The following is a 72,089-nucleotide window of genomic DNA, read 5'->3' as shown; positions in this document are numbered from 1 at the left end:
TCATATTTTTCAGTGACACTAATAAAAAATTTCACTATAATTTTACAATTAGAAATATTTTCTCCATAGACTCTCAATTGATTCACTTATTCTTTCAATCTAGAATAGTAAACATTTGTAGTCTCAGGCTCATTTATCCTAATATTTTCAAAATCTCTTCTAAAATTTTGTAATTTAAAAGAGCATACCTTCTCATTACCATGAAATTCTTCTTGTAAGATATCCCAAACGTTTTTGGCACTTGGAGTTTCTTTAATTCTGGGAATATATCATCTAATAGCGCTTGTTGTGGATAAACAGAGCCCCTGAATCCTTCATCCGATTATCCTCCAATGCCCTTTGTTTAGCTTTTGAAGAATTAAATGTCTCTTCCGGAAGATTGAACCCAAATTTGACCATATCCTATAGATTTTGGGATTGAAAAAACTTGCTCATCTTGATGTACCAATAATCATATTTATTGCTAGTGAATATTGACACCGGGACTAGGACAAATAATTGACTCATATCAGCCATAAAGATGATACCCTCAAGTGACCGAACCTAGAAAAATAGTAAGTGTATATGTAAATTAATATACACCAGGATAGTTCCTAGGAAAGACTGGTGGGGACAAAACTTATTTAAAAACCAACCTCCTTATATAGAACTTTTAGACATGCATATAACATAAAAACCACTCACTGTCTTACACCAGGCTCTGATACCCACTGCTAGGAAAATAAATAGAATAAAATTTTTAACTAAAGAGTTTATAGAAATAAAATTTTTTATTAACTCCAATGGAGCATGAGAACTTGATTACTCTTCAAACACTCACAAATTTATGGGAGAAAACTTTTTGTAGAAGGAATTTTTGATTGATAAATGAATTACAAGTGAAGGCAACTAGCCTATTTATACAAATGCAGAGGCGGTTTGTTACAATTAATAAAACATTTTCTCAATTTACTTAGGTGGCTAATTGAAATAAGAGTTTGGTCCATGTTTAGTCTTCTTTAGCCGAAAATTAATGATGATAGTTTTATTGACAGTCTTACTATTTTGATATATTATTTTAGATTGAAATAACTAGTAAAATAAATATACCCTAACAATACACTGTACGATATATATAACCTTGTAAACAGGGCCAAAACCACCTTCGCCAAGCTTGTTTTGAAATGAAAATCTGTCTGTAGCTGCTTCAATCTCAACCCAAATATATATTATCAAATTAGGATCGTTTTTCGTAATATCTCCACAGGGTACATCATTTGATCGTTCGGCTGAGTCTACCATTCCTGTCAACCACGAAAATAAAATGAGTTCATCATTTGATCGTTCGGCTGAGTCTACCATTCCTGTCAGCCATGAAAATAAAATGAGAACAAAGCCTTTGATGATAGACATATTTGTTAACGCATGTTAAATAGAAATTTGGCAATATTCACCCGGAGCCCAATTTTGAATAATCAATTAGATATTTAAATAATATGTCATCATGTTATCAAATCATACGATAACATAGAACATCTAAGTTCTCAATATTTAAAATTGGGTGTATATAATATTGCTATAAAATTAATGGATAAAGCCGGAACAGGTTACCTTATCTTTTGAGCTTTCTCATCCAGCAATAGATAATGGCAAAGCCTAGTAAGAGAACAGCAGTTGCAGTTGTCGTCCAAACTATTACTGTCATACGCCTATTACGTCTTTCAATTTGATCACTTTCCTGAGTTGGAAAATTAATTCTATCCTCTTCCGCTGAAAATTTTACAGATCAAATAGTTTTAAAAAAAAAAAATCAATAGGATTATGAAGCACACGATGGTACTGTAACCTTCAGGTGGGAATAATGAATCCTCAACTTTTTCCTTACGGAAATGAGTTCCTTTCGAACATGACGGTAGTGAAAGTGGCTGTGAAGTCCTTTTTCAACAGTAAAACACAACTTACAACTTACGCTCACAATATAATTACGAAAGAACAATGTTATGCGTATATAATTTTTTAATATATAATTAGATATATAAATATTATATAATTATGTAATTACATATTATTTTTTATTTAATTTAAAATAATTCAATTATATTATGATACATTGACAAGAATACTAACTAATCAAGAGAATTCACATACACAAGAACAATTTGGAAATTCTCTTTTTATTTTTCCCTTGAAAAAAAATACAATCACCAATTATTTATATGATTTTACAGCAATTATATGCCAATTGTCACCAGTTGTCACAACTACATCAACACCGTTGATCAAACTCTAGATCTAGTTGTCTGCAGAACTCTTTGTTGAAACTCCAGAGCCATGCTCATTCACATGAAACAAGCAACTAAAGTCTTGCGGAAACACACACACTGCGTGAACTTTTCTTCAAGAGGCTAAGAAAATCTCGACACTAAACTGTTCATTTTTTCTTCATTATTGAAACAGTGCGTTTGGGCTATACACCATTTCACTTATACTGTTGTTGTTTCACTAACCCCTTTTCTCACTCCATCACATGCCTGCCTTTATCACTCAACTCAATTTTACTCAAACATCCTCCCTTAATTCTAACATTGTGATGTTCAAATTGAACCAGAGGAAAATTGAGTAAAACAACTCTAGCTACTACAAATGCTCTTCCTCCTGCAGGTTTTTGTTAAATTCCTTCTACTCCTTTTGAGTCTACACACCCTCTTTACTTCATTCTCCACTGCTCCCTTGAGCCTTAAACATCTGTTACACTATCCTCTTAGAACCTGTGCAGTTATTTCACCGTTCTCTCTGGAAACCATCTCTACTTGATAATCTTCATTCTCAATATTTTTTACTACTTGCAGCCTATCTCGAAGCATTATAAATCGATCAATAGATAATGCCTTCGTGAGCACATCAACCACTTGATGTTGAGAAGGCACATATTGAATTGAAACTAACTTGGCTGCAACTTGTTCACGTATATAATGGACATTTATTTCTATATGCTTTGTCCTCCCATGAAACACTGAGTTTGCTGCTAAGGAAGTAATACTCATATTGTCGCACCAAATTACAACTTTGCCAAAATAGTCTACCTTTAGTTTTGCAAACAATGACTTCAACCAGGCTAATTCTGCAGCAATTTGACTTAGAGCTCTGTATTCTAATTCAGTGGAGGATAAGGCAATAACCTTTTGCTTTTTAGAGCTCCACTGGATTAGAATTCCCCAAGAAAAACACAAAAGCCACTTGTGGACCTTTTGTCCTCTATATTCCTAGCCCAATCTACATCTAAGAAGGCTTCTAGCTTCAACAAATTAACAGGTCTAAAGATTATACCATGCTACAGAGTACCTTGAACATATCTTAAAACTCGTTTTACTGCCTGCCATTGTAACTGAGTAGGCTCTTTAAGGAAGTGGCTCAACTTCTTCACTGAAAAAGAGATGTCAGGTCGTGTAAGAGTGAGATATTGAAGTGCTCAGATAATACTCCTGTACACTATTAGTCTTTCAAACAAAGGACTGTCTCCAATAAAAAGCTTACTGCCTACTGCTATAGGAGTTGACACAACATTATAGTTTTGCATATTGGCCTTGATTAACAACTCTGATGCTTACTTTGTTTGACATAACAACAATCTAGCTTCACTTCTTTTAGCTTCTAACCCTAAAAAATAATTCAACTCCTCCAAATCCTTCAAGGAAAACTGATTACTAAGGTCACCAACTAGCTTTGTAATAAATTCAGAATCTAGACCAGTAAGTAACATGTCATCTACATAAATAAGTATTTACACCACTGTAGTTTCTTGCTTAGAGATGAACAAACTTGAATCAGCCATAAAATTTTCAAATACCGTATTGATCAAGGCTTGTTTCAATTTGTCATACCAAGCCCCTGGAGCTTGTTTTAGCCCATACAGTGCCTTTTGTAGTTTGCATACAAAACCAGGATGATTTTGATCCTCAAAGCCTTGAGGTTAAGTCATGAACACCTCTTCTTGTAGATCTCCATTGAGAAATGCATTATTAACATCTACTTGGTGAATTTTCCACCCAAATGAAACTATTAATGAAATTACCACTCTTCTAGTAGTTGATTTCACCACTGGACTAGAAGTTTCCAAAAAACCAACACTAAGGGTTTATTAAAATCCCTTGGCCACCAACCTGGCTTTCAATTTATGTAGTGTTCCATCAACATTCATCTTGTTTTTAAAAATCCACTTATGATTAACCATATGAGTAGCTTGTGATGTAGGAACTAGGATCCAAGTCTGATTCTTTTTCAATATATCAAATTCTGCTTGCATTGCTTGAAACCACTTAGGATCATCAAGTGCATCTACTACAGACTTAGGTTCTGCAATTTGAGTTTCTGACACATAGGATTTTGGTTGTGAAATGGTACCTGTTTTAAGCCTGGTCACCATAGGATGCCTAGAGCACTATAGAGCTCAAATTAGAACTAGACCACATGTATTCTTATCAGCTTTACCATTGTGAGACTCATTAATATTAACACTCACACTAAAAAGATCAACTTCAAGATTTGCAGATGGAAATGCATCATTACTAGATGTGTTTGATGTCTCAAAAGATGAAGAAGTCTCATTCGAACATGAAACTTTAGGATTATTTTCACATGAGGTTAGGTCCAAACAATTTTTCATGGAATTCTCAATATTGTGAGACAAAAGAACTGGTTCTAAGAGAACTTTTGAATCTGAATTTGAAATAGGGTTGGTTTCAATATGTTGTTGAGCTGTGTTTAGAAGCTCAAGACCTTATCTAGTGCTTTCAAAGTACATTTCAGAAACTATATCAGATTGATTAGACTTATTTTGAGTTATGAACAAACTCAACAATTGACTGACTTTAAGAAGCAGAAACACATTTTCTTTGACATATTTAGTTCCAAAACCTGGATCACGTTTAAAAGGATACTCTGCTTCATCAAATTTGACACTTGCAGCCACATAAACTATCCCACTAGTACTTAGACATTTATAACCCTAATGATTGAGACTGTAGCCCAAAAACACACATTTTTGAGTATGAAATTCTAGCTTGCGTTTATTATAAGGTCTAAGATAAGGATAACAAGCACATCCAAAGGCTTTTAACTACTTATAGTTGCGTATTTCATTGAATAATATTTGAAAGGGAGATTTAAATTCCAAGACAAACAAAGGTTGTCTATTAATGAGGAAAACAACTGCTTGGAATGCATACCACCAGAAGGGTAATGGCATATGGGCTTGAGCTAACAAAACTAAACCTAACTCAACCAAATGTCTGTGTTTCCTCTTGGCTCTCCTATTTTGTTGATGGGTGTATGGACATGGATGCCTAAACTCTATCCTATGAGATTTCATATACTTGTCCAAAAGCCTAAACTCTCCCCTCATTCCTCCCTCCCACCCAATCACTTTGAACTACTTTTATCCTCCTATCAAACTGTTTTTCTACAGTTTTATGAAATTGTAAGAACACTTGATACACTTGAGCTTTAGACTCTAAAGGATATACCAATGTAAATCTAAAATAATCATCTAAGAAATAAACATAGTATTTAAAACCTTCTTGAGAAACAATCGGAGCTGGTCCCCACATATCAGAATGAATCAACTCTAGAAGAGCTTTAGCTCTTGAATTTGATATAGGAAAATTAAATTGACTACTTGACCATACTGACATTCCACACAAAAAAAATCTTTATTGGAAACACTATAAATTGTGAACATAGTACTCAACATTTTGCTCAAAGTTTTCTTACATGGGTGGCCCAACCTCTTATGCCATATAGCAAGATCAATTTTATTTGATTGTAAAACAACTTTATTTTCATCCATGAAATAAAGAGTTTTATTTCTAGGATATGAAAACCAAGACTGACCAGGACTTAGACCAAAAGATGGAACAACTAGCTGATATAATCCTTCTTTAATAGCTCATTGCAAAAACACTAGTTTGGTTTTCCTGCCCTTGATAACACAAAACTTATCAGTAAATTCAACTGAAATTGAATTATCCACCACAAGTTTAGAAATGCTTATGAGGTTTTTGGTTATCTTTTGTACACAAAGAACATTTAGCAAAGTTAATGGATTTTTGTGATAAAAGAGTGGAAAGGATAATGTAACCTGTGTGAGTTAGGTAAGCATTCCCCACTGCCAACCTGGAGTTACTGCTTCCCAATGTAAGTAGTGTTCACATCCACTTTTCTAAAATCAGAAACAATATGGTCTGTCGCTTCAGAATCGAGAAACTAGTTAGGATCAACCACTACTTCAGGTGTTGCAATGAATGACTTTGCAAAAATACTTGCATGATTGGCTAACATCCTGTTTTTATCAAATTTGTTTTCTGAACTACCTTGTATACTTCCAAAACTAGTAAAACTAGATTGACACATCAAACTACTATTAGCCAACTGTTGATGCTCTTGAGACATGCCTTGCCTCTGAATGGGAGCTTGTGACATAAAAAGTGCAGTGGTGGACTTTTGAATCTCATTCAGGTCATTTTGCTGAATGTTACTAGTCACCCCTGAAGACACTTTCAAATTTCCAATATAGGTTACATCGAACCTATGATAGCAATTCAGAGCAATGTGCCCTGGCTTCCCACACATCTGACACACAACTTTAAGTTTTTGAAGGTTTTACCTCTTGGCTCTTTCACTATTAACCACATTTGATAACATTATACGTATTCATATTCCTAAACTTCTTAGGATTCCTATCACTTTGATTCTTCCATGAATCTTGACTTTCAGATCAAACTTGATTTGCATAATTTGTTGTACTACCATATACATCTAAACTGAGACAGTTATTTTGATTCAGGCGCTGCTCGAATTTCTGCAACAGAAACTTAAGTTCTGCTAGCGTGATACTACCATTCAATCCATCTAGTCTAGAGTATACATGCACTATTATAGGATCATACTCAACACCTAAACCATCAACAATATATGTAATAAGTTCTCCTTCAGATATAGCCTGACCACTTGCATTTAATGCATTTGCTATTTCTTTCATCTTTTAGATATAACTACTAATACTCAACATTCCTTTTTTTAGTGTCTGTAAAGTATTCTTCAAATGAACTACTCTAACTTTAGACTTAGTCACAAAATAAGCCTTTAAAGCTCGCCAAACCTCACACGCTATGGCCTACTTAGCAACATTATCAAACATTGATTCAGATATCGAAGCTAATAACCAACTCATTAACAGTTTATCATACCTTTTCCATATCAAGTATTGACGATTAAACTGTTTCATAGTACTAGTTTCAGAATAATTTTGTGTAAAAATGAAATGAGAAAGACATTGAATCAAACCTGTTAAATGATCTTCTAAATCATGTGCGTCGACAGTGACCAATGCCTGAGCTTTCCATATCGATAGTTCTCTTCAGTTAACCTCAGATTTACAATTTGAAGGTTTGTAGTAGAGAAGTTTCCAAACTGTGGCATCACATTCATCTGAGCCATCTTGCTACTGTTACATTGCTATGAGGAACTAGGACTAAAAGAATCAAACGCAAAATTTGCCATTGACGTTAGTCAGTAGCTTTGATACCATTACAAGAATACTAACTAATCAAGAGAATTCACATACATAAGAACAATATGGAAATTCTCTTTTTATTTTTCCCTTGAAAAAAAAATACAATCATGAATTATTTATATGATTTTACAACAATTATACACCAGTTGTTGCTAGCTGTCACAACTACATCAGCACCGTTGATCAGACTCCAGATCTAATTGTTTTCAAAACTCTTTGTTGAAACTTTAGAACCATGCTCTTTCACGTGAAACTAGCAACTAAAGTTTTGCGGAAACACACACATTGCGTGAACTTTTCTTCAAGAGACTAAGAAAGTCTCGACACTAAACTGTTCATTTTTCTTCATTATTGAAATGGTGCATTTGGGCTATACACACCATTTCACTTATACTGTTGTTGCACCACTAACCCTTCTTCTCACTCTATCATATGTCTGCCTTTATCAGTCAACTCAATTTTACTTTGACATTGGAGACGCAAATAAAAAAGAAAGAAAAATAGTCTCACATCTAATAAACTTGAATAAAATGAGTGGTATATAAGTGTGTGGATTAGACCTTAACACAACCAATTGGTTTTATGCAATATAAGTTTCAATCTTCACACTTGTAAACCTAATATATATTTCTAATATGGTATTAGAGCACAAGCCAAATGACAGGTTTAACAGCTTAAGTGTTCTTGGATATAAGTGACAACACACCCAACCAAAAATTGGCTGAGCTAAATGGAGGGTCTAACAGCTTAGATGGTTGCACTTGAGCGAGAGTGTTGGAGACTCAAATAAAAAAAAAGAAATAGAGTCTCACATTTAATAAACTTGAGTAAAATGAGTGGTATATAAGTGTGTGGATTAGACTTTAACACAAGCCAATTGGTTTTGTGAATATAAGTTTCAATATTCACACTTATAAACCAAATATATATTTTTGATATACGTTATATTCAATTATGTATTCAAAATTATGTATACATGGTTTTATTGAATTCTAGCGGAGAAGACTAATGTAGGAATCAGTGAGAAACACAAGTAGAAGACTAATGTAGGAATCAAGCTACGAGAAACACAAGTAAACAAGTCTGCATCGCAACTTTCTGCCGAAAGAATCCAATCAAGCCATCAAATGCAAAAGCTGGAGCATGGAAGTTTGTGTCTCAATTCAACGTCGTAAGACAATTCCAAATGAGTGATTTTCCAAGTGGAGAAGTCCAACGTAGAAATGGGGTTGGAGAAGAATAACGTGGAAATGGGGTTGTCTTATGAGACACGTAAAACTATATTAGAGGTAAAAAAAATTAGCGTTCCATAAGATCAATGTATACATTTATAATGGATATAAATATTTGTACAAACATTGATGCGTTGTCATGTGATGAAGTGTTTTATTTCTACTTTAAAAAACATAATTCTGAAATGAGTTCTTTTCAAATGGAGAAGACTAAGTATGAGTCTTTGTTACGCTTTTGAAATATTGATTTATTTAGTATAATGATTATAAGTTTGGTCACTATACTTTGAGTTTACTTACCCAACAAATGTATTGCTCGATTGTTAATATAATCCCAATATCATGTCATACTAGATATAATTTGGAGGTCATAAGATGATTCTTTATCTCCAACACCAACTGAAATTTCAATGAAAACTCTGCAATTAAAACCCAACAAGAATTTCTTTTCTTATTCCTTTTACACAGCCACCAAAAAAAAACACTGAATACTGCACATAACTTATCTTTATGCTTTGTGAATGTTTGTTTATTATCCAGAGTTACAAATGAAACTACAAAAATCAAAGGGCAATAAGAAAGCTTCATCCTCTTTGCGCAGTCATTTGACTTTCACTCAAAACTGAGGTCTTCTTCATCATCAAGTTCCACTACTGAGGAATCATATAGAAAGAACACAATTGCAAACAACTATGCTGCCAAAAGGTATTTGGCCCTCTTTCTGAAAGTTTTCTCCTCCTCTGTCTTTTCCCTCTTAGGTTTTGTCTTCGGCTTTGATTCTAATAAACAAAACATTTAGTTTGAATATCATAACTGTATCTGATAAGAACTTATCAACCAAATTTAACCAGAAATCTGAGATAGGAGCTTCAGAAAGAGGGGCAAAACAGAATTAAGCATGAAATTTTAGCTTCTTCGCAAAATAATCCATAAGTAGGACTACAATTCTGATGGGTAGACAAAATAAGAACACTCATATGGTCTAGAGAGTGATTAATGCAAGATGCTAACCTTCACCTTAACATTAAAAATAAAAAAGGGATCTAATCATTCACGGCGTGTACTGTGAGAGAAATTGGCGGAACATCTTACCCCTTCTCTCACAATGAGGTGACATTAGAACCTCCTTCACTATTCCTTTTAGGCCTACAATTACAATTCTGAGTAAGATCTATCCCACGATAACCCAGAAGGAATATTCAATTTTAATACCCATCCTTCTCCTTTTGGGGAAAGAGAAACCCTTGCGTCACCAAAAGCCCCTAGAACACATAATAACACTGTGATAGTAGAATTTATCTCAGATTATTGTTTTGTGAAGGACAAAGATTCCATGATTGTGCTTCTTCAGAGAAAACTTAGAGATGGACTATACCAGTTGAGAATCCCCTCCACTTATTCAAATTTGGGTAGATTTCAGTCAGTCACAAAAAATTCCAATGTCTTCTGTCCTGCTGCAAAGTCTGGTGAGGTGTGTGATGACTGTAGCAAGGACTTAACTAGTGAAGTGTCTCCTAAAGAGAATAAAGAGGTCCAAAAGTCGAGTCATTTTCAACACTGTCAAGGTACCTACATGGTCTGGTGCGGTGTGTGATGATAGTAGCAAGGATTTAACTGATAAAGTGTCTCTTAAAGAGAATAAAGAGGTCCAAAAGTCTAGAGTCATTTTCAATACTGTCAGGGTACCTGTATGGCACAAAAGACTTAGTCATGCAAATTCAAAAGTGCTCTATGTTGTGTTTCATCAGTTAGGTTTAAGTAAATGTAGTAGTGCAGAAAAATTTTCATGTATTGAATGTGATTTTGCAAAGTTACATCAGAAACATTTTCCTATCTCTACTTATAAAACCAGTACCCTTTTAGAAATTTTGGATACTGATGTGTGGGCCCTACTCCATTTTTCACTGATGAAGGTAGATATTACCTCTTGTTTGTGGATGATGGTTAGTTGAACTATGTATGCATTTATTTATAATTAAATCTTATGAAATTATGTATAATTTTATAATTAGGTGATTTTGAATTAAAAATAATATAACACTTAATCATATGATAATATATCATCTGCATATTCAATTAAATACTTAAAACTAAGTACACATAATATAACAATATTAGTAATCTCAAAATGTTTATTGTAAGGCTCATCTAGCTAACACATCCGACATTGATACATTGTTAATTGATGAAGTGCTCCCTGAAAAACCTTCCAACTGCACAATAGATTTATTTGGCTGATCTTGTTTCCAAAAAGCAGGCTTCTTCGGAATCATCATATCTATGTTTTCATTTTTTAGCATGGTGGAAATGTTCAACATGGATGGTCTATCAACTGGATTTTCTTGGACACATAGCAATCCAATTTGCAAGCATCTCAGTAATTTACAAGATGAATATGTATCGTTCAATGATTCATCCATAAACTCCATGCCTTTGCCGACATTCCACAACTCATTTGCCTGAAATTGTCAAATAATTTGGATTTATCAAACTTGTACTTTTAACTGTAATATGAATTATTTTGGAAACTTACATATTCAAGAAGATTCTGACTTTCATTCGAACCATATAAAAAGGATATCCTTTTGCCACTAATGATTTGTAAAAGAAGAACCCCAAAACTATAAACATCAGATTTAGTTGAGTATCTGCCATTATGGATATATTCAGGAGAAACATAACCGCTGCATTGAATTATAACAAATAATAAGCAACTTCTAAAATATTTTTGTACCAAGTAAAATAAATATTGACAATAATACATACTTACAGCGTTCCAACAATACGGCTTGTGTCTGCTTCAAGATCATCTTTTGAAAATATTCTAGCCATTCCAAAATCTGATATTTTGGGTTTCATTTCTCCATCTAATAAGACATTGCTAACTTTTATATCTCGATGGATAATAGTTAATCTTGAATATTCTTGAAGATATATGAGTCCTTGAGTCACTCCATCAATAACTTGAACACGTTTTTCCCAATCCAAAATATGTCGTCTAATGGGATCTGCATCAAACTCATTGGTGAACAATGCAAATTATTATAAATTAGGCTAACATTAACAAGAAAAGAATTGCACATAAATTTTATACCGAAAAGGTAGGAGTCTAAGCTTTTGTTCGGCATGTATTCATAGACGAGCATCTGTTGTCTTCCGTCAATGCAATAACCTAGAAGCTTGACTAGATTTACATGTTGGAGCTTTGCAGTCAGCATAACTTCATTTTTGAATTCCTCGTAACCTTGTTTGGATGTTTTTGAAAGTTTCTTTACTGCTATTACCTGCCCATTTGGTAGTATGCCCTGGAAAAAAAAAAATTAAAACACTATAGTAGTTAATTGGTAGTTTTTTTTTTTTTTTTCCAAGTAAACTAATTTTTATTAATTTTCTATCCTCCTGAAATGATGGCAGATTCTAACATAAACAAACAAATTAACTTGTTATAATGTAATTGAATGATTTTAAATTAGAGATAAAATAACTTATTAAATTTCTTAATTATATAATAACATATTAGTTTATTTATATCTATTAGTATCTACTGCTAGTGAGTAAGATTATGTGCATGAACAATAAGTTTAATTTATATATTAATGAAAATATATCATCATGTGATTAGCTTTTATTTTAGTTTAAATTTAAAATTACATAATGATATATCATCATTAATATACCAACTAATATTTATTACTAGTATGTATAGTTTTATTGACAGTATTACTATTTGATTTTAAATTTAAAATCATATAGTAACATATCATCATTAATACATTAATTAGTATTTACTATTTTGATATATTATTTTAGATTGAAATAACTAATAAAATAAATAAACCCAACAACAGACCATTCGATTAATATAACCTTGTAAACAGGGCCAAAACCACCTTCGCCAAGCTTGTTTCGAAATGAAAATCTGTCTGTTGCTGCTTCAATCTCAACCCAAGTATATATTACCAGATTAAGATCGTTTTTTGTAAAATCTCCACAAGGTACTTCATCATTTGATTGTTTGGCTGAGTCTACCATTCCTGTCAACCAGGAAAATAAAATGAGAACAAATCCTTCGATGATAAACGTATTTATTAAGGCATGTTAAACAGAAATTTGGCAATATTCACCGGGATCCAATTTTGAGTAACCAATTAAATATATAAATAATATGATGACATATTATCTAATCATACGATAACACATAATATATAAGTTTCCAGTATTCAAAATTTGGTGCATATAATATTACTCATAAAATCAATCCATAAAACTGGAACAGGTTACCTTTTCTTTTGAGCTTTCTCATCCAGCAATAGACAATGGCGAAGCCTAGTAAGAGAACAGCAGTTGCAGTTGTCGCCCAAACTATTACTGTCTTACGCCTATTACTTCTTCTAGTTTGATCACTTTCGTGAGTTGGAAAATTAATTCTATCCTCTTCTGCTGAAAATTTTACATCCAAAAAAAAAAAAAAAAAATTAATAGGATAATGAAGCGTGAATATTTGGATTAACACTAATATATTTACCTGCAGCTCGAGAAAGCTCCCAATTATAGTCCATGTAGACTTGCCACACAAAGTAACCAAGTAGCTTCTTTTCTTTGGCATAAGAAATTTTGATTCTAACGACTTCGGCATCATCAAAGCCAATCCAAGATGTCCCTACTGTGAAGTATTTCACCACATATGTTGCATTGAACGTAATATTAGGTCCATATGGTTCGATATAATCTCTCTTGATTTGATTATAACTCACGCCTCCTTCGTCCTTGTTAGCTGGTCCCCTTGCCGGTGCGCCAATACCATTGACCTGAGGATTGACAAGTTCCCATGCATAGCCATACAGAGGCAAACAGAAGACAAGCTTATTAGATGATAGTCCTCCATTGATCCATGCCATTATAGCATAATCAGTATTATTAATACAACTTGGATCATACAGAGCTGAAGGAGCAGCTGTAAAGTTTGTAGTTGTTGGCTTTTTATAATCACAAGTAACAACATGAACCCAGTTCAAGTACTTCTGTGTGGAGTCTATTGGAAAAATTGCCGAATCAGAATAATTTGGTAAATGTTTAACTGAGGCAGTCAAGATAAGTTGCGACTGCCTTGAGTTTCTTGCCTCTTGAACAGCAGCAGTTCGCCATTCTCTGAATAGAATTCCCATATTCAACATTTCATTGCTTGTGTTTGCATGAGTATACCAAAGATCTAGGCCTTGAAAGCCATAAAGCCTGGCCATTTTTATTGATGAATCAATGAAAGATTTTCTCTGAGAATCATTGCTTAACAATGAGGAAAATGTTGACCAAGCGATATTTGTGCCTCCAATGGACAAAAGTGTGCTGACTGATGGGTTCTTTTGCTTCGCAGTGTCTGTGAAATTGGAGATTAGTAGTTCATCATAAGGTGATGGAAAAGATAGCTGGTATGTTGTGGTATTCAAATCAGCAAAGCCATAAATAAGATGGGTGAAGAGAGAAGAATTTATGTTGGAAATGGGTAGCTCATAACTGTATGTTGATTTCCAATAATAACCAGCTCTGACCCAAGTTTGCGCCATTGAAGGGCGCAACTCGTGAGAAAGAAAAATATAGAAGACGATGAGGACAATCTTGGATACCATTGAAGAAAATTAATTACTTGAGAACGATGATTATTCGTGAGTTTCTATAAATAAGCACACAATGGTGCTGTAACCTTCAGTTGAGAATAATGAATCCTCAACTTTTTCCTTCGGAAATGAGTTCCTTTCGAACATGACGGTAGTGAAAGTGATTGTGAAGTCCCTTTTTAACAGTAAAATACAACTTACAAATTACGCTGACAATATAATTCTGAAAGACCAATGCTGTGTGTGCATATTTTTTTAATACACAATTAAATATATAGATATTATATAAGTATTTAATTATATATTATTTTATATTTAATTATTTTATAATACATTATACCTAATTATGTACTTAAAAAAATTGTGTACAACTGATTTTATTAAATTCTAAAAAGATTTTGTTTCTACCGGAGAAGACAAACGTAGGAATCAACGAGAAACACAAGTAGAAGACTAACATAGGATTCAAGCTGCGAGAAACACAAGTAAACCAGTCTGCATCTCAACTTTCTGCCAAAAGAATCCTATCAAGCCATCAAATGCAATAGCTGGTTCATGGAAATTTGTGTCTCAGTTGAACGTCGTAAGACAATTCTAAATGAGTTATTTTCCAAGTGGAGAAGTCCAACGTAGGAATGGGGTTGGAGAAGAATAACGTGGAAATGGGGTTGTCTTATGAAAACTATATTAGAGGTCAAAAAAATTAGCTTTCCAAAAGATTAATACTAATGTTGTATGCATTGATAATGGATACAAATACTTGCACAGACGTTGATGCGTTGTCCTGTGATGAAGTGTTTTATTTCTAATTCAAAAAACATAATTCTGAAAGGGAAAAGGACTATTTCCCACCCAACTTTTAGCTTACTTTCAAACTTACACCCACGGAATATGAAAAACTCAAACTCTTACCCATAATCAAACTGTTGCCCAAATTTTCAGTTAGGGATAGGGGTAAAATAGTCATTTTACCTATAAACTTTAAAATTTTAAAATTTCACCATTTCCTCCCTCTAGGTTTTAAAAACTAACACCTCAACCCATCCTCAAAGTTTGAAAAGTTTAATTTCACCTCTAGGATTTGCTTCCTTCTTCGGCCACCATCGATAACCGATGCATTCCACCGATCTCCTATCTCTGATTATAAAGGACGATGAAGGGCGACCGTTCGTCACCCAGATTTGGACGACAAAGTGTTGTCCAAATTTGGAAGAACAGATGAAGGACGACGAAGTATCGTCCTTCGTCGTTATGTCTAGATGATGCGATGAGCGACGAAGGAAGACGAAGCGTTGTCCTTCTTTGTCTAGGTGGAGTGACAAAGAGAGACCTCTTCATCGCATGGTGGTACGATGAAGAGATCTCCACCTCTTCGTCGCACCGTGCGATGAGAAGATGAAGATCTCTTCATCACACCACCGTCGTCACACCAAGAGAAGGAGGAGGCCGAAGATGACATCGAAAGATGAAGTTGAAGAATGGGGTGAAATTGCTATTTTTGAAAGATATAAAGGGCGGCTGAGTTTTAAAAGATGTGGAAACCCTAGGTTTGGAGGTGAAAATGTTACTTTTTAAAGTTTAAAAACTTTAAGTAAAAGTGAAATGTTAGTTTCTAAAACCTGGGGGGTGGAAAGTAATAAACTTTATAACTTTTTAATATAAATAGTAAAATGACTATTTTACCGCTTCTTTTAACAGAAAAAATTAACAAAAGTTTGGCTATGGGTGGGAATTGAGGTTTTTCATCTCCTGTGGGTGTAGGTTTGAGAATGGCCTAAAAGTTCGGTGGGAAATAATCCTTTTCCCATTCTAAAATGAAATCTTTTCAAGTGGAGATGACTAGCATAGAACTCAAGCTGACTAAAAATGGTAAGCAAATTCACACTGATAATACTTATTAGCAGAAGTCTTAACTTATTACTTATGGATTGCAATAAAAAATCAATCCCGCAACACAATTTTAATGAGCTAACTCTCAAAGAAAAGTTATTTTGCTATTACCTATGTTATATCTTTTGATTTTGGCACACAACATGCCTAACCGCATTATGGATAAATCATCGTGCATAAAATACACAATGACATGAGTTTTTATGCAACAACATAAGATTAACAGTAATCAACCTGAATAGATTAAAATCACAAACAAATGCATATAAAAGGAACCAGTGGTGTCAAACATCAGTTACTTGACTAGCAATGCTATGACATTTTTTTGACACATTATCTTGTTATAAGGGGTACGTCGTCAAACATCCTACTTTAGGTACCCTTATTTATGGTGTTGAACTATGGTATGAATGTAATTAGCACTAACGTTGAATTTGAGTCAAACCAATTTGGATTCAAATTCATAATTGGCGAGTTCATTCTTTTAATGATATTGTTTGCCACGATGGTAACTTTATTCATCCTTCTTGTAATATGATTTCCCTTTTTAAAAGTATTATTCACATCATTGGTAACACAATTCATTTCAACGATAGCCTTCCAACGAAAGTATGCATAGAGCTTGATATTATAAATTCAAACCAAGCTTAAACCGATTCTCATTTACTCAATTCAATTCAAATCCATTCTTAATTGGCACAAACTTTTATGGCTACATTTATTTAAAAAAATAAAAGTAAAATAAGAATCTTAATTAATAAAGGTTGGACCAGTGATAGTATGATCCATATCAATGATACTCTCTCTCTTAGAATTAAATGGTAGGGCAAAGGACTATTCCCACCCAAGTTTTAACTCAATCTCAAAAAGACACATGTAATAGTTTAAAAACCCAAATACCTATCCATAAACTAACTTTCGTTAAAATTTTCTGTTAGAGAAAAGGGTAAAATCATTTTACCTCTATAGTTTGAAAAACTAACATTTTACCCCTAAAATTAAGTTTTTAAAGTTACCATTTCCCTCCTAGGGTTTGAAAATCTTTTCCAATCAACAAATCCAATGAGTTGTCAATGGTTGCAATGACAAGAGGACGACATCTAGACAACGAAGTATCATCCATCATCTAGACACAGAAGGATGATACTTCGTCATCCAGCTGAAGCATCGTCTTTAGATCGACGATGTTTTTGGATGTAAAAGCGTTGTCAATTTAAAAGATGTTCTCTGCTTCTCTGATGTCTAGATCAATGATGTTTCTTGATGAAACATCATCCAAATAGACAATACTTTATCATATAGGAGCATCATCGATCTAGAAATGATACTTTGTCTAAACGACAAAGCTTCGTCCTTCGATGTCTGGACAATGAACTATGCTTCATAATCCTTTTGTCATTTTGGTTTCCAATGACTTGTCAGATTTGTTGGCTAGAAAAGGCTCTCAAACCCTACGGGGAGAATAGTAACTTTTTAAAACTTAATTTTCGAGGAAAAATATTAGTTTTTCAAACTATAAGGGCAAAATGATATAGTTTTTTAGGGTTTAGTGATAAATTGATAATTTTACCCTTATCTCTGACAAAGCATTTCAACAAAAGTTAGCTCATAGGTAGGTATTTATGTTTTTGAACTATCATGGGTGTCCTTTGGAGTTGAGCTTGTAACTCTCCTCTCTAGATATATACCCCTGATGGGAATATATTAAAAAAGGTATGCACTATTAAACTATTTGAAAATTTTAATGTATAAAAGGTGATTTAATAGAAACACTTTATTAATCAATGCTCATATAATATCATATGTTTGAAAGTACTAACAACCATAATAATAATGAAAATGATAATAAAGTCATAAAACTATAGGTCTGTTAAAAACTAAATAACAACAGACTCATCTCCTTGTGTAACTATTAGTCAGACCGTTGAATCTCCTGTTTGCCTCGCTACTAACCTTTACCTGCAAACATACAAAAAGAAACGCTTAAGTAAAACTTAATAAATGGTGATCTTTTAGCACCCAAAACTAATATAAATAACTGATGGTAAAACTTGCATTCTATTTGTAAACCAAATGTGGTCACACTATAGCACCTTGGTGCCTTGACATGGATCGTCCATAGAAGGTATGAAGACCTAAGCTAAAATTGGCATATCTGATGCCCTGATGAAAGTTATTATTGTCCCGTATGCACATGCCAAATAACCTATTGGGCTATCTAACGAGGACACCCAAATCACACATGAAAAATCTTTGATGATAACTCATTCCCTTACCACATAAGCTAATTGAAAATGTTGACTAACCATTCAGAGATGATTCCTACCTTGGGTACATATATGGTGCATCCAACTGATCACATAAGGAGTATCTAAAGCCACATCTTACTATACACACCTAAATTGAACTAGATGGCTATGTACCTTGGCATCGAGTACATGATGTATCTCATGGGTATTCAGCTCTAATGCTTTCAGGAATTATTGTCATTTACACATATAGCTAGTGACTATCTAATTGTGTGACACTAGCCTTAAGGTTGTTAACTTTTGACTTTGATTTAACTCGATCTGAATTTGTGTCATTGTCCATACAGTCGGGTACTTCACCTATGTCTTTCTTGAATTCCTTATCCTGAAATAACTTATTATTATTCTTACTTAACTCTCCCTTTCTATGCACATAGTGTAAGGGTATAATCATATTTTGTCTTTGTTTAGAGGTACACAGTTATGTGCTTCCTAACTTATATACACGGGCGTGTGTCACTAAGCACATGGTCATGTGTAGAGCATATGCACATGAGGAGTTGACTTGGATTCACTCCTAAACATGGTGATTCACATGTGCAAGCCACCTGCCTTCTGATGCACGTTGTCTGCTTTTGAAAAGTCATACACAAGTATGTGCCCTATACCACACAGTCGTACATGTCTTCGCTCAGAACAAGTATGGGATCTTTTGACTTTCAAAATTTTTGGAATGGTACATAGGTGTGTATGGGACTATAATGACCATATGTCGCAACCTGGAAATAGCGTCCTAAGGTTTCCACGCCTGTCTAATTATAATTTCAATGATATTCACACAATAATGCATAAATAACAGTCTCTAAGCATCTTAAACATGTTGTTTGCACAATTCTTTTTAACCATAATGCATATATACATAATTTCATGCATCAAATCTAAGAACAATGAACATTCAAGCAAGCTTTCATCCAAATAGCACATTAATCATGTCATACATTACTACAAACATTTCACATGCATATATATTGTGTTTTAAGCTAATAACCATCCCAAAGAATCATATAAATATTCAGAATATAATCAAATGCAAGGGCAGTGTTCATTCAATCTAAACAACCCTAGTTAAGATTCTATAATGAAAGGATTTAATGATCTCATCCAAACATCCAATATTCTAACCACACAAATCATAAAACAACATATTCAGGTCATAGATCATATAAGAAATCCTCCTAAACATTCCTACAACAATGAATCATGCTTAATAAACTGAAATCAAGTCGAAAGAACCACTTGTTTTCCTATGCTTGGTGATGCACTCTCCTAGAAACTGGTGACTTCCAATGATCGATGACGACTCTTCAAACTACCATAGACTCCTCTCTCACTTTTGAGTGGCTAGAAAACAAAAGAATATGAGAATTAAGGTTGATCAAATTTTTATTTTATCATCAAGACAAGATACACAGGTGTGTATAAGACCATACATGGTTATGTGTCTAGTTGTATAACTAAGGCAACTTCTTGTTTCATCGCAATCATAATCTGATCCACTAATTTACTTTCTGCTAACCATACAAGAACATGTATGCCTCCATACATAGGCGTGTATCTTTGAAAATCATTAATCATAGAATTTAAAACTAGGAAAAAGATTGAAATGCCCTTAGACTTACCTGTGGATGCTACAAAGCTAAAACTTGGGTGGGAAATAGTCCTTCGCCCTTCAATGGTAGCATTAATTTGTGGACATGACATGGCTAAACCAATTCCTCTTTGAGTTGTGGCAATTTTGGGGCCAATAAACAAACTTAAATATTTGTATAATGACTTAGAGTAGTTAAAACATAGACAAATCTCTTAAAAATATAAGGATTTCACGAGATTTGGTTCAACCTTCTTTATTATCTTAATTAAAAGGGACCATCCTGTAACCTCCACCTACTTTCCAAGGCTAAATTGTTTACATTAGTAAAGAAATAGATTTGTTTAGCTTATATTATAAATTTATGTACGTATAAGGTATGGTGGGAGATCAACTTCATTTACTTCATTTAATGTTATCAAATGAATTTGATCAACTGATTTGCATTTTTGATAGTTACAATTATATAATTAATGAAATAATTTTAGAATACCACAAGAAACATTTTATTTTTATTTTTTTTAATTTCATTTGGAATTTCATATATAAAGTGATTTATTTCTTTTGTTCAAGTTTTATAAATTATGCATCATTATAATCTCATATAATTAATGTTTCAAATCAAGAATGCACTTATCCTTCTTCTAGCATTGTAATACAAACCTCCTTAGACAAAGTAATTTTGTTTGTCATGGGGTTGCACTCTTTGAGTCAATGCCAAACTCTTTAAGGAAGATAACAAACCAATTGATAAACAAAGCACCAAAAAGAAAGAGCAATGCTATGTGCATTTATTTTTAGGTATGCAAATGAATACATACATAATATGTCATTATATGTTTAATTGTTACTTTATCATTAATTTAAAATCACCCAATCACTTGTTAATATATATCAAACATGTATTTATTTATGTACCTAAAATAGGTACATATAGTTTTATTGAGAAAATAATAATGACATAATCGGTTTCCCTTAAACTGGCATACTCCCCTAATTTTGCTCAATCCATTTTATAAACCTTGAGCCAAGTTAATTTCCTTATAAATTTTGGAAGATGATTAAGCTGGAATATGTTCCCCTCTTCCAACTAACACTCGAAGTGGATTTCATCGTTTGAAAATGGGTTGGTTTTTCAGTTTAGGGTTTCAGGGGAGAAATTGTGACTTTTTAAAACTTAGGTTTTAGAAGAAACTATTATTTTTTAAAACTAAAAGATGAAAATGAGATAAAATTTTTATTTGTTAAATTTTTTTATAAATGATAACTTTATCTTTAACTTTAATTGAGAATTTTTAACAGAAAAACGAGCATTTTAGTTTTTAAAAATTAATAAATAGAAATTTGAGTTTACACCAATCCTTCAATAAGAACAAGTTTTTTTTTTTTGTTTTACCTTTATATCAAATGTTAATATCAAGAGAGAAGGATATGTTGGAATTTGATGTTTTGAAATATAGACGTCTCGTTAAATCTTAGATGGGAAACAGTCATTTGGCCTGACATGCATATTATCATGGCACGGTGTGGCATGAGTAGTGACACATGGTAGAAATTTTGTTAAAGACAATAACAGACCAACGACTTATGTATTTGCTTCCCTACTTTGCTACCACACCCTATCAGCGTGCTCCTGTCGGTGTCATAATTCATATAGTATATTTTTTTGTTCACATAATATATTTTATTTTATTAATTTTATTGAAATTCTCATTTAAAAAGGAGCTTTTGATTTAATATTTTTTTATATAATATAAAATATTCTTAATATATGTGTCAACGATGAATAATATTTTATGTATAAATGTTCTCTTCATATTAGATATAAATAAACTAATATATTATTATATGATTAAATAAATTTAAAATAGATAAAAAAATAAATAATTAAATTATTTAATCATAGAATAATATGTAAACTTGTTTAAATATATATAATATGTTTGAGTTTTACAAACCTAAAATTTTAGAGTCAACTTAAATTTATTAAAACTCTGACCAAACTAAACGAACTTAAATCAAGTTTGTTAAACTCAAATTACAAGGTTAGAGTTCATATGAAATTAATTTTCGTTTTGTCATACTTATGTCACAAATACTTCAAGCATTTATTTTTGAATCCAATTAATTTTTAAATTAAAAAAGTATCTAATCTTGATTATTAATCTAAATACCTCAACAATTACACCAAAAAATACATAGCCTAACAATCAAGTACTACAACCTTTCACCTTAATACAAATATGTTAGAAGAGAATAACGTGCGGATTCGAATATATTCTACGAGAATGTGAAGTCAAACTGGATTACTTGTACAATATTGTCACAGAAAGATAAGTATATCTTTAATATCTATAGTTAGAGACCGCAGTGGACTGTGCTAGGCTAACCCTTTTTTATTAATAAAAAAAATTAATAAAATAATTATTTAAATTTATTAATATAAATTCTTTTTTGGAATTAATACAACTGAAGTTCGTAAATTACAAATTGATCTTTTAAATAATATTTTATTTATATTTTTAAATGATAAAAAATCATTTTTTACTGCTAATTATTATATTTAATTAAAAGAAACACTTTATTTTATTAGTTCTACTGCAATAGACTTTGTTTCTTTAATTACGTTTTCTTGACTTATCTGACACTTGAGTCAAGACAATTATTTTTTATACATTTAACCACCAGAAAGAACCAAATAACTCGAGAAGGTGATCGTCTGACAACGTCTCTCATACTTTTTCTATACCTTTTACTGTCATCATTCTGTTAATGTCTATTAACAACTTAATTTCTATTTTACTTTTACAATTTTGTTAATTATTATTATTTTTAAATATTTTGATACATATATTCTTAAAAAAGTGTTCAAACAATTGAGACGACTTCACTTTTGTAAAATTAATTGAACAAGAATTAGTGTAATATAAGCACCATAACAGAGCCAGTGTAATGTCTATGTTACAGTGTTTATATTGCACCGATTCTTGATTAATTGAGTCTACAAAAATAAAGTCGTCTCAATCACTTGCACATCTTTTTCATTTAGAGCAAATTACTTTTTTTATTATGAAAATATTTAAAAATAATAATAATTAACAAAATTAGAAAAATAATGAAGAAATTATATTACTAATAGATATTAAGAGAATTGTGGCAATAACATGTATAACAAAAATTATGAGTGATATTATCTAAAGGTCATGCATATGAGTTACTTAGTTTTTCTTGCTAGTAAAGTGTATGAAATATAGTTTTCGTAATTCAAGTGTAGGCTCAACCACGAAAACTTAATTAAAGAAAATAAGTCTATCGTGGTAGTATTGATAAAATAAAGAGTTTCTTTTATTTATATATGAGAATTAGTAATAAAAAATAATTTTACATTATTTAAAAATATAAATAAAATGCGATTTGAAGGATTGACTTGTAATTTATGATATCTAGTTGTATTAATTTAGAAAAAAAAATTTGTATTAGTAAAAGAAGAGAATATAAAGAGAGAATGAAAGATTGAGATATTGTATTGGATGTGTGGTTTAAAGCCTCATGGAGGGTGCGCTTATATCCAAAAAGAAAAAAAAAAAAATTGAAACTTCAACTGCTACGCCCAGAGGTTACAACTTGCATAGAAAAATTAACATTTTTTAGTTTTTTTTTAATTGAATAAACAGTAACACATCGGGTCAAGTTGGGCTGATCTATGACATGACTCGTAATAGTAACAGACCATGCCCTTTCGAGCCATGTTTTTTGGTAGACTTCATATCAGCTCAATCCATTTGACATCTCTGTCTATAATCAATAATTAAAAAAAAAATCTAACTCTAAATTATGTTGGAGGTTAAAACCTTAAAAAAAAAAAAAAATTGCAAAAAGACTTTAAAACTGATTTTTGTTACAAATACATAATGGGGTAGGATTATCCCTCACTAACTGTATCTTCATTATAAAATAGAAAATATATAAGATCAGCAAGTTCAACTTAAAAAACAAAATTCAAGAAAAGGAGAGGAATAATTTATTATGTAGTGAATTTGATTAAATTTTTAATATTTTTAGTTACTATTACTGTTGTTTGATTCATTTTTTTTTCTAAAAAATTGAATAGAATTATCTTTCTATAATTTTCTGATTTTTAATCTTGTTTTCTATCAGTTTTTTTATTGATCGAAATATAACACATCTAAAAATCCTATAATCAATTTTAATTGTTGTCAAAGAATTCTACGGCAAACTGCACAACAAAAATGCATGAATTTTTTTGTGATTAATACATGTTTAATTTTCAGTTAGATATGAAATCATACCTCCGATTTAACTCTCCCTTTAAAAAATAAGTTTATTCAAATAAATCGTTTATAAAATATATGGTGAATTTTTTCTACCAGGTGAGAGACTTTAGCCAAATAGTTAACGTCAACACATTAAAAGCCTTGGAAATTAGCTTTGGAAAATGGCCTTTCATATTTCTTTCAATTCTCTTCATTGAAAGAGATAATTCGTCTGTAGCGTTTTGTCTTTCTTCCAATTCTCTTCATTTGAAAGAGATACTCCGTCTGTACCGTTTCATCTTTCCTCCAATTCTCTTCATTTGAAAGAGATACTCCGTCTGTAGCGTTTCATCTTTCTTCATCATTCTTTCAATTCTCTTTTCAGTTATATAAAATTTATAATACTTTGTCAACACTATCAGTTAAAGTATGTTTCAAGATTGGTTATTTTTTAATTATATTTTTATTTTATTTATATATTATAAATATAAATATTACAATTATGATATTATTCTGTTTGTAAAATATAAACTATAGATATTTTAATTTTTATAATTATTTTAGTTAATTTTTTATTTATAATTATATTTAATTTTTACAATTATGATATAAAATCATACCTCCAATTTAACTCTCTCTTTCAAAAATAAGTTTATCCAATTAAATCATTTGTCGAACATATTAATTTTTGTTATATATGATGAATTTTTCTACCACGTGAAAGACTTTAGCCGAATAGTTAATGTCAACACATCAAATGCCTTGGAAATTAGCTTTGGAAAATGGTCTTTCATTTTCATCTTTCTTTCAATTCTCTTCATTTGAAAGGGATATTCCGTCTGTAGCGTTTCATCTATCTTCATCTTATAATACCTGATCAACACTATCAACTTACGTTTATTTTAATAATAGTTATTTTTTAATTATGTTTTTATTTTGTTTATAAATTATAAATATGAACACGGTTGTGACATTATTCTATTTACAAAATATAAACTATAAATATTTTCATTTTTCCTATTATTCTGGTTAATTTTTCATTTATAATTATATTTAATTTGTAATCTAAAGTTTGTAAAATCATGAATCTAAATCCAAAGTTCTGAACATCATTTATAACATGAAGTTTACAAAATCATGAATTTGAACCTAAAGTCCTAAATATCATTTTTAACCCAAAGTTTACAAAATAATGAATCTTAACAAAAAGTTTCGAATATTTATTTACATTATAATAATTGTATCTGATTTGTAACATAAAATTTGTAAAATTGTGAGAAAATATATATATATATATATATATATATATATATATATATATATATATATATATATATATATATATATATATATATATGGGGTCAAGGTCCCAAATTTCATTAAAATATTTATTTTTTTTATATTAACTATATCATATTTGTAATCTGAAGTTTGCATATATTATGAAAAATATAAACTTGAAGTCTGAAATATAATCAGAATTAAAGTTTTTATATACTATAATATTTTAAATCTTAATTACAGAATCAGAAGTTTTATAAATATGAGATAATATATGAATATGAAATTTTAAAAATTAATCTCAATATTTTCTCTACAAAACAAATTGTTTTACAAATATGAGATAATATTTGAACCTAAAGTTTCAAAGATTAATTTCAATATATTCTTTACAAAATCAAAAGTTTTGGGAATATAAACAATATTTAAACCTGAAGTTTCTAAAATTGGATAGATATAATTAAATAGGTTTTTTTACACGATTATCCACCTAAAATTTATGAGTCTTGATAAAGTGATTAAATAAAACATCGTGGAAGGACAGATCTAAGGCTACTACTTTACCGACATCACATCCTCAAAAAATTGTAAACCGAATATTTGGATATAATAATAGATCTATTAAATTTGTAGAGAAATTTGAAAGATAAATTTGAACATCAGATTTAATAATACTCTCAATGACTTTATAATTTAGTACAACTCTGCGATGTTTAGAATTTTTTCCCTAATTGAGATAATGTGAAAGAGAAAATATTCTCCACCATTTTATTTTTTTTTTATAATATGCTCTAGTAGTAGCAATTTTAGAAAAAGAATTTTTGAATTAATATTTTCTCTTTAATGAAAACCCATCAAACTCGTCCTACAATTATTGCATGGTTCCTTAAAGTGAATGCAACTACCATAAGTAGTTATTATGAGTGTGACTAAGGTCATGGATGAAATAATTTTCGATATAAATATGATTATAATATAAAATTTCAGTCATACCACCAGAAGTGAATTAAAACTGAAACGAAATAAAGAATAATGCAGAGTAAATAACAAAACAATAAACGTGGTCATAAATGTCATTGGTTGTGTACCTATAGTACACATAAACATTGGGTGAATCTATATTTAATATCTATAAAAATTAAATTTATTGATGATTTAGATCATGTCTATGCAATGAATCTTGATATTTTAAGACCTCTTTCAAGAATAAAATATGAGTCACTTAACTAGTGACGCGAATACCTGAGATTTTTATAATTAAAATCCATCATATATAATTATTTTAGAGTCATGAATATTATTTTATGTTTTATTATCGTGTTCTCCTTCTTTTCACTCTTTTGTATATGTTATGAGTAAGATAATATTTATATGAAATGATATAAACTCCAAAATTGAAGCGTTGACTTCAAAAGTTGATAATGGAAACGTATTTAGTGGAAAGTGCAACAACACACACAATTCTCAAGGAAAATTTTTTTTTCTTAACTTTAGCATTGATTGAAACTAAAGTAAACACTATATCAGAATCAATAAATCTAATTGAAGGCTCCAAAAAAGCAACAACTTTGTTGAAAAATGAGACATAATTAAACATCAATGATGCATTTTATTCAAATAGATCCAGAAGAAATCTATTTGGTTTTAAAGATATAAGAAATAATAATTATCATATTGAAACCATGAATGAAAATGGTGTATAATTTATTTGTATAACTAGTAATATCTTCAAAAAAAAGTTTATACTAGAAAAATTATCTGATTTATCATTTGGATTGTATCATACAATCATAAAGGGAATTGAAACTTATACAGTATCAAACTAGAAGTTCTCTGATCTAAAAATCTTTATATTTTAGCATGACCGTTTGAGTTATTGAAGATCTATAACAATATATTGGATGATTGAAAATTCAAATCGACATACATTACAAAATCACAAGATTTTATTGTCCAGTGAAAAATTTTGCATTGTTTGTTCTTAAGGTAAATTAATAATGAGACTATTTTCCTTCAAAATTGGAGTTGAATCTCCATCATTCCTACAAATAATTCAAGAGGATATATATAGACTCATTCATCCACCAAGTGAAATTTATGTTGGATATAATTTACCATCTATTATCAGATATCTAGAACCATTAATCGATGACCTTTTTACTGCACAGTTTACAGATGGTCACTTTGATAAGACAACATTTTCATATTTGTAGGAAAAGAAAACTCCTCATAAAGTTAGGTATGAACTTGCCTAGTACGTATTTACCATGTCTTATCTAGATCCTCGCATATCCCAAAGTAAAGCTGAAGTATAGAGAATAGTGTGTTTACAAATTATTGTCAATCAAATACTTGATACATTTGTAAATATGGTAAAAGTGACACAATCACATGTACCAATTGCCAACATACCAACAAGAATTAATGTGACTACTAAATAGTCCACTTGAGTCGCAATTGACCAATCTACTACAAGTTAGAAGCATGGTAGACTTGTTGGATTGAAGGATATTGTTCCTTGAAAAAAAAAAGAAATAATCAAACATATATCAATCATGATGATCCTAAAATAAATGAACAATCCACATTCTCTAATATTTCTCCAAAAGAGGTTATGGTCCCTGAAAAAACTCAAGCCCCGAAAATGGTACAAAATCCTGAAGAATGTTAAAATGCAAATACTAAGATATCTTTATAATTATGCTTACAAGTGAGAGATAAGGAATCGTGAAATGGTTAACATTGATGATATATTCTCATTTGTAGTAGGTATTGAAATTATAAATGATGATGATTTTGAACCACGTACTATGACTGAGTGTAGACAAAGACATAATTGGTCTAAATGAGAAGAAGCATTTCGAGAAAAATTAACTTCTCCAGAAAAAAACATCAAGTGTTTGGGTCTTAGTTCTAACACCTAAGAACATACAATACGTTTGATATAAATGGTTATATGTGAGAAAAAGAAATAAGAAAAATGGGATTACTAGATATAAAACTAGGCTTATAGCCTAAGGCTTTTCCCGAAGGTCAGGTAAAGAATTTGATAAAACATATGCACCTGTGATGGATATAATCACATTCAGATATTTAATCAATTTAACAATCTCTGAAAGACTAGATATGCATCTAATAGGCATGGTTACTACTTATTTATATAAAAACTTGGATACTAAAATTTATATAAAACTCTTTGAAGAATTTAAATTGCCTGAAGTAAAAATAATTAATTCAGAAGGCATGTACTCAATTAAATTAAAAATATCATTATATAGATTAAAATAATCCGAAAGAATGTAGTACAATTGCCTCAGTGAATATTTGAAAAAAAGGGCTATATGAATGACCTTATATACTCATGTGCCTTTATCAAAAGGTTAGAATCATGATTAGTCATTATAACAGTTTATGTTGATGATATGATTTAATTGAGACTCTTGAAGAGCTCTCAAAAACTGTAAAATATCTTTAAAAAATTTGAAATGAAGGATTTGAGAAAAACAAATTATTATATCGACTTGCAAATCGAGTACAACTCAAATGGAATACTTATCCATCAATCAGCTATATTGAAAAATTATTTAAATGTTTTAATATGGATAAGGCCTATTCTTTGAACACTCCAATGGGTGTTCGGTCCTTCGATCTGGAAAAAGACTCATTTCATCCTAATGAAGAAGATGAAAAGATACTTTGCCCTACAGTATTGTATCTTAATGCCACTGAAGCCCTATTATATTCAGCTCAATGCACTAGACCTAATCATTCGCAATTAATTTATTAGCCTGATTTAGCTTTATATCAACCCATCGCCACTAGAATGGAATCAAATATATACTTCATTACCTATGTGGGACTAGAGATTTGAGATTATTCTATTCTATTAAATCCCTTAAAAATCCTAGTTTGGTTGAATATGGAGATATTGGTTATCTTTCTGATCATTATAAAGCCCACTTGTAGATGGAATATGTTTTTACTTATAATGACACAACAATATCATAACACTTCACCAAACTAATTCGAACCTTGATGATATGACGCAAAACCCAACGTTTTTGCCCTATAAATTTTTTCTTGGGTGGAAATAGGTCTGTTGGCCGATTATAATCACAAGTGGTTGTTGGTCAAATTAATCAAATGATATTCAAGTTCAACATGAGGGAAATTTCAACAAATTTGACTTGGAAATATTTCTGTAACTCATAAATAATGAGACTTTTTCGGGGTTTCATGTCATTAATTCAACAAGATTTTCTATTATCAAGGCATGTTTACGTGTAAACATGTATTATTCGTTGCGGGGTAATGTTGAAAAATAAGGGTGTTCACAATGGTTTACCAATCTTTTGAACCATGAAAAAAATTATGAATCAAAACTCAATTGAATTAAAGATTAATTGATTTTGAAACAAATCGAAAATATTAATTAACTGAACCGAATTTTCGATTAACTAGTTTTGAACAAAATTTCAAAGAATTATTATATTTTGTTATTTTTTCTAAGTTTTTGAAAATATGTTTAACATTTTATTAATATATTATTAATTTTTTATTCAATTTTTTTTAAACTGGTTCAGTTCGATTAACTGGTTTTGAAAATTAAACAAACTAATAATCAAACTAAAAAACTAATATTTTATAGTTTAGTTTTCAATTTAATTAGTATCTAAATCGATTTTTCAAATAACTTATTTTATAGTTTAGTTTTTAATTTAAAAATCAGATTAAATTAGTTCAGTTTAATTCGAGATATTTTTTAAAACTCCTATTGAAAAATATCATTTGTCCATTGAAATAGATAATATAAATATAGGTCGGGTGTTCATGTGTATAATTATATAATTATATAATTATATATTTTAGATAAATTATAATTTTTAAAATTTTAAAGGTAATAATGCAAACTTTTAGGAGGTTATATAAGTTCTAAAAAAGGTCGGGATGTTTTTGTATTTTTAAATTTTGATTCGCTCTTTGATTATATCAAAAAATTTACAATTATACGATAAAAAAAAGAAAAAAATATATAGTCTAATAATATCCATGCATGAATATGTGCCCTGTAATCAATAATCTTGTTTAGGACAAGAATTTGAAACTTTATGGATAGAATGGATATATTATAGCTTGCTAAAGAGTGACACTTAGTAATGTATGAGAGAATATCCACTACTTTGACCTTATTCCCAAAATTAACGGATTATGAGGAATTTGACCTATCGCAAATTTCATAGAGACTTTATCATGGATAAAGTGACTTTGAGATCAATACGGGTGGATGAAATGGTCATAGACAAAATAGATGATGCATTCATTGTATCATATATTTGTTAAATGTGAAAATTCTGAGATTAGTAAAATTTAATGAAATTCCCATCTAGAATTAATATTAGCACAATTAGATTAAAGTTTAAAATGTTAAGCATTTATGTCATGGAAGATGATTGGGAACATAGTAAATTTTCGATTCTGTGTTTTATGTGGATATTTTAAATTTTAATGCATAATTATGACAATTGATGTGCATTTGGTTGCATTGATAGCATTGTGTCTAATATATATCTATGTAATCTAATTAACCATAACATCCTAGGAAATGATGGCTGATTTGAATAAGAATGATACTGAATAGGGATAATTCTAATGTATGACATTTAAAATGCATAATATCCTAGATAAGCAAAAAGCTTTGGAGGTCGTAGATCAAGTTAAGATAGAGTCGCAACTGACTAAAGGATAAAAATCTAAATCAGTGTCTTACACAAACGTGATGTGGATGCACATCATGCATGTAAGAAGCAAGACTCACCTTATGTGATGTCTTAATCAATTTCATGAATAACGATTTGGTTTATGAGTATCAGTAATATTCAACTTTGCGATTAACTAAGAGAGTGGCACAAGTACTAGAAGAAAAGACGAAAATAAGATGAATAGTTACAATAGAAGTAATAAGGGTCATATCACCTCTGAATGAATGGAGTTGAAAAATGATAGTCTTATTCAACATAAAGTAATGAAACTTTATTTTCTAGTATTATGATATTAACTGAGTATTATCCTACGTGGATTATGAACTTAGAAGCCATTGATCAAGTAACTCATAATAAATAATCTTTAGTAGATTTCTATCGAATTCTGAAGAAAGTGAATTGGATATATGTAGGCAATAACACAAGGGTTATAGTAAAGGGAATAGACATAAGCAAATGAGTTTTGCAAGGTGGTTGAATTTCATACCTACATGAAATCCAATATATGCCAAATATTTGATGAATTTTGGTCAAAGTACTTGTTCTTCTTAAAATAAGATATAATTTGAATTTCTCTAGGTGTTTTATTGAAATGCGATAGAATTGACTTTTATAGATTTAGTTTGTTGGTACAATGGTTATATGCTGTTTGTCACCTTACATTATGATAATGTTAAGTTTTTTATTATTTGCTTCTCTTATATGTTTGAATATAAATGCAAATATATGACATGTTAAATTAGGGCATGTTAGCCAAGATGAGTTAAATAAATTGGCTTATGAAAGTTTATTAGGAACTTTCACATGAATAAAACTACCCACATGTATGCATTGTTTAGCTGGAAAAACTTCTAGCAAACCATTTGACAAAGCTGTAAGAATTTGACTTCTTTTGCAATTTATATACTTAGGTATATGTTTTCCTATGAATGTAAAGTTTGAGAAAGTATCTCATATTTCATTACTTGTGTTGATGACAATGCTTGATTCGGTCTTGTCTACTTGATCCCTTATGAGTCAAAAGCAGTAGACTGCTTTAGACAACGTATATATAATTAAAGTTGAGAATTACTTAGGTAAAATGAATAAAAGTTTTAAAACTAACCGAGGTCTTGAGCATTTATCCGAAAAGTTTAAGGAACTAAGTAATGAAAAGAAATAGTATGGTAAATAGTAATTCCAAAAATTTCATAACAAACCAATGTAGCAGAGAAGAGTAATTGAACTCTATTGAAAATGGTTAGGTTAATGAAGGTGCAAGCAAAACTTCAAGTCACTTTGTGATGATATGACGTTAATTGGTTCTTATGTATTTAACCAAGTGTCTACTAAATCACTTGCGTCTACTCCCTATAAGCTATGATCAAATAGAAAACCTGAGTTAATTAATTGTAATCTTAGTAGTTAGCAATGTTTATCCATAGCTTTTCATATGAGTTTAAAAAACTGGGACCGAAAAGAAATGAATGTATATTTATCAGATATGTTAAACACTTTAAAGGGTATGTGTTCATTAAAGAAGATTCTATTGGAAGATTGACAGAAATATTTTATGAGATATTACATTCATAGGGGATATTTTTCTTAATAGGAATGATATTGATAAAAAGTTTCATCTAAATAAGATGAGAGAATAATGAAGATAGGTATATCTTAGCGACCATTAGTTAAGTCCTAAGAAATAAGACCTATACTTGTTCTAGATAATGAGAGCAAATGCAATTGGACTCCAACTTATTTTGGATAGTAGGAGTAATGATTCTCAATTACTTGTTTCGTTCATCTCAACCTAATGAAAACATTGAGATTAAACTTTAATCTATTTTAGATAGTAGGAGTGTTAATCCTTACTTGCATTGGAGTGAATGTCTGAAAGTATTCAAGTGACATTTTAAATTGAAAACAAGGTTTTCATAAACACTTCCTAAGATGATGAAGAACCTAAAATCGTAAAAGAAGTTATCGTATCCCTTGATAAGAAAATTTTGAGATGCATTGGAAGAAGAGATTACATACATCGAAAACAAACCAATTTTAGGTTTTGATTAACTTACTGTCAGATCGAAAATTCATTGGGAATGAATAGGTTTCCTAAATCAGTTGAAAGACGGATGATTTAATAAATAAATAAAATTTTGTTTTATAGCAAAAAAACTGTCCTTTGGAAGGTATAGATTGTAAAAAATGATGTTTTTCGTCATTTATAAGATTTACTTTAATATGTGTTTGATTCTAACTGAAGTGATACATTTGAATTTAGAATTACATCAGATAAATGTCAAGACAATTTTCCTTAGTAGAGAACTTGACAAAGAAATCTACGTGAAGCAAAATATTGACCTCGTTGTTATAGGTCTAAATTGCAGAATGTGCAAGCTTCAAGAACATTGAATGATCTAAAACTGTCATCTAGATATTAGTACTTGAAATTGCATAAGTGTTAATACCTTATAACTTGAAAATAATTAATCAAGACCATCATGTCTATGTTACAAAGTCTGATGACAAATTTGCAATTTTATCAATGTGTATGATAATGTGTAGATAGCTAGAAATGATTTAAAGTAAGTGATAATCATCAAATGATCGTTATCTATACTTTTGACCTGTAGGATATGAAAAAACAAATTACATATTGTGAATTAAAATCCAAAGGAATTGTTCAAAGAAACTTTTGACTTTATTACAAGAGCATAATATTTCTAAGACAATCTAATATGGTAAGTTGTGAACCTATTGATATTCCTATGTCAAATGACAAATTATTAAGCCAAGAGAGATATGTCCCAAAACTTAAGATAGAAGCAGAGAAATGTCAATAGTTACCTATTTAGATGTCATTGGATGTATTATGTATGCTATGATGCATGCATGCCCAGACATTTATTTTTGTTATTGGGTTGGTTAATAGATACAAGTAAATGTTGAAAAGAGCAATGAAAGGTTGTTTATAAAATAATATTTAAAGGCTCTATGGATTATTGATTATGTGATTGAGGATCGAATTTACGTTTGATTGGCTATTGAGATGTTAGTTGTGGAAGTAATTTAGACCAATGCAAATTAAATTCAGGCTATGTTTTCTTACTCCAAAAAGGCCCATATCTTAAAGCGATAAGAAACAGAGATGTTTAGCCTTATCCATAACGAAAATCGAGTATAGCCTATTCAGTAAATGTGTAAGAAATTGTTTGGCTAAAGAAGATTCTTCGTAAATCTGAGTAAATAAGATGATATTGTCAGAGCAATAATTGTCTATTGAAATAAAAGATCCTGAATTTTTATAGGATAACCAAACATATCGACACTAGATATAATATTGTAAGAGACTTTATTTCTAAGAAAGAATGAGCGTATAATATAATTTTATTCATTGTATAGTCACTGGTCCTTTAACTGAGATTGTTCCAAGAAAAGTATATTTTGCACATGTTAAATCTCTTAGATTGCATAGACTATGATTAATAAGTGTTAAGCTTATATATTGTACGAGTGACACAATGTCGAAAATCATGAATTTAAGTTCATTTTGTATTTGAACTTGCGTCCTAAACTTTTTAGGTTTTCAATGCATACATATCGTTTTTGGCTCAACAAGATTGTAATGTCACACAAGTTAGAGATTGACTCACTCACATGAGCAATCGCCTTTGACATTGAGAAAACGAGCAAAGATGAGACATTATTCTTGAGAAATGTGATGCTAAGAGAGCATGGCAATAAGAGACAAATTTCTCGAGAAAAAATTTATTGAAGATAAAATGTCACCTTAATAATTGATCAAGATAAGGTCATAGATAGATACATTTAAAAATGACCGATTTGGATTCCCTACGTCCAAATAACTTGTGAATGTCAGATATGAGTTCTTAATATGGATAAATATCTGCAAGTGTGAAGATGATTAAGAACTCAGGTTAGTGCTAGGTATAGTGACTGAACTAAGATCTGTACAGTGTTATGAATAACATTTGAAAAAATACATACTGTAGCATATGATTCATACCATGTGTGCATAAGTAAGACGACTAGTTAAAATAGTGAGAGAATGAATCCCTGCTCCCTCACTGTGTGAGACTTTATGAGGATTACCTTATATTGGTACCCTTTGACTCTTTGTCGTTATTCGATGTTTAATCTTAGTGTTACTATCTTAGCTTGGAACCTATGACCATGCATGATTTAGTCTATAGAACATGACTAGAAAAACAATTAAGTTTAAATTGAGAATTTCGAGTGGAAGAGGAAGACTTATATATTACATGTGTTTATTGACCGATCAATCATGTCACTCATATGGGAGAATAAATTTGATCATGGATACATAGGAAAATAATGCAATGATAATAAAGGATTAAAGGGAGCTAGTGTTATCAAGTAAGTCTAGGGTATTCTGAGTTTAACGTTTTATTCGGATTGAAACGACTATGTTATTCTTAACAAATGCATAATATTTAGCTCTCAAGTACAGATTGCTTGTGAAGTCGCACAACATATTTGCAAGTATAAAATGTACTATTATATGAGATTTTTGTGGCTAAGTATTTGGATTAGGTCTTCTATCATGTGTGAGTGGAAGATATTAAGTCCGGGTCTACCCATTGATGGGTCAATCCAACCCGGTTGAATTTAACTGTCAAGGGCAGTTATAAGAGAAGTTGGAGGGCAATTGGACACATATAAATTGTTCAAACACTGCCTCCTCTCACAAGAAATTACGCTATTTTTTTTTATAACAAAAACATTCTCCCTTCTGCTCCTGCAAAACAAAATAGTGCAGATCCTCTCTCCCAAAATAGACATGCAATTCGTGAGGCAAATCAAGTCATGGAAAAAGACTAACATCAACACCTTACATCATATTTGAGTGGACTTCGTAGGAACATGAATCCGGATATGCAATTTAATATTTCCAATAAGGCCAAACGACTATTTCCCACCCAAGGTTTAGCGTTTTCTCAAAAGTCCCCCCTTTAACTATGGAAACACCAAACACCCACCCATGGCCGGTTAGATTTAACCAAACCCTAACGGCTGAAAATTTTATCTCCTTTTGCCCCCCTAAACTTTAAAAACTGAAATTTTCCCCCCGCCTAAGTTTTAAAAAATGACAGTTTCACCCTAGGGTTTGGTTTTGAAATCTCCGGCGACCTCTCCGGCTCCGTTGCCGACGGCCGCTCCCTCCGGAAGCAACCTCTCCTTTCGGCGATCTCTTTCCTCCCATTTGGAGGTCCGATCGGCGCCCAGAGACGCCGTGGGAGACGAAGACTTCGTCGGGAAGACGAAGTTCTTCGTCTTCCCAGACGAAGCCGATGCCGTCGTCCTCGTCTGGGAAGACGGTCGTCTTCCCAGAGGTCTTCTTCTGGGAAGACGATCGTCTTCCCAGACGAAGACGACGGCGTCGGCTTCGTCTGGGAAGACGAAGAACTTCGTCTTCCCGACGAAGTCTTCGTCTCCTACGGCGTCTCCGGGCGCCGATCGAATCTCCAAATGGGAGGAAAGAGATCGTCGGAAGGAGAGGTTGCTTCCGGAGGGAGCGGCCGTCGGCAACGGAGCCGGAGAGGTCGTCGGAGATTTCAAAACCAAACCCTAGGGTGAAACTGCCATTTTTTAAAACTTAGGCGGGGGGAAAATTTCAGTTTTTAAAGTTTAGGGGGGCAAAATAGATTCTAAAGTCAGATTGATTATAAAAACTCAACTCACCTATTATAAATAAGTTTGTTTTCTTTTTAATCACAATTTAATTTCCTAACATGTTTTCTATTAAAAGAAAACATAATAAACAAAGTTATTTAGTAAAAAAAATATTTTTATAAAAATTAACGGGTTGGCCTATGTGAGGGCCCACGGGTTGGCTCATTTAAGGCTTAGCATAGCTCAATCCTATATTTATAGGGTCGTGTTGTGAACTTTATATTTTTTTTGGGGTTAGCTTGGCTTGAAAGCCCGTAATTTTGTAGGCCTTAGGCCCGGTGGGCTACACTGGAGTTGGCTTGGCCTATTAACACCTCCAATAATAACAGTAATCTAAATCAATATATATCAAAGTCTGAAAAAATTGAGAAAAATCAATCATTCACAACCGATGAAGGATTCTTTGAAAAGTTAAGAATTAATAATCTTTTTAAGAAATCGAATGAATCCAATTTTATACATGTGCGAGGAAGGTAATTTGAAAAGAAAGAAGACGAGTTCTTTCCTTTTATCACTTGGGAGCTGTATGAGATGAAAGTCTTATATACAGTTTTAATTGGTTTTTCCAACGAAATTTTTGTGATATACTATTTGAAAGTGTTTATAAAATTATAGAATCTATTTTAATTTAAATTTTTTTATTATCATAAAATTAATATCAATGTACTAAAGTACCATATCAAATTAAAAAAGTGTGAAAAAATCCCGTCACAAGGATGGTGATGTAAAAAAAAAAACAGTATATTCATACCATTTTTCGTTCACAAAACTGAGTGTGTTTATATGATTCAATAAGCAAATCACCAAATGACATCTGTCTCTTACTAACTACATTTATACTTAAAAAATATTAGCAGTGAAGGTGGATACGAACCGAACTAAATTCGAACACCCTTTGGTTTGAGTTTGTTTCGAATAAAAATTAGCTCAACTTGAGTTTGGCTTGAGTTCGTCAAGCCAATATTAAAGGTGATTTGAGTTCAGTTCGAATAAAAATAATTTGATTCTAGTTTGACTTGAATTTATAATTTAAATTCATGACTCGAATATATGACTCATATTTATAGTTTGAATTTATGACTCATTAACAAAACAACATTGTTCAACAATTATTTAACCTAATTTGAATCCAACCACGAGCCAAATTTAAACAAAATCGAACTGTTTATCTAGCTTGTAAGCTAAACTGAGTCGGACTCTCTTTAACTTGAGTTCAATTAAATTTTAAAATGAGTCAAACCTTTTAACTCAAACTTGATATATATTTGAACAAAACAAATTCTAATCAAATCTAATCAAGTCAAATTAACTTTCAACCTTTAACTAACTCGATCGGGATCCAACACTAACCGATAGTATCATCAAAAAGGAGATATTTTCAGTTTTCCTAGAGTGTTGTCCAGGGCGGACCTGAGCCTTGTGAGGGTGGGCCCGTGCCACCCTCACATTAGAAAGTGTAGAAGAAATTTTATTTTGGCCCACTCTCAATTTGAGAGAAATTACCTAGGCCCACCCTTATTTCTAAACAAGTTTGGACAAAAAATAAAAATTAAAAAACACGTTCTTAGGCCCACTCTCAAATGAGCCTAAAATTAGAATTAAGAGGTATACTTGTCTTAATGCAAAATAAAACTCTAAACCTAGTGCAGGTTGAATTAAGTTATCACCCAAACACCACATTTGTATAAAAAAACTCAAAGTTCATATCAATTGAAATAAGAAAAACTAATTTCAGAAATCAAATTTCTCACCCATGCCTAACGATTTTATTTCCAAAGACATAGTTTTAGTTTTTTGAAAAATTACATTAAAGTAAATAATTAATATTCAAATATTTAAATATACTGTTCTAACTTTATTTTTTCATCAATACATAGTGAGATTGGTAGATCTTTATCCTATACGATAAAGTTTTGATTTAATAATTAGATTTGGAGTTATAAAACTTGAAGATTGACAGCTTATTTAGTAAATTTAATAAATACAAACATTTTTTATGGATTGTGACTAATATAAATATTTTTTATTATATTATATTTAAGTTCATAGTTAGAAACCATAGTTTTTTTTTTTTTTTGGTCTCTTTTTACATTTCTTTTATATTATTTCCTTTACTCAAAGCTTGGTGCTTTTATTTTTTAAGTTTTCAGTACTTGATTGATAAACAATGGTGGAACCATAGAAGTAGGGTTAGATCCAAATTAAGTAAGCTTAGTCTTGGAAGTTAGCTCAGCTCGGTTTAACTTGATTTGAATTCATTTAATTTGAATTTGAACAAAAAGATTTGATTCGTATTTTAAACCCAGTTAAACTTAAGTTCAATTCGAATTTATAGTTTGAATCGATAATTTAAATTCATGGTTCAATTTCACTCGACTTTATAGCTCAAATCGGATCGTTTAGTCCATTCTTTAGATAAAATAATATCGTTTTGATAATGAATCATAAATTCAAACTATCGATTATAATCAAACTCAAACTGAATTGAGTTGAATCATTTTTTATTTAAGCCCAACTCACATTGGTTCAATGAAATTGAGTGGAACTCAAACTGAACTTTTTTTTGTTCAAAGGTGTTCCTTCATCCCATCCCCACACACACCCCACTCCCCCCAAGCAAACAAAAATCCAAGGACCGCGACTGGTGCCATGCGAGCTAGTGACAGCCAAGGTATTTCCTAAATATGCACAATTCTGGTTTTGTAGACAGTTTGCTTTTTCTTCTACATGTTACCAAGTATGCAGAATTTTGTAGTCAAGATAATCTTCACTATGCCATTGTTTGGGTATTACAGGTTCCCCCTCAAGGCTGCTCTGGGAGTGAAACAGGTTTGCACAACTAACCAATTAGTTTAGATATTCAGCGGCCTCTTACTTTTGGTTTTTATAAGCACATTAGGACATGATATATTTATCTTATTTGGACAAATATTTGTAGCACCTGTTTCAACAATGGGGGAGTAGGACAGTTTGCAGCTTTCCGAAGGAAATATCTGAGTTCTCTTTTGCATATCAAATTCTCCGTTGAGATAGTTACTACTTTTTCTGTAACATCATTTCTAGCTCATTAGAAATTACAAGAAATCTTAGGATCAAATTCTGCTCACATTAAGGTAGAAAGTGATTTGGTTTCAAATTATGAACTGTAAAACACAAATATTAAAAGAAAAAAGTGTCATGAATCTTTTAATTACCATATTTGAGAATCTGGTTTGCAATCTGATCAATTCAGGTCTCATTTTAACTCTTTGAAACATTTGTTAAAAATTGATAGCTTCTATCTTTTACACTAGTTAACTTGATTCAAATTGAATGCCCTGGCAAAACAGAATCATATATCGCTTCTAGTTAAGCTGCTAAACAACTGAACTCATTTATCTAAATTATGACCAGGCTGTAGTTTATGGAAAACAGAAGGTTCAATTTTCTATGTTTACTAAAGAATTGGTTGTATATTTGTGCCTATTTACTAGAGTAATTGATTTTTTCTCCAGGGACGCATCCTGATCTTCTCGATAATGCACATCTTTAAAACTTTCAGACTTGATGCAAAGATGTTCAGGTAGAAATCTCAAAACTTCTGTTTCTTTTATGAATTTGCAGTTTCTAAAAACTAAATTAAAAATATGTGAATCTTAGGAAACTTCAGCAGCTGTAAATGGCAAATGAACAATATAAACTGGCAATGTCGTAATCAGCACATTCCGAGGCGATTGCGTTGTGTTGTAAGTTGAAAAGAGTTAGAGAGGTTACATATTTTTATCAGTGAGAGAGAAATTAAAAAAGGCATTGATATACCACATAAAATAGACTTAAAAAAAAATGTAGTGACTCTTGTTTCGACTTAGCTGGTTTTCTACTTAGAAGTGGTACAACCTGCTATTCAGTGAGTAAGCAGACATACTGCTTTTTGAAACTTATTTTACATCATTAGTAATTAGAATTTAATGATCATTGCCATCTTTCTTTAAATATACAGCTAACATTGGAGTGATACATATTTTGACATTAAGTACTGAAGAAAGGAACAAATATTTTGGTTTCCATTTAACAAAGAAAGTATAATTATAATTAGATTTGTTTATAAATATATTTATAGATAAGCAATATTTTTGTTAGTATTTATTTATTAGTTGATTTGTAGTAACAATAATTTGATATTAATTACTGTCTTTTTATTTTGTTGTAAAAATATTTTATATGAATTATTAGATTTTGAGGATTAATATAAAAATTAATTTTCATTTAAAATCAAAATGTTCGTTCCAAATTCAGAACATAGATAGGAATGCAATTTTTTGTCCCTAATCCACCATAAAATCAAGGATGAAAACTTTTGTTTCCAATTCACAATACAATCAAGGACAAAAAATTTTATCTCCAATTTATCATACAATCAAAGATAAAAATTTTTGCTTATAATTCATTACACAATCAAAGATGAAAGTTTTGTTCCCAATACATTGTATAATCAATGACAAAAGATTTTGTTTCTAATTCATTATACAATCAAGGACGAAAAAATTTGTTTTGTATTCACCACATAATCAAAAACAAAAAATTTTGTCCTATATTCACTACACAATTAAAGACGAAAAATTATATCTCTAATTCACCACATGAACAAAGATGAAAAATTTTGTCATCAATTCTCTACACAAAAAAGGAAAAAAAAATTTGTTTCCATATGTGTTCTTTTTAGGACAAAAATAAAGTTATTTGGGATGAAATTCAATTTTTTTATAGACAAAAAATTTCATCCCAAAATGTGTATCCTTTCATGGTGAAATGTTATTGTCCACAATGACTTGTTCTTAAGGACAATTTCTTTTTTCGTGGGTATTCCCTTTTGGTAATGCATCTTTTGTGATCATTTAATTTGTCATCCCACTTGACTTTTTAGGATGAATTTTTTATTTTCTTTTATAAAAATTTTTGCGACCTTTTATGTAATTTGTTATAGTGACCATTCATATGTCTCACTTCAATACATGTACATAGAAGATACGTGTGTGTGAACTTAAGTCTATCTTGTGGGAGCCAATTCCATACTTGAGATTTCACATTTTAACCAATTATTTTAAGATAAAAATAACTTCATCTTCAATTAATATAATAGGAAACATGTAAAATATTTTACAATAATTATACTCAAAGGTATTTAAATAAAATAATATCTTAGATTCTTTTACTATCTCTAACAAAATAAAATAATTATTAATACATATTAATTTTTATCAAATATAGTAATAATTTATACTCACTAATTTTCTAAGTAATTTATTTTTATGGTAATATTTCATTGTTGATAATAAAACATTATCATAATCATACACACCCTCAAGGTTTCATCTACAGTAAAGTACTATTGATGCATGCAAGCTAAACATATATAAATGTGAGTCGAAACAAGCCCCAAAGGCCTGATTTGAAAAGTTGAAAAATTCTTTACTGAAAAAAGAGCTTTGTTATTTATGTATTGAGTAATCTTATGTAGGGATGGCAATGGGGAGGGGCGGGGAGGGGATATCAATCCCCGTCCCTGTCCCCGTAGGGGATATCAATCCCCGTCCCCGCCCCGTCCCCGTTGCGGGGATAAAAAATAATCCCCGTCCCCTCCCCGCGAAGGAAAATCCCCTCCCCGTCCCCGCGGGGAAAAATCTCCTCCCCATACCCATAAATATAAATTTTAATTCTTTTATATATTTCAATAAATAAAATAAATCATATTTTTCCAAAATATCACTTGCTACAAGAGCTATAAAATATTCTTTGTTATTTTAGTTTAAATATAAAGTTTTCATAAAATCTAACAATATGCAATAATCAATCTCTTCATTAGTAACTCTTCATGTATGTGATTTAGGGTAATTTTATAATAACATTAAATTTAACACTTTTCATTCACTTCAATTGATTTTATTAAGTTTATAATTTATTATTTTTTGTGTGTAAAACCTAGTGGATTGACTAACTAAATTTTAAAGTTGAAATAAAATTAATTTGGTGCATTTACATTTTATGATAATGAAATTCTAGGTTTTTTTTAATATATTAGATTAATAGTTTAGAAATTAGTAAAAGCTAATAATTGATAATTCAAAAATTATTAAAATTAAAGTTATAGTTTTAATAAATCATAATGTAAAAATTTCTAAAACTTAATAGTTTAGAAATTATTATATTAATATATTAGATTTAGGGGGTGGGGAGGGGATGGGGAGGGGAGGGGAGGGGCGGGGCGGGGAGGGGAGGGGCGGGGCGGGGACACATGTATCCCCGTCCCCGACCCGTCCCCGATTACGGGGATTTTTTTTGTCCCCATCCCCTCCCCTTTCCCCGTTTTTATCGGGGAATCCCCTCCCCTTTCCCCGTTTTTATCGGGGAATCCCCTCCCCGTTAGGGTCGGGGCCCCTAAAGTCGGGCCCAAATTGCCATCCCTAATCTTATGTGTACTTACTTTTGAGTATATATATGATATGTCATTATGTGATTAAATATTTTTTTATTTTTAATTCAAAATTACACAATCACTTAATAACACATATCAAGTGTGTATTCAAAATGGGTATACATAGTTTTATTATAATATATTAGATTCAAATATGTTCATTTTGAGATCTTCAAAACACTAGGTGTATGTCATAATCTATGTAGATGATACTCTTTTAACTTAAGATTGAATACTAAATTTTCTCTTTAAGAATTTTGGTGAGCTTAGTTATTTTTTAGGTTTCAAAGCCTATAAAACATCAAAAGGGTTACATTGGAGTCAAACAAAATATACTCAGGATCTTCTTATCAAAACCAAAATGCAAGAAGCAAGAACATATTCTGCACCAATGGTGACATAACTAGGTTACATACAAAGGATAGTCAACTTATTCATGATCCTATGTTTCTTAGATATGTCAAGGGAACGTTGACTTTTGACCTGGTTTTCGCACGAAAGACTTTGCTGAATTTAGAAGCTTATAGAAATGTTACTTCGGTTTGAAACATAGGAGACTTGAGATCTACCAGCAGGCATTGTGAGTATCTTGGAGGTAATTTTATTCAGTGATGTTTAAGGAAGCAAACAGTAATGGCACTCTCTTCCACAGAAGCTGAATTAATACAAAGCCCTCATTTAGGTAGGAACTGAAATAGCTTGGTTAATTAATATTTCTAAAGAATTGCTAGTAAGTTACGTGGATAACGTAGTAGTGCGATGTAACAACCAGAGCGTTGGATCTTTGGCTTGCAACCCTATGTTTCATAATTGTATAAAACAAATTGAGATTGCTATTCGTTAAGTGAGGGAGTCGGTAGTTGAAAACTTGCTGGCAGTCCAATTTGTTTCTACATAGTATCAGTTTGTTGATATTTTGAGGGAGGACTTGTTGGAGTTGGTAACTCAGCAAGGTGGATGTTACTGTTTCAGTATATTTTCAATAGATCCAAAGAACCTTGAAGAAAGGACATCCTGGTGATTTGTTTCAGCTTGAGAAAATTTGATGTTGAAGTTGGTAGCTCAGCTAGGGGGATGTTACTATTGTAGTCTATTTTCCAGTAGAAATAACCTTGACGAAGGGACAACATGGTGAAAAATCTACAAAATAGATGCCGATGATATTTCTGTTTACGTAAGTTCCTCTTTTCGAACTAAAGCACAACATCCTTTAGTTTGAGAGAGGATGTGAAAAATGGAGGAGTTTCCATTAACAGTTCAGTGTGAGGTTAACGCAAATAAAGTGTTCTGTTATAATTAGACATGACAGGGGTCAGGACAGCCTGAGGCTCCTGTTTTAGCCCAACTTGTGAGAGCACAACTTGCAGCAGTAGTGTGCCGTGTCAGGCTCGCAAGCTATCTGGATCATGCTATAAGCATGGACATCCACTTGCAGGTCAGCGTAACACGACTCACTATTATAACAGACAATTAAAAAATATAAAACATTAAAAGAATTAAAAATTTTTAAATGGTTCTCAATCTTATTTCTAGTCCAAAAAATCATACAATCTCAATGCTTTTTTTTTTTAAAATTAAAATAGTTGGTCTGACCAAAATTAAAATTTTTTTCTTCAAATTTTTTCCTACATAACCCCCTTTCTCATCCCAAAAATCTTACAATCTCAATTCTCATTCTCAATCTCTTATTCTGGATCTCGCATTCTCTCAACAATTTCATTCATTAATATCATATTCTCAAACTCTCTCAATTCTCAAGCAGTATCTATCAGTGTATAATCATTTAATTTCTGTTTATGTTACAATTTTGTCAATCACTATTGTTCAATTTATTCAACCACTATAACAAATATTCAATTTATGGATAAAAATTTTTGTTCCAAAGAGTCAAAATTTCGTATTAAAAAGTTATTTGGGATGAAAGATCAAATTGTCAAAAAAAAAAAAAACACATTAGCAATTGGTAATACCCATGAAAAATGAGATCGTCATTAATAACTACTCATTATAGATGAAATAAAGTTTCGTCATAAAAATATACATATTTTGGGACAAAATATTTTGTTTATAAATAAAATAGATTTCGTCCCAAGTAACTTTATTTCATCCCAAAACGATCACATTTAAGGATAAAATTTTTCATTTTTGATTATATAATGAATGAGGGATAATTTTTTTTGTCCTTGAATATATAATGAATTGGGGACAAAATTTGTCATTCTTGATTATACATTGAATTAGCGACAATTTTTTCATCCTTGAATGTATAATGAATCAAAGACAACATTTTTGGTCCTTGAATGTGTAATAAATCAGGGCAAAATTTTTTGTCCTTAATTGCGTAACGAATTGAGGACAATTTTTTTTGTCATTAATTGTATAATAAATTAGGGACTAATTTCTTTATCCTTGGTTAAATAGTAAATTGGTGACAATTTTTTATGTTCTTAATTGTGTTGTGAATCAAAGATAAAAAATTTACTCTTTGATTGTATTGGGAATCGAGAACAAAAATTTTTGTTTTGATTTATTTTCACCATTTTTGTATTGAATTCTGGGTTTTGCTTTGTGGGTTTGTAGTGAATTGTTTCTCATGAGTTGATAGTGAATTGTTGATTTGAATTGAACAAATAAATGTGACAAATATGTGAAATGAGAAGATGGTAAATAGTTTCTTTGAATCAAACAAATACAGTGAAGGTAAAATATTAGTTCAAGCAAGTGCACTGCCTCTTAATACCAATTGGTATTTTAATGCACTGCCTATTACTGAACCAAATATTTTGGGTCAATAATCAGGTAAATACGCCCAACGCTGAAATCGTTGAAACGATAAAAATGTGTGCACATGCGTGAAATCAAGTGAATAAAGGATGAAAGGCTTATACCAATGTATTCATGCTGAATTGAAACACTTCCCCTACAAGAGCCATCTTCTTGGTTACAGGATGCTTCTCTGTTATGCCTCCAACAATGACAACAGATTTGTTGACAAGCACCCAAGCAAACTCAATATGGGAATCTGGCTTTGGCATTGGAGGCAAGACTTTCCACTTCATCTCATCATCCAGCATGTAAAACATCACTATAAACAACCTGAAACAACAAATTTTTTAGCCACAATGAAGTCAAAATTTATTGGAAAATGACAGGAGGAATACTAGGTACAACAGGCAGAAAACAAATTCAAAATAAATTCAATACATTCATTGATTATTGTATGTATAGATAATTCAGTAACTCAAACATAGAAAAGCCTCTATCCATATTACTTTGGTAGCTCAACCGTTAATCTGAGACTAGAAGCCTACCTCTTGATGACGAACTCAGCTAAAAACATGAAACCAATGAGTTTATTCTACCATCTCCTCATCTGGCCTACCAGAATGCTAAACTAAACAACCAAAAATCTGAAGGCACCTCGTTTCCCATATGTGTGATATTCTTACTTTGTAGGACACTCATACCAGAGATCAACTATTTAAAATTGTCCCTAAAAATAAATTCTATGTTTATAGGGACTAAATTAAGATTTTGTCCTTAAAAGTAACATTCTATGACAAAATTAAAATTGTCCCTAAAAATAAATTTATGTTTTTGGGGACAAAATTTTAATTTCGTCCCCTAACATTATCATTATGAGACAAAAATAAAATCCTACCTAAAAATGATATTTTAAGACAAAATTAAAATTATCCCTAAAAATAAATACTACATTTTTGGGGACGAAATTAAGATTTCGTTCCTAAAAGTAACATTCTAAGACAAAATTAAAATTGTCTCTAAAAATAAATTCTATGTCTTTTGGGACAAAATTTTAATTTTATCCCCTAAAATTATCATTTTGAGATAAAAATAAAATCATTTTGAGAGCTTGATTACTCTTCGAACACTACAAATTTATAAGAGAAAATTTTTTACAGATGGAATTTTTTATTGATGGATGAATTACAAGTGAAGGCAACTAGCCTATTTATACTAATGTAGGGGTCGTTTGTTACAGTTAAGTAAACATTTTCTCAATTTACTTTGGCTGCTAATTGGATGAAGATTAGTCTTCTTTAGCTGAAAAGTAAGTGCTTTTAATTCTCCTACTTGCCTTGCTACATGTATTTGCATCATATTTTAACACTCCTCCTTAATGCAAATTTTGGTAACTCCAATCAAATTTTTGAAAAATTCAAATTTATCTCATGGTTGCACTTTGGTGAAGATGTCCACCAATTGTTCTTCAATCCTGCTATATTGAAGTGTTATCTCTTTTTTGGCTTAAAGCTTCTTTAAGAAAGTGATACTTGATCACTATGTGTTTCGTGCAATTATGAAAGATAAGATTCTTGGCCATTGTGATTACTGATTTACTATTGCATAGAATCTCTATTGCTTGTTGTTGAGCTTATGCCATCTTTTCGAGTATCCTTCAAAGCCACATCGCTTGATTTGTTGTATTTGCAGCTACTACAAATTCTGATTTTATGGATGATTATGTAACACTTTCTCATTTCTTAGACCCTATAAGAATATTCCTGAGCCTAATGTAAATGAATAGCCAAAAGCACCCTTCATGTCATCTATAGATCCTACCCAATTACTATCGGTGTAACTAGTTAACTTCAAGTTACTCACAAGATTAAACCAAATGTCATAGTCTTTTGTACTCTATAAGCATAGTAAAATGCTCTTTGAAGCTCTATAGTGAAATTGATTGGGATTTTGCATGAACCTTGACAATAGGTTGTTAGTGTACATGATATTTAACCGAAAGGTAGTCAAGTAGAGTAGACACCCAATAAACCATCTTCTCTTTTGCATTTTTCATTAGTAACCAATAAAGTTGTTACTGGCTTGCACTCAGACATCTTGAATCCTGCAAGTAAATTCTAAGTATACTTCTTTTGTGAGATGAATATCTCGAACTCTTCTTGGATTATTTCAATACCAAGAAAATAATGCATCAAGTTCAAATATGTCATCTCGAACTCTAACATCATATTTTCTTTAAACTTTTTCATCATCTTCACATTGTTGCCTGTGTAGCTAAGATCATCTACATAAAGAGAGATGATGAGAATGTCGTTGCCATGAGACTTGATGTACAGAGTCTGTTTGCTTTTACTCTTCCTAAATCCTCATGAATCCTAGATTGGTGAAAATTCATCAATCTTGTTATACCAGGCTCTCAGAGCTTGCTTTAAGCCTTATAATGCTTTCTTTAGTTTAATTACTCTATCTTCCTCTCTTGAAATCACAAACCTTTAAGGTTGCTCCACATATATTTCTTTCTCAAGGTATCCATTGAGAAAAGTTGATTTCACATCAAGTTAATAAATCTCCCACTTCTTTTAAATAACAAGTGCAATAAGAGTCCGAATGGTGTCTAATCGTGCAATTGAAGCAAATGCCTCATTATAATCGATTTTAAATTATTGTGTATAGCCTTTTGTAACTAGTCTAGCTTTGTGCTTTTGAGTTTTGCTGTCAAAATTGAACTTTGTCTTGTAAACCTACTTTATTCTAGTGATCTCCTTATCTTTAGGATGATCCACCAACTCCCAAAGATTATTTTTCTTGATCATCTTTACTTCTTCTTACATGACCTTCAGCCATACTCCGCGCTGTGAGACTATCTCAAAATCTTCTAGTTCCATAGTTGTGAAGTTGCAAGACTCATATATGTCAACAAGAGATCTGACTTTCCGTGATAGTGTCTTAAGAGAAGATTCTTCATGTTGACCTATGGCAGTATTGGTTGAAGTCTTTGGTTCAGATTATGATTCTTCGTCTAATGTCTGTTCTTGAGTTAAAACCATTGGTTGAGTCAAAACAATGATATTTCTTTTCTCAACCTTTCCTTGATCCTAGTTCCATACAACTTCTTCATCAAACTCCATATCTTGGTAGATAATCAACTTCTTGGATTTTAGGTTGTAAAATTTGAACCCTTCGATTGAGTTCTGTAGCTTAAGAAATTCCTTTTTCTGTTTTCTCGTCCAACTTACTCCTCTTTTCTTTTGGTACATGAACATAACATATACAACTAAAAACTTTAAGATGTTTCACTGATGGTTATGTCCACACCATGCTTCAATTGTTGTCTTGTTTTGAACAACTTTTGTAGGATATCTGTTCAACCCAAAATGAGTTAACTATTGTGTAAATTGTTTCAACCCAAAATGAGTTAAGAAGACCTTTTTCTTTTAGCATATCTCTAACCATCTTCATCACTATTCTATTCTTTCTCTTAGATACACTATTCTATTCTAGAACATATCCAATGATCAGTTGATATTTAACTTTTTCATCCTCATAGAACTTGTCAAATTTTCTAAAGGTCTATTCTTTGTCATGATCACTCCTTAGTGTCTTCATATAGTGACTGCTTTGTTTCTCAACATGGTTTTTGAATTTGTTGAATACTTCAAAAGCTTGTGATCTTTCACAAATAAGGTAAACCCATGTCATTTTGAAGTAATCATCAATGAACATAATCAAATCCCTGTTTCCATTATGTGTGGATGTTCTCATTGGACTGCATATGCCTACATGTTCTAAGTCTAATAAGTTGTTAGCTTTCTATACTTTTCTAGATGGAAACAGTTGATTTTGTTGTTTTCCAAGTAAACATACTTCACATACACCATCATTTTCTTGAATATCAAGCAAATTCATTATCATGTCTTTCTAATGAAAAATCTTCAATCCATGGAAATGGAAATGACCAAACCTCTAATGCCACAACCACGAGTCATCATTTTGTGCCTTCATAGTTGTTTCATGTGCATACCTACATTGGATTGGAAACTTTTGTTACTCTATCTTTACAATTGCAATCACCAAACTTTCATTATTTTGGTCATAGATAGTGCAAGTGTCTCCTTCAAAGTGGAGGGGTAAGCCATTTTTAATCATTTGGCCCATAGTGAGTAGATTATGCTTTAAACTAGAATAACATTTTGGATGAATCTTGTGCCTTTCTTTATTTCTACAACAATCGTGCCTTTCCCTTTTTCATCCACTAATGCTTCATTGCTCAGTCTGACTTATGATTTGACTGATGTACCAATATCATAGAAAATACTTCTATCTCTAATCATGTGATTACTACAACCGCTATCAATGAGCCATTTATCTTTCTTTGCTTTAGATACTGATGGATCAACATAAAAAAGTACTCAATCTTCTTCCTTATCTTCATAGTAATTTGTTTGATGTTTTACTCTAAAGTGACAATCTTTTTCTTCATGCCCAAATTTCTAACAATTCAGACATTTTGGCTTCTCATAAAACTAACATTCTTTCTCCAAATGACTCGTTCTTTTACAAATTCCACAAGATAGATATTTTTTATTATCTGTATTTTTGGAACTCTCCCCTCTTGAAGAATTTTTACTTGTTTTCTTCCAATTAGGTTTCAACTTTTGAGAATGTATAATAAACATTGATTGAAAAGCACTCTCTAACGAACCCTTATTTTTACATCTTGTTCTTTTTTCATAAGCCTCTAAAGAACCCATCAATTCTATCATTCATAATTTAGATATATCTTTTGACTCTTCTATTACAGTCACTATAAAATCATATTTTTCAATGACACTAACAAAAAATTTTGCTACAATTTTACAATTAGAAATATTTTCTTCATAGACTCTCAATTGATTCACTAATTCTTTCAATCTAGAATAGTAAACATTTGCACTCTTAGACTCATTCATCCTAATACTTTCAAAATCTCTTCTAAGAGTTTGTAATTTAGAAGAGCGTACTTTCTCACTACCATGAAATTCTTCTTGTAAGATATCCCAAGCTTCTTTGGCACTTAAACTTTCACTAATTGTAGGGAATATATCATCTAATAGTGCTTGTTGTAAAATGAATAAAGCCCTTGAATCCTTCATCTGATTATCCTCCAACATCTTTTGTTCGGCTTTCAAATAATTGGATGTCTCTTCTGGAAGACTGAATCCAAATTTGATTATATCCCATAAATTTTTGAATTGAAAAAACATCATCATCTTGATGTACCAATAGTCATATTTGTCACTAGAGAATATTGGCACTGGGACAGAGACAAATGAGTTACTCATATCAGCCATAAAGATAGATACCTAAGAGTGACTGAGCTAAGAAAAGTATTAAGTGTATGTGTAAATTAATATACACCAAGAAAGTTCTCAGCAAAGATTGGTGGGGACAAAGCCTCTTTAAAAACTAACCTCCTTAGACAGAACTCCTAGACATGCATATAATCACACAAAAACCATTCATTGTCTTAAATTAAACTCTGATACCATTGTTAAGAAAATAAACAGAATAAAATTTTCAACTAATCTATGCAAATAAAAATTTTTATTAACTCAAACGGAGTACAAGAGCTTCATTACTCTTCAAACACTCATAAATTTATAAGACAAAACTTTTGAAAGAAGGAATTTTTGATTGATGGATGAATTACAAGTGAAGGCAACTAGCCTATTTATACAAATGCAGGGGCGGTTTGTTACAATTAATAAAACATTTTCTCAATTTACTTTGGTTGCTAATTGAATGAAGCATTTGGTCCATGCTTAGTCTTCTTTAGCCGAAAATTAAGTGCTTTAAATTCTTTCACCTTCCTTGCTACATGTATTTGCATCATATTTTAACAAAAATTAGCAAATAATAACACTATGATAGTAGAATTTATCTCAGATTGTTGTTTTGTAAAGGACAAAGATTCCAAGATTTTTCTTCTTTAGATTAAATTTAGAGATGGCCTATACCAGTTGAGAATCCCCTCCACTTATTCAAATTTGGGTAGATTTGAGTCAGTCTACTGTGAAGTCTGGTGAGGTGTGTGATGACAGTAGCAAAGATTTAACTAGTGAAGCGTCTCTTAAATAGAATAAAAAGGTCCATAAGTCTACAGTCATTTTCAACTCTGTCAGGGTACCTATATGGCACAAAAGACTTAGTCATGCAAATTCAAAAGTGTTTTATGTTGTGTTTCATCATTTAGGTTTAAGTAAAAGTAATAGTGCAGAAAAATTTTCCGGTCTTAACTGTCGTTTTGGAAGGTTACATCAGAAACGTTTTCCTATCTCTACTTATAAAACCACTACTCCTTTAGAAATTTTGGATACTGATGTGTGGGCCCTACTTCAATTTTCACTGATGAAGGTTATAGATATTACCTCTTGTTTGTGGATAATGGTTAGTTGAACTATGTATGAATTTCTATATAATTAAATCTTATGAGATTAAGTATTTAAATAATATATCATTTTATGAATTGATGATTTTGAATTAAAAATAATATAAGACTTAATTATATGATGAGTTATCATTTAATTATCTAATTAAATATATAAAACTAAGTACATATGACATTGCTTTAACTCAAAACAAAATCATAAATTTTAGGAATGCTATAAAAACTAACATGTAATTAATATAGCAATATTAGTAATCTCAAAATTGTAAGGCTCATCTAGCTGACACATCTGAAATTGATACATCATTAATTGATGAAGTGCTCCCTGAAAAACCTTCCAACTGCACAACAGATTTATTTGGTTGATCTTGTTTGCAAAAAGCAGGCTTCTTCGGAATCATCATATCTATGTTTACATTTTTTAGCATGGTGGAAACGTCCAACATGGATGGTCTATCAATTGGATTTTCTTGGACACATAATAGACCTATTTGCAAGCATCTCATTAATTTACAATATGAATATGCATCGTTCAATGATTCATCCATAAACTCCATGCCTTTGCCGACATTCCACAACTCATATGCCTGAAATTGTCAAATAATTTGGACTTGTCAACCTTGCATTTTTAACCCTAATATGAATTATTTCGGAAACTTACATATGCAGAAAGATTCAGACTTTCATTTGGACCATATAAAAAGGATATTCTCTTGCCACTAATGATTTGAAAAAGAAGAACCCCAAAACTATAAACATCAGATTTAGTTGAGTATTTGCCATTATAGATATATTCAGGAGGAACATAATCGCTGCATTGAATCATAATAAATAATAAGTAATTTTTGAAATATTTTTGTACCAAGTAAAATATATATTGACAATAATATGTACTTACAGCGTTCCAACAATACGGCTTGTCTCTGCTTCAAGATCATCCTTTGAAAATATTCTAGCCATTCCAAAATCTGATATTTTGGGTTTCATTTCTCCATCTAACAAGATATTGCTAACTTTTATATCTCGATGAATAATAGTTAATCTTGAATATTTTTGAAGATATATGAGTCCTTGAATCACTCCTTCAATAACTTGAGCATGTTTTTCCCAATCCAAAATATGTTGTCTAATGGGATCTACATCAAACTCATTGGTGAACAAAGTAAATTATTATAAATAAGCCTAACAATAACAAAAAAAGAATTGCACATAAATTTTATACCAAAAAGGTAAGAGTCTAAGCTTTTGTTTGGCATGTATTCGTAGACCAGCATCTGTTGTCTTCCGTCAATGCAATAACCCAGAAGCTTGACTAGATTTACATGTTGGAGCTTTGCAGTCAGCATAACGTCATTTTTGAATTCCTTGTAGCCTTGTTTGGATGTTTTTGAAAGTTTCTTTACTGCTATTTCCTGCCCATTCGGTAGTATGCCCTGGAAAAAAAAAAATAAAACACCATAGTAGTTAATTGGTATTTTTTTTTTCCAAGTAAACTAATTTTTATTAATTTTCTATCCTCCTGAAATGATGGCAGATACTATCATATGTAAACAAATTAATAAATTATCATCTGATTGAATGATTTAAATTAGAGATTAAATAACTAATTAAATCACTTAATCATATAATAACATATCAGTTTATTTATATTTATTAGTATATACTGCTAGTGAGTAAGATTATATGCATTAACAATAAGTTTAATTTGTATATTAACAATAATATATCACTATATGATTAACTTTTATTTTAGTTTAAATTCAAAATCACATAGTAATATATCATTGTTAATATATTAATTAATATTTATTATTAATATATATAGTTTTATTGATATTATTGCTATTTTGATATATTATTTTAGATTGAAATAACTAATAAAATAAATAAACCCTAACAATATACCATACGATAAATATAACCTTGTAAACAGGGCCAAAACCACCTTCGCCAAGCTTGTTTTGAAATGAAAATCGGTCTGTAGCTGCTTCAATCTCAACCCAAGTATATATTATCAGATTAAGATCGTTTTTTGTAAAATCTCCACAAGGTACTTCATCATTTGATTGTTTGGCTGAGTGAACCATTTCTGTCAACCACGAAAATAAAATGAGAACAAAGCCTTCGATGATAAACGTATTTATTAAGGCATGTTAAATAGAAATTTTGCAATATTCACCGGGATCCCAATTTTAAGTTATCAATTAGATATATAGATAATATATCATCATATTATCCAATTATATGATAACATACAATATCTATGATCCCAAAACTCAAAATTGGCTGTATATAATAGCGTTGGTAAAATTAATAGATAAAACTGGAACAGGTTACCTTTTCTTCTGAGCTTTCTCATCCAGCAATAGACAATGGCAAAGCCTAGTAAGAGAACAGCAGTTGCAGTTGCCGTCCAAACTATTACTGTCTTACGCCTATTACTTCTTCCAATTTGATCACTTTCCTGAGTTGGAAAATTAATTCTATCCTCTTCCGCTGAAAATTTTACAGATCAAATAGTAAAAAAAAAAAAAATCAATAGGATAATGAAGCTTGAATATTTGGATTAACACTTATATATTTACCTGCAGCTCCGGAAAGCTCCCAATTATAGTCCATGTAGACTTGCCACACAAAGTAACCAAGTAGCTTCTTTTCTTTGGCATAAGAAATTTTGATTCTAACGACTTGGGCATCATCAAAGCCAATCCAAGATGTCCCTACTGTGAAGTATTTCACCACATATGTTGCATTGAACGTAATATTAGGTGCATATGGTTGGATATAATCTCTCTTGATTTGATTATAAGTCACGAATCCTATGTCGTTGTTAGCTGGTCCCCTTGCCGGTGCGCCAATGCCATTGACCTGAGGATTGGCAAGTTCCCATGCATAGCCATACAGAGGCAAACAGAAGACAAGCTTATTAGATGATAGTCCTCCATTGATCCATGCCATTATAGCATAATCAGTATTATCAATACAACTTGGATCATACAGAGCTGAAGGAGCAGCTGTAAAGTTTGTAATTGTTGTCTTTTTATAATCACAAGTAACAACATGAACCCAGTTCAAGTACGTCTCTGCGAAGTCTATTGGAAAATTTGTTAAATAAAAATAATTCGGTAAATGTTTAACTGAGGCAGTCAGGATAAGTTGCGACTGCCTTGAGTTTCTAGCCTCTTGAACAGCAGCAGCTCGCCATTCTCTGAATAGAATTCCTAGATTCAACATTTCATTGCTTGTGTTTACGTGACTATGCCAAAGATCTAGGCCTTGAAAGCCATAAAGCCTGGCCATTTTTATTGATGAATCAATGAAAGATTTTCTATGAGAATCATTGCTTAACAATGAGGAAAATGTTGACCAATCGATATTTGTGCCTCCAATGGACAAAAGTGTGTTGACTGATGGGTTCTTTTGCTTCACAGTGTCTGCGAAATTGGAGATTAGTAGTTCATCATAAGGTGATGGAAAAGATAGCTGGTATGTTGTAGTATTCACATCACCAAAGCAATAAATAAGATGGGTGAAGAGAGAAGAATTTATGTTGGAAATGGGGTGCTCATAAGTGTATGATGATTTCCAATAATAACCAGCTCTGACCCAAGTTTGCGCCATTGAAGGGCTCAATTCGTGAGAAAGAAAAATACAGAAGACGATGAGGACAACCTTGTGTACCATTGAAGAAAATTAATTACTTGAGAACAATGATTATTCACGAGTTTCTATAAATAAGCACACAATGGTACTGTAACCTTCAGTTGAGAATAATGAATCCTCAACTTTTTCCTTACGGAAATGAGTTCCTTTCGAACATGAAGCTAGTGAAAGTGACTGTGAAGTCCCTTTTTAACAGTAAAACACAACTTACAACTTACGCTCACAATATAATTCTGAAAGACCAATGCCGTGTGCATATTTTTTTTAATATACAATTAAATATATAGATATTATAGAAATATATAATATTATATTATTTTATATTTAATTATATTATAATACATTATACCTAATTATGTATTCAAAAAATTAGGTACAAGTGATTTTATTAAATTCTAAAAAGAGTTTGTTTCTGGCGGAGAAGACAAACATAGGAATCAACGAGAGACACAAGTAGAAGACTAACATAGGAATTAAGGTTGGATTCGAATTGAGCCGAGCTTGAGCTCACTGAGCTAGTGAAAGCTAAGCTCGAACTCAGTTCAAATTCGATTTGACACATTTTTCGTTATTAAAACGACGTTATTTTAATACATATTGATTAAAACAACGTTATTTTGTATCAAAATTTTTAATTGAAAATTTTAACGAATAGCTCAAGCTCGATCAAACTCATATAAGGTTAGCTAGTTTCAGACTTATTCAAATCGAGTTTAAACTCGAGCTTAAACGGATTCGGTTCGAATCCAACCTTAATAGGAATCAAGCTGCGAGAAACACAAGCAAACAAGTCTGCATCTCAACTTTCTGCCAAAAAAATCCTATGAAGCCATTAAATGTGATAGCTGGAGCGTGGAAATTTGTGTCTCAGTTCAACGTCGTAAGACAATTCTAAATGAGTTATTTTCCTAGTGGAGAAGTCCAACGTAGAAATGGGGTTGGAGAAGAATAACATGGAAATGGGGTTGTCTTATGAGACAATTTACAACTATATTAGAGGTCAAAAAAATTAGCTTTCCATAAGATTAATACTAATATTGTATGCATTAATAATGGATACAAATACTTGCACAGACGTTGATGCGTTGTCCTGTGATGAAGTGTTTTATTTCTAATTCAAAAAAAATAATTCTGAAATGAAATCTTTTCAAGTGGAGAGGACTAGCGTAGAACTCAAGCTATGACTAAAAATAGTAAGCAAATTCACACTGACAATACTCACTAGCAGAAGTCTCAACTTATTGCTTATGGATTCCAATCAAAAGTCAATCTCGCAACACAATTTTAATGAGCTAACTCTCAAAGAAAAGTTATTTTGTTATTACCTATGCTATATGTTTTGATTTTTACATATAAGATTACTTTAATGTTAGAAAATTTTCTAAGGTGAGTTAGCATTAATTATAATTTTGATTTAATAAAGTAATTCAATAATTCAATAATAGTTTATTAATAAACTTAATATGATTAATAAAAATAAATCCAACACACTAAAAAATTATTATATGGATAGATAACATTTACATAAATTTTGGAGTTTATTGGACTTTTAATAGAGATTATTAAAATGTCCAAACAGCATTTGACACTTCGAGTTTGCAATATTTATGGATCAACCTTAGAGGTTCCAAAATTTTCATCTTTTGTCATCAATGCATGATTACACAAATTAGGGCAACATGTTTTCACCATTGCATGAAACTGCATAGCAAACATGTTAAGTTCATATGTGACAACATACAATGTTTTGAACCCACATGCGACAATACAAAAAAGGTCTAAAAAATTCCATCTTGCTAAAATATGATCAACCAATTCCAGAAACTTCTTGTTGTTGTTGTTTGAATTAGTAGATCGCATTGAATTTGGTAAACCAGATCTAGAAATCAAGAATTCACTATTACGCAAAATCCTAGATTTTCAACCATACTGTCATGTTACTTAGCAAAAAAAACAAAAAAAAACTATACTGTGATGTCCTAATGGATTACTTGGGTGTGAAAGGTTATCCCATCGCCACACAACATGCCTAACCACATTATGGATAAATCATCATGCATAAAATACACAATGACACGAGTTTTTGTGCAACAACATAAGATTAACAATAATCAACCATAATAGAACAAAATCACAAAAAAAATGCATATAAAATGAACCAGTGGTTTCAAACATCTGTTCCTTGACTAGCAATATTTTAACATTTTTTTGGCACATTATCTTGTTAGAAGGGGTAGTCGTCAACATCCTACTTTAGGTACCCTTATTTATGGTGTTGAACTATGGTATGAATGTCATTAGCACTAATGTTGAATTTGAGTCAAACCAATTTGGATTCAAATTCATAATTGGCTGATTCATTCTTTTAATGATATTGTTTGCCACGATGGTAACTTTATTCATCTTTCTTCTAATATGATTTCCCTTTTCAAAAGTATTATTCATATCGGTGGTAACAGAGTTCATTCCAACGATAACCTTCTAACGAAAATATGCATAGAGCTTGATATTATAAATTAAACCAAGCTTAAATCGATTCTTATTTACTCAATTCAATTCAAATCCATTCTTAATTGGCACAAACTATTATGACTATATTTATTTAAAAAAATAAAAGTAAAATAAAAATCTTAATTAATAAAGGTTGGACCAGTGATAGTATGATCCATATCAATAAATGGTAAGACAAAGTACTATTCCCACCCACGTTTTAGCTCAATCTCAAAAAGACATCTGTAACTGTTCAAAAACACAAATACCCATATATAGGCTAATTTCTGTTAAAATTTTCTGTTAGAGAATATGGTAAAATCATTATTTTACCACTAAATCGTAAAAAACAATATCATTTTACCCCTATAGTTGGAAAAACTAACATTTTCCCCCCAAAATTAAGTTTTAAAAAGTTAACATTTCTCCCCTAGCTTTTAAAAATCTTTTCCAGTCAACAAATCTAGTAAGTTGTCAATGGTTGGAACGACAAGAGGATGACGTCTAGACAAAAAAGTATCATCCATCATCTAAACACCGAAAGATGATGTTTCGTTATCCAGATGAAGCATTATCTCTAAATCAATGACGTTTTTGGATAACGAAGTGTCATCGATCTGGATGATGCTTCATCAAGAAGCATTGTCAATCTGGAAGATGTTCTCTGCTTCTTTAATGTCTAGATCAACGATGCTTCTCAATGAAACGTTGTCCAGATAGACAATACTTTTTCATCCAGAAACATCGTCAATCTAGAGACGATGCTTTGTTTGGATGACAAAGCATCGTTCTTTGATGTCTAGACAATGAATGATGCTTCGTAGTCTTTTTGTCATTCTAGCTACCAATGACTCGTCAGATTTGTTGGCTAGAAAAGGTTTTTAAACCCTAGGGGGAAAATGCTAACTTTTAAAACTTAATTTTAGAGGGAAAATGTTAGTTTTTCAAACGATAAGGGTAAAATGATATAGTTTTTTAGGGTTTAGTGATAAAATGATAATTTTACCCTTGTCTCTAACAAAAAATTTCAACAGAAGTTAGTTTATGGGTGGATATTTAGGTTTTTGAACTACCATGGGTGTCTTTTAGAGATTGAGCTTGTAACATTCCTCTTTAGATATATACCTCTAATGGGAATATACTAAAAAAGGTATTTGAAAATTTAATATATGATCATAATTATAAAGCATGCAAAAAGGTGATGCAATAGAAACACTTTATTGATCAATATTCATATGATACCATATGTTTGAAAATACTAGCAACCATGATAATAATAAAAATGATAATAAAATAATAAAACTATAGGTTTGTTAAAAATTGAACAACAAAAGGCCTATCTCCTCGTGTAACTGCTAGTTGGACAGTTGAATCCATCGTTTGCCTCGCTACTAACCTTTACCTACAAACATATGAAAGGAAACACTTAAGTAAAACTTAATAAGTGGTGACCTTTAGGCACCCAAAACTAATATAAATAATTAATGGCAAAACTTGCGTTCCATTCATAAACCAAATATGGTCACACTGTGACACCTTAGTACCCTGACATGGATCGTCCACAAAAGGTATGAAGACCCAAGCTGAAATTGACATATTTGATGTCTTGATGAAAGTTATTATTGTGCCTTATGCACATGCCAAATGACCTATTGGGCTATCTAACTAGGACACCCTAATCACACATGGAAAATCTCTAATAACAGTTTCTTCCCTTACTATATAAGCAAATTGAAACTACTGACTAACTATTCAGAGATGGCTCCTACCTCGGGTACATATGTGGTGCATCCTATTGATCACAAGAGGAATATCTAAAGCCACATCCTTACTATGCACAACTAAATTAAACTAGATGGCTACGCGTCTTGTCGTCGAGTACATGATGTATCTCATAGGTATCTAGCTTTAATGCTTTTAGGATCTATCATCACTTACACACATAGTTGGTGACTATCTAGTTGTATGACACTAATCTTAAGGTTGTTGACTTTTGACTTTGATTTGACTTGATCTGAATTTGTGTCATCGTCCATGCAATCAGGTACCTCACCTATGTCTTTCTTAAATTCTTTGTCCTCTAATAACTTGTTATTATTCTTACTTAACTCTCCCCTTCTATGCACATAGCTTAAAGGTATAATCATATTTTGTTTTTGTTTAGGGTTATATGGTCGTTTGCTTCTTTATACATACCTATGTGTCTTTCAACCCATATACACAGGTGTATGTCACTAAGCACATGGTCATGCGTAGAGCAGATGCACATGAGGAGTTAACTTGGATTCACTCCCAAACACAATGATTCACATGTGTAAGCCACCTGCCTTTTAACCACGTCGTCCACTTTTGGAAAGTCATACATAGGTATGTGTCTGATACCGTGCATAGCTTCCCTTAGAATGAGTGTGGGATCTTTAGACTTTCAAAATTTTTGGAATGGTACATAGGTGTGTATGGGACCATACATGACCATATGTCATAATCTGGAAATAGTGTCTTAAGGTTTCCACACCTCTCTAATGACAATTTCGACAATATTCACATAACCAATGCATAAACAGTAGTCTCTAAACATCTTAAACATGTTGTTTCAACCATTCTTTTAACCATAATGCATATATACATAATTTCATGGCATCAAATCTAAGAACAATGAACATTCAAGCATGTTTTCATCCAAATAGCACATTAATTGTGTCATACATTACTGTAGACATTTCAAATGCATATCTATAGTGTTTTATAGTTAATAACCATCCCAAAGAATCATATAAATATTCATAATATAATCAAATGTAAGGGTAGTGTTCATTCAACCCAAACAACCCTAGATAAGATTCTGTAATGAAAGGATTCCATGATCTCATCCAAACATCTAATATTCCAACCACACAGATCATAACACGACATACTCAAGTCATAAATCATATAAGAAATCCTCCTAAACATTCCTATAGCAATGAATTATGCTTAATAATCTGAAATCAAGTTGGAAGCACCACTTACTTGTTTTCCTATGATTGGTGATGACTCTTCTAGAAATTGGTGACTTCCAGTGATCGACGATGACTCCTGAGATGACCACAGACTCCACTTTTACTCTCTCTCTCACTTTTGAGCAACTAGAAAACAAAAGAATGTGAGAGAATTAAGGTTGATCAAAATTTTATTTTATCACCAAGACACGATACATAGGTTTGTATAAGACCATATACAGTTGTGTGTCTAGTTGCATAACTAAGGCAACTTCTTGTTTTGCCATGATCATAATCTGATCTACTAATTAACTTTCTACTGACCATACACGACCGTGTATGCCTCCATATAGAGGCGTGTATCCTTGAAAATCATTAATCACCTAATTTAAAACTTTAAAAAGACTAAAATACCCTTGGGCTTACCTATGGGTGCTACAAAGCTAAAACTTGGGTGGGAAATAATCCTTTACCCTTAAATGGTAGCATTAATTTGTGGACTTGACATGGCTAAACCAATTCCTCTTTGAGTTGTGGCAATTTTGGGGCCAATCAACCAACTTAAATATTTGTATAATGACTTATACTAGTTGGCAAAACTTAAACAAATCACTCAAAAATATAAGGATTTCGTAAGATTTGGTTCAACTTTCTTTATTATTTTAATTAAAAGTGTCCATCTTGTAACCTCCACCTACTTTCCAAGACTAAATTGTTTACATTGGTAAAGAAATAGATTTGTTTAGCTCAAGATATTATAAGTTTATGTACATATAAGATATGGTGGGAGACCAACTTTGTTTACTTCATTTAATGTTATCAAATGAATTTGATCAATTGATTTGCATTTTTGATAGTTACAATTATATAAATAATGAAATAATTTTAGAATACCATAGGAAACATACATATATATATATATATATATATATATATATATATATATATATATATATATATATATATATATATATTTTTAAATTTCATTTGGAATTTCATATATAAGGTGATTTATTTCCTTTGTTCAAGTTTTATAAATTATGCATTACTATAATCTCATATAATTAATGTTTCAAATTAAGATTACACTTATCGTTCTTCTAGCAATGTAATACAAACCTTCTTAGACAAAGTCATTTGGTTTGTCATGGGGTTGCACTCTTTGAGTCAATGCCAAACTCTTTAAGGAAGATAACAAACCAATTGATAAACAAAGCACCAAAAAAATAAGAACAATGCTATGTGTATTTATTTTTAAGTATGCAAATAAATATATACATAATATATCATTATGTGATTCATTGTTACTTTATCATTAATTTAAAATCATTCAATCACTTGATAACACATATCAAATATGTATTTATTTATGTACCCAAAATGGGTACATATAGTTTTATTGAGAAAATAATAATAACATAATCGGTTTCCCCTAAATTGGCATACTCCCCTAATTTCCCTCAATCCATTTTCTAAACCTTGAGCCAAGCTAATTTCCTCATAAATTTTGGAAGATGATTAAGTTGGAATATATTCCCCTCTTCCAGCTAGCACTCGAAGTGGATTTCGTCGCCTGAAAATTGGTTGGCTTTTCAGTTTAGGGTTTTAGGGGAGAAATTGTAACTTTTTAAAATTTAGATTTTGGAAGAAACTATTATTTTTTAAAACTAAAAGATGAAAATGAGATAAAATTTTAGTTTGCTAAATTTTTTTATAAATAATAATTTTATCTTTAACTTTAATTGATAATTTTTAACAGAAAAATGAGTATTCCAATTTTCAAAAGTTAGTAAATAGAAATTTGAGTTTTGTCTTTTTTTTTACCTTTATATCAAATGTTAATATCAAGAGTGAATGATAGGTTGGAATTTAACGCTTTGAAATATAGACGTTTCATTAAACCTGGGATGGAACAGTAATTTGGCTTAACATGCATATTATCATGGCATGGTGTGGCATCAGTAGTGACACGTGGTAGAAATTTTGTTAAAGACAATAACAGGCCAACGACGTATGTATTTGCTCCCATACTTTGCTACCACACCCTATCAGCGTGCTCCTGTCCGTGTCATAACTCATAAAGTATATTTTTTTGTTCACATAATATATTTTATTTTATTAATTTTACTGCAATTCTCATTTAAAAAGGAGTTTTTAATTTAATATTTTTATATAATATAAATATTCTTAATATATGTGCCAACCATGAATCACACTTTATGTATAAATGTTCTCTTCATATTAGATATAAATAAATTAATATATTATTATATATCACACGTATTATTAAAGTATTCAAACGATTGAGACAACGACATTTTTATAAAATCAATTGAACAATAATTAGTGTAATATAAGCATTGTAACAGAGACCGTGTAATGTCTATGTTACAGTGTTTATATTGCACTGATTCTTGATCAATTGAGTCTACAAAAATAGAGTCGTCTCAATCGCTTGCACATTTTTTCTATTTAGAGCAAATTAATTTTTTTATTATGAAAATATTTAAAAATAATAATAATTAACAAAATTACAAAAATAATAAAGAAATTATGTTATTAATAGATATTAAGAGAATGGTGGCAATAACATGTATAGCAAAAATTATGAATGACATTGTCTAAAGGTCATGCATGTGAGTTACTTAGTTTTTCTTGTTGGTAAAGTGTATGAAATATAGTTGTCGGAACTCAAGTATAGGCTCAACCACGAAAACTTAATTTAAGAAAATAAGTCTATCGCAGTGGTATTGATAAAATAAAGAGTTTATTTTATTTATATATGACAATTAGTAATAAAAAATAATTTTATATTATTTAAAAATATAAATAAAATGTTATTTGGATAATCGATTTATAATTTATGATATTTAGTTGTATTAATTTAGAAAAAAATTTATATTAGTAAAAGAAGAGAATATAAAGAGGGAATGAAAGATTGAAAAATTATATTGGATGTGTGGTTTAAAGAGTCATGGAGGGTGGGTTTATATCCAAAAAGAAAAAAATAAAAAATATTGAAACTTCAACAGCTACGCCCAGAGGCTACAACTTACATAGAAAAATTAGAACTTTTTAGTTTTTTTTTTTAATTGAATAAACATAACACATCGGTCAGGCTGGGCTGATCTATGACATGACTCGTAACAGTAACCGATCAGCTCAATCCATTTGACATCTCTGTCTATTCAATTAAATCATTTTTAGAATATATTAGTTTTTGTTATATATGGTGAATTTCTTTACCACGTCAGAGACTTTAGCCAAATAGTTAATGTCAACACATTAAATGCCTTGGAAATTAGCTTTGAAAAATGGCCTTTCATCTTTCATCTTTCTTACAATTTCTTCATTTGAAAGAGATATTCTGTTGTAGCATTTCATCTTTCTTCATCTTATAGTACCTGATCAACACTATCAACTTAGGTTTATTTTAATATTAGTTATTTTTTAATTATGTTTTTGTTTTGTTTATACATTATAAATATGAATATGACAGTTGTGACATTATTCTATTTGTAAAATATAAACTATAAATATTTTAATTTTTCTTATTATTCTAGTTAATTTTTCATTTATAATTATATTTAATTTGTAATCTAAAGTTTGTAAAATCATGAATCTGACCCCGAAATTTTGAACATCATTTATAACATGAAGTTTACAAAATCATGAATTTGAACCTAAAGTCTTAAATATCATTTTTAACCTAAAGTTTACAAAATAATGAATCTTAACAAAAAGCTTTGAATATTTATTTACATTATAGTAATTGTATCTGAATCGTAACATAAAATTTGTAAAATCGTGAGAGAATATATATATATATATGGGGTCGAGGTTCCAAATTTCATTAAAATATTTATTTATTTTATATTAACTATATTACATTTGTAACTTGAAGTCTGCATAGATTATGAAAAATATAAACTTAAAGTCTGTAATATAATCAGAATTAAAGATTTTAAATACTATAATATTTTGAATACTAATTACAGAACCGATTCTGAATACTAATTACAGAACTGGAAGTTTTATAAATATGAGATAATATATGAATCTGAAGTTTCAAAAATTAATCTCAATATTTTTTCTACAAAACAAATTGTTTTATAAATATGAGATAATATTTGAACCTAAAGTTTCAAAGATTAATTTCAATATATTCTTCACAAAATCAAAAGTTTTGGGAATATAACAATATTTGAACCTGAAGTTTCTAAAATTGGATGGATATAATTAAATGGGTTTTTTACACGATTCTCTATCTAGAATTTATGAGTCTTGATAAAGTGATTAAATAAAACATCGTAGAAGGACAAATCTAAGACTACTATTTTACCAGCATCACATCCCCACAGGATTGTAAACCAATAATTTGGATATAATAATAGATCTATTAATTTAGTGGAGAAATTTGAAAGATAAATTTAAATATCATATTCAATAATACTTTCAATGGCTCTATAATTTAGTACAACTCTACGATGTTTAGATTTTTTTCCCTGATTGAGATAATGTGAAAGAGAAAATATTCTCAACCTTTTATTCTTTTTTTTTATAATATGCTCTAGTAGTAGCAATTTTGGGGAAAGAAATTTTGAATTAATAGTTTCTCTTTAATGAAAAACCATCAAACTCGTCCTACAATTATTACATGATTCCTGTGAACGCAACTACCAGAAGTAGTTATCATGAGTATGACTAAGGTTATGGATGAAATAATTTTTGATACAAAAATGATTATAATAGAAAATCTTAGTCATACCACTAGAAGTGAACTAAGATTAAAATAAAATAAAGAATAATACAAAGTAAATCACAAAACAATAGAAATGGGCATAAATGTCATTGGTTGTGTACCTATAGTACACATAAACATTGGGTAAATCTATATTAAACATCTATAAAAATTAAATTTATGGATGATTTAGATCTTGTCTATGTAATGAATCTTGATATTTTAAGACTTCTTTCAAGAATAAAATATGAGTCACTTGACTAGTGACGCGAGTACATAAGATTTTTATAATTAAAATCCATCCTATATAATTATTTTATAGTCATGAATATTATTTTATGTTTTATTATCGTGTTCTTCTTCCTTTCATTATTTTGTGTATGTTATGAGTAAGATAATATTTATATGAAATGATATAGACTCCAAAATTGAAGCGTTGACTTCAAAAGCTGATAATAGAAACATATTTAGTGGAAACTGTAACAACACACACAATTCTCAAGGAAAAGAAGTTTTTCTTAACTCTAGCATCAATTGAAGCTAAAGTAAACACTATATCAGGATTAATAAATCTAATTGAAGGCTCCAAAAAAACAACTTTGTTGAAAAATGGGACCAAATTAAATATTAATGATGCATTATATTCAAGTAAATCCAGAAGAAATCTACTTAGTTTTAAAGATATAAGAAATAATTATTATCACATTAAAACCATGAGTGAAAATAGTGTATAATTTATCTATATAACTAGTAATACCTTTGAGAGAAAGCTTATACTAGACAAACTATTTGCTTTATCATTTGAATTGTATCATACAATCATAAAGGCAATTGAAACCTATACAGTATCAAACCAGAAGTCCTCTGATCTAAAAATCTTCAGGCTTTAGCATGACCGCTTGAGTTACTAAAGATCTACAATGATACGTAGGATGATTGAAAATTCAAATGGACATACATTACAAAATCACAAGATTTTATTGTCCAGTAAAAAATTTTGCACTGTTTGTTTTTAAAGTAAATTAATAATAAGACCATTTCCCTCCAAAATTGAAGTTGAATCCGTATCATTCCTACAAAGAATTCAAGAGGATATATGTGGACCCATTCATCCACCAAGTTGGTCATTTCATTATTTTATGGTCTTAATTAATGCATCTACATGATAGTCTAATATTTATTTATTGCTAACTTGAAATGTTGCATTTTCTAAACTATTAACACAAATTATCAAATTAAAGATACACTTCGCAGATTATTCAATCAAGTCAATATGACTAGATAATGTTGGTGAATTTACATCCAAGACATTTGATGATTGTTGCATGTTTATGGGGAATGATGTTGAACATTCAGTCCAATATTTCCACACTCAAAATGGATTAACTGAGTCTTTTATCAAACGACTCTAGGTAATTGCACATACTTTATTATTAAAAACTCAATTATTAACTTCTATGTGGGGGCATACTACATTATATGCTGCAATGTTAATTCACTTGCGACCTTCTTCTTATCATCAATATTCTCTCCTATAATTAATTCTTGGTCACTAACCTGATATATCTCATTTAAGGATATTTGGTTATACTGTATATGTTCCTATTGCATCTCATCAACGCATAAAAATGGGACCTTAACATCATTTAGAAATTTATGTTGGATATAATTTATCATCTATTATGAAATATCTGGAACCATTAATAGATGATTTTTTTACTGCACAGTTTACAAATGGTCACTTTGATGAGACAACATTTCCATATTTGTAGGAAAAGAAAACGCCTCCTAAAGTTAGGCATGAACTCGCTTGGTACGTATCTACCATGTCTTATCTAAATCCTCGTATATCCCAAAGTAAAACTATAGTATAGAGGATAGTACGTTTACAAATTATTGTCAATCAAATACTTGACACATTTGTAGATATGGTAAAAGTGACACGATCACATATATCAGCTACCAACATACCAACAAGAATTAATGTGACTACTAAATAGTTCACTCGAGTCATGACTGATCAATCTATTGCATGTTAGAAGCATGGTAGACTTGTTGGATTGAAGGATAATGTTGCTCGAAAAAAAAAAAATAATCAAACATATGTCAATCATAATGATCCTAAAATAAATGAACAATCCACACTTTCTAATATTTCTCCAAAAAAGGTTATGGCCCTTTAAAAAACTTAAGCCCCTGAAATGGTACAAAATCCTGAAGAATGGTCAAATGCAAATACTAAGATATTTTTAAATTATGCTTATAAACGAGAGATGTGAAATCATGAAATGTTTAAAATTGATGATATATTCTCATTTATAATAGGTACTGAAATTATGAATGATGATGATTTTGAATCACGTACTATGACTGAGTGTACATAAAGACATGATTGACTTAAATGGAAAGAAGCAATTCGAGCAAAATTAACTTCTCCAAGAAAACATGAAGTGTTTGGATCTTAGTTCTAACGCCTAAGAACATACAATACCTTTGATATAAATAGTTATATGAGAGAAAAAGAAATAACAAAAATGAGATTACTAGATATAAAGCTAGGCTTGTAGCCTAAGGCTTTTCCCGAAGGTCAGGTATAGACTTTAATGAAACATATGCACTTGTGATGGATATAATCACATTCAAATATTTAATCAATTCAATAGTCTCTGAAGGACTAGATATGCATCTAATGGGCATAGTTACTACTTATTTATATAAAAACTTAGATACTGAAATTTATATAAAACTTTTTAAAAAATTTAAATTGCCTAAAGCAAAAAAGATTAATTCAAAAGGCATGTACTCAATTAAATTACAAAGATTATTGTATAGATTAAAATAATCCGGAAGAATGTGGTACAATTGTCTCAGTGAATATTTGAAAAAGAGGTTATGTGAATGACCCTATATACCCATGTGTCTTTATCAAAAAGTTAGAATCATGATTTGTCATTATAACAGTTTATATTGATAATATGATTTAATTGGGATTCTTGAAGAGCTCTCAAAAACTAAAAAACATCTAAAAAAAAATTTGAAATGAAGGATTTGGGGAAAACAAATTATTGTCTCGACTGGCAAATCGAGTATAACTCAAATGGAATATTTATCCATTAATCAGCGTATATTGAAAAATTATTAAAATGTTTTAATATGGATAAGGTCTATTCTTTGAGCACTCCAATGGTTGTTTGGTCCTTCAATTTGGAAAAAGACTCATTTCATCTTAAAGAAGAAGATGAAAAGATACTCTACCCTACAGTATTGTATCTTAGTGCTGCTAGAGCCCTATTATATTTAGCTCAATGCATTGAACCTAATATATCCTTCATAATTAATTTATTGGCCTAATTTAGCTTTACATCAATCCATCACCTCTGGAATAGAATCAAATATATACTTCATTACCTATATAGGACTAGAGATTTGAGATTATTCTATTCTATTAAATCACTTAAAAATCCTAGCTTGGTTGGATATAGAGATATTGGTTATATTTCTGATCCTCATAAGGCCCACTTGTAAATGGGATATATTTTTACTTATAATGACACAACAATATCATAACACTTCACCAAACTGATGCGAACTTTGACAATATGATGCAAGACCCAATGTTCAAGAAGATATTTTCCCTAGGATTGAATCAATTTCATCAATACAAACCTTGACCTGAATCGATATGGAATCAAATGAACCTTGGTATCATTAATGGTAAATGCAATAAGATGAATCTTGATAAGTTCAAAGGTGAGTAATTCAATGGTATGCAAAAGTCAACCAATGATCCCATTCATAATAAAAAATTCAGTTTATATAGTGTAGTGTCAATTTAACCTTAAAACAACCTATGACCCAATGGACTTCCAAATTTCCCAAGCCCATGCCTAGTTAACTACCCAAAACACTAATTAAAAGATGATATGGCAATTAGGCTCAATAAAGTCTAGCCTAGTTACAAACAAGACCAAAATTCATAAAACCAAAATTTCTAAATTTGATAAAAACAAAAACTACATAATACACACTGAAACGGCCTTTATTTAGGCCTACAAATTGGGCATAAACAACAAAGCTAGTTGTTGATATAGATCTCGAAATGAGCTTCGCGTTGATAGGTTATAAGCCCCATAACTTTTTCCAAATCAAAAGTTATGGTTGTTCAAAATCTATCTGTGCATTTTAGATTTTGATTTCTCTATGGGCTTAAGCCTGAATCAGGTTGACTTCTCTATTGGCTTCTTCAAGCATCTTGTCATCCTTGAATGAGTTGGTTTTAGACTCTAAGCCCTCCATGAGCCCTATTAAGGTCTGTTGCACCTTTTTAGCTATACTCGTCATAATTGGCCCCACTAAAATGTGTAGCGAATCTCCTAGATGGTTGGATGCTCCTATGATGGCTCCATCACAAATAGACTTTGGTTGCAATATCTTCAAATCATTCAGAAATTCTAGCTCTCTATGAAGCCAGATGAGAATATACATGGTTACAGTCTGTCATCCATCATATCTGGAATATATATAGTTCTCCTTCTACAATAGGCACTCCTTTCATATTATATGAAGACAATGCAACATGTATTGCCTAAATTAGAGGTGGATATATTAAAGGAGACAAAACCAACCATATCTCACCGAAGTTCTTTTACACTTGTGAGCTTCAGTAGAGCCAAAAGATTGATGTCAAACAAATATGATCTAGTGAGAATCTTGTAGATTTGCTCATCAAGACATTACCAACATTAATATTTGAAAAGTTAGTATATAACATCAGTATGTAATTATTTAACAAGCAACCAAATTAATCCCACTATAATCAGGGAGAGCATTCATCATAAGAAGCACTCATTAGGGGGAGCATTTATCAGAAAGAGCAAATTTTTTAAGTTTATCACATACTGGACAAAATGTGCACAATACTCTTTTTCTTTTTATTAGGTTTTGTCTTATTGGGTTTTCCTAATAAGGTTTCTAATGAGACAATTTTAGCATGTCCAACCTTACTTTATAAAACATTAAATAATTATGTTCTTTTGCTTTAGTTTTTATCCCACTGGATTTTTTCTTAACAGAGTTAATATAATTATCTATAAATTGTGAAAATCCAAAGAAAAGTGTTATGTATGGTGAACTTTTCCATCATGTGAGGGACTTTAGCCAAAAAATTAATGTGAATACATTAAATGCCTTAGAAATTAGCTTTGGAAAATGGCCATTTTCTTGTCTAGAGTGGTGACAATAATTTGTGTAAATGCCCCCACTCCTATCCTAATTTGAAAGAGATATATGCATGTACTGATTTCGCTTTCTTCATTTTTTTTTCAATTCTCTTTTTAGTTATATAAAATTTATGATAGCTTTTTTTTTAATTAATTCTTTAATTATTTC

The 72,089-nt window shown here is 30.8% G+C and overlaps 3 protein-coding genes across 6 annotated transcripts; all 3 read right to left on the bottom strand.

Annotated features, from left to right (window-relative positions):
- Positions 1 to 10,887: 10,887 nt before the first annotated feature.
- LOC123220577 (class V chitinase-like) lies at positions 10,888 to 14,410 on the bottom strand. 4 transcript variants are annotated; one of them, XM_044642837.1, is made up of 7 exons: positions 13,307 to 14,410; positions 13,063 to 13,221; positions 12,649 to 12,815; positions 11,876 to 12,086; positions 11,552 to 11,789; positions 11,315 to 11,465; positions 10,888 to 11,240 (listed from the first exon to the last, which is right to left on the bottom strand). In XM_044642837.1, exons 1-7 carry the CDS (start codon positions 14,403 to 14,405, stop codon positions 10,926 to 10,928), a joined length of 2,340 nt encoding a protein of 779 aa, XP_044498772.1. In that variant the 5' UTR covers positions 14,406 to 14,410; the 3' UTR covers positions 10,888 to 10,925. The 4 variants fall into 4 exon arrangements, with proteins under 4 accessions (XP_044498772.1, XP_044498773.1, XP_044498774.1 ...); XM_044642838.1 differs by having other exon boundaries at positions 13,063 to 13,218; XM_044642839.1 differs by lacking the exon at positions 11,315 to 11,465 and having other exon boundaries at positions 11,052 to 11,240.
- Positions 14,411 to 53,007: 38,597 nt separating this feature from the next.
- Positions 53,008 to 56,493, bottom strand: LOC123221773 (class V chitinase-like). The gene is made up of 5 exons (XM_044644680.1): positions 55,415 to 56,493; positions 55,167 to 55,325; positions 54,752 to 54,918; positions 53,728 to 54,262; positions 53,008 to 53,416 (listed from the first exon to the last, which is right to left on the bottom strand). The coding sequence occupies exons 1-4, from the start codon at positions 56,448 to 56,450 to the stop codon at positions 53,966 to 53,968; spliced, it is 1,659 nt and encodes a 552-aa protein (XP_044500615.1). The 5' UTR covers positions 56,451 to 56,493; the 3' UTR covers positions 53,008 to 53,416; positions 53,728 to 53,965.
- Positions 53,102 to 53,816, bottom strand: LOC123220900 (cysteine-rich receptor-like protein kinase 24). The gene is made up of 3 exons (XM_044643504.1): positions 53,728 to 53,816; positions 53,491 to 53,641; positions 53,102 to 53,416 (listed from the first exon to the last, which is right to left on the bottom strand). The coding sequence occupies exons 1-3, from the start codon at positions 53,814 to 53,816 to the stop codon at positions 53,102 to 53,104; spliced, it is 555 nt and encodes a 184-aa protein (XP_044499439.1).
- Positions 56,494 to 72,089: the final 15,596 nt, after the last annotated feature.

This window comes from Mangifera indica, chromosome 7, assembly GCF_011075055.1.
Source record: "Mangifera indica cultivar Alphonso chromosome 7, CATAS_Mindica_2.1, whole genome shotgun sequence".
NCBI lineage: Eukaryota > Viridiplantae > Streptophyta > Magnoliopsida > Sapindales > Anacardiaceae > Mangifera > Mangifera indica.
This window is presented reverse-complemented; position numbering and strand designations above follow the sequence as displayed.

Excerpts from the sequence above, each read along its gene's own strand:
- LOC123220900 (XM_044643504.1), bottom strand. The coding sequence starts at position 53,816 with ATGAAACCCAAAATATCAGATTTTGGAATGGCTAGAATATTTTCAAAG. Across the intron at positions 53,642-53,727 it reads AGCCGTATTGTTGGAACGCT|CGATTATGTTCCTCCTGAAT; the intron begins GTAAGTACATAT and ends GATTCAATGCAG. Across the intron at positions 53,417-53,490 it reads GTCTGAATCTTTCTGCATAT|GCATATGAGTTGTGGAATGT; the intron begins GTAAGTTTCCGA and ends TGACAATTTCAG.
- LOC123220577 (XM_044642837.1), bottom strand. The coding sequence starts at position 14,405 with ATGGTATCCAAGATTGTCCTCATCGTCTTCTATATTTTTCTTTCTCAC. Across the intron at positions 12,087-12,648 it reads GTTTTGGCCCTGTTTACAAG|GGCATACTACCAAATGGGCA; the intron begins GTTATATTAATC and ends TTTTTTTTCCAG. Across the intron at positions 11,466-11,551 it reads AGCCGTATTGTTGGAACGCT|CGGTTATGTTTCTCCTGAAT; the intron begins GTAAGTATGTAT and ends AATTCAATGCAG.
- LOC123221773 (XM_044644680.1), bottom strand. The coding sequence starts at position 56,450 with ATGGCGCAAACTTGGGTCAGAGCTGGTTATTATTGGAAATCATCATAC. Across the intron at positions 55,326-55,414 it reads GGAGCTTTCCGGAGCTGCAG|CGGAAGAGGATAGAATTAAT; the intron begins GTAAATATATAA and ends TAAAATTTTCAG. Across the intron at positions 54,919-55,166 it reads GAGAAAGCTCAGAAGAAAAG|AAATGGTTCACTCAGCCAAA; the intron begins GTAACCTGTTCC and ends CGTGGTTGACAG.